The following is a 72,089-nucleotide window of genomic DNA, read 5'->3' as shown; positions in this document are numbered from 1 at the left end:
CGGTGCTTGCACACCCCATTCTTGAAATACTGCATTCAATGCCTTCACTGCTCACCACACCAAAACAACCAATAAATATTATCAGAACCAGCTGATAGAAATGCATGCAAGCTGGCACAATAACACAATTTCATAAAATAACCACACATCTATTAGAATGACTCTTTGAGCATACAATCTGTGGCTGAATTTTAAATTGTCTCTCAAGGGCCAAAGCTATACTTCAATAGTGAGGTGGGGTGTGGCGACCTCCCCACTTACTGTAACAGCTTGGGAAAACCAAACAAGCTAACTCGTTATGGACTATACCCAAGCTTCTTTCACCCAAAATGCATTTACTTAGTAAAAGAAACATGCAGCTTATAAGCTAACCCAAATTGTCTGTCCCTACCTAGTACCTATGTGGAATGTTAAAAGCACAAATCACTGATGAAATCACAAAGAGTTGGATTAAAATATAGGAATCTACAGTGTTTTAACCTTGAACTGAAATCCCAAAGAGCCTCCAGTTTAATTTTTACCTTTTTATTTCTCTACTGACAGAGCTGGCTTGATAACATTACCAGCAGGTACTATAGTATTAATTTTGAAATGAAGAACCCCCAAAATGTTAATTTGAGGAATCTAGAGAGCTAGAAAAGTACACTATTACCTCTGAATCCCATATTAACAATTAGCAATATAGTTTGTAAGAAACACAATTATGGCATGGAAGTGTTAAAATTGCCTTCAGAAAAACATAAAAAATGTTACTAAAAAGAAAAATGATAATATCTCATGAGGAAACACACAACTTGTTTCAACTTTCAACAGTTAAATTGACCTCATATATCAACTTCTTCCTAATTAGCATTGAATTTTAGCCCTTTAATAACAAAAAAATTCACTTTCCATTTTATTATCAACTAGCTAGTCTTTTATACAAAGGAAAATAAATAGATAACCAAGCAAAATTTTTCATAAACAAAAATTAAAAGGAAAAAAAAAAAAAAAAACTGTGCAAAGGGAATGGGCTGCTTCCAATGAATCATGGACAACTAACTAAGCGTGTTCAGCAATCAAAAAGCAATTTTGAGCATGAACATTATTTTCTGCCAAGTGGGTTTTTCTTAAGATACTAATAATGGATTAAAAATAAAGTCTTTGAAAAAAAAAATAGAGAGAGAAAGAGAGGACCTTCAGCAGGATCAGTAGTGGCAGTTTGAGCTGTTGATTTTTGTAGGATGAAGAAAATGATGAAGCAAATACAGCATAAATGGGCAAAAACTGAAGAAGAACGAAGCAGCTTCACTCTGAGATTCATCTTTCCAGTCTCTTTGCTGGCAAAGAGAGAGAAAGCGTAGCAGTGATCTCAGTTATATTCATATGGAAGAGAAGAGAGGGACGGCACTGGTTATATTTTCGGATTTTTGGGTCTCCCTGTCATTGTTTGGAGGGGTTTAATAGAATTTGACCGATTCCACTAATTCTATCTTGTTTGACTTATTTCGAAGATCATTTAAGCACATAAAGACGAAAATACCCCCCCATTCGTATCAGAAATTTGGTGAAGTTTTATGTAATGAAAAATGGATTTATTCATGTTTTTGTTTGATTTGATGCAGAAGAATCATGTTTTTGTTTTATGTAAATTATAACTTATATGCGTTTCAATATTAAAAAAAAAAAAAAAAAAAATGATCATTTGTGTTCAAGAATTGCATTTTCCATTGAACCAATATATAATAAATAAAATCTTAAAGATTAATATCTTTAACATTATTTTTAAAGCACTACCTTATTCATACCAATTGATAAGAAACACTATCTCATTCACGAATCAACACGTAACAAATACTATCTTAATAATCAAATAAATAGATATTATATTACAATAATGTTACGTGATTGTTTATACATCAACACTATATTAATTAGAAGAAAATGTGATAAACGAATAATTTTCTTATGATTAATATGAAGTTAACACGTAAATTTTTCTCATAATTTAAGTTTGAAATTGGAATCTTACATTTATATGTGTAGCACTACTTATATTAGCAAACAAAAACTCCATGAAATAAATACATCTGCATAACAATTCAAAGGGGTATATTCGTCCACACAAAAGTTACGTAATTAAACTAGGATCTACAGAAAATCCAGCGAAAAATGGGGTGTGAATAGAGGCTAAAAGTGGTTGATAAATTAGTAATAAAAAATTATGAGTTGTCCAATTAAGTAATTACAAGTTGGCAACATGCAATAAGACTTTAACGATAATAATCAAAATATAGTTATATTCAAAATGACAAAGTTGACAACACAATGATTTATATAAGTGTCACGCCAACTATCAACCACGTGCCAAGTTGCTTCCACATTTTCTTTTGACTTTTTTAATGTCATGGGGTATTGAACTTGGACTAAATATTCAAACTTTTGGATAACGTCCACACATCTTACATCTCATGGATTTATGTCAGGAATAATTATCTTAAGCCCCCCTTAGATATACCATATTTGAGCGCGTTAAGTTTTGGGAATTGCTCTAAATTCTCTTTGTGTGTTTGAGTTCATAAACCTACCCCTTCACGTACATGTAAAACGTGTAAATACCTATAGTCGCGATTGTTTCCTTATCCTATTTTTATTCTACCTAAAATACATATTTGTTTCTTTATTCTAAAAATTAAATTATATTCTATTCAACTATTTTTAAACCTCATAGATTTGTTAATTTAGTTAAACACTTTCGACCGCCCTCTAGTGGTGGTAACCGATTACCAGCATTTTATAGGTGGGTGGGGGTGTTTTTCTTAATTTTTAATATTTTATTATAGAGGGTATTTAGCTAAATTAACAAACTTATGAGGTGTTTTTATTAATTTTTAAATTTTATCCTCGTAATAACAACTCAACTCAATTATTTTTCAAAAATACTACTCAAAATAATAAAACAAACACAATCTTATTTATCCTTGATGAAATGACCTTAATGTCTGGCTTAGCTTGAGTCGAACAACCCCCTACCTTACCTACATTTTCCCTGCTTGTCCAAGTCCAACAGAGCCTCCTATTGTGTGCAATAACCCTCATTCCCTTATAGAGAGGATTAAGGTGAGTCAATTCGGTTATAGGGGGGTTTAGGGTGGAGCAACATAGTGAAGCTATTAGGGGGATTGACCCTGCAACTAGTGATCACAAGAGTAGCTTTATGAGGTCGCCACAACTTGCTAAACAGCTTAAGGCCACAACAATGGCCTCCAAAAAGGCATAGTAGTTGCCTTGCTTGAAGCTCCAAGGCCATAGTTGCAACCTTACTTAAATTTACAATAGTGGCCTTAAAAAGAAATGGTAGGCGAAAGAGGGGGTAATCTTGTGTTTGGGGTGAAAATATAATGTACAAATTTTATTAATTATAAGAGTTAAAACTTATTTACTCTTTTACTCTTGTTCAAACTACTGTAATGATAAAAGTGCCAATAGTTGACAAACAACGGGGTGCTTAAAGGTAATTTCCAAAACAAAGTGGGGTTATATGTAGTTTATACCTCAACTAGTTTACATTATTATTCCATTTATAAAATGAGAAAGTTGGCCGACTTACTTAAAATACGAATATACGATGGTGTGAAAACTGAAAACCAACAACTTGACATGTTGATATTTCACGAAAAATCTTTTATGTAATATGGTCTAATAATTCTTATTAAATATTAGTACTCAACAATCTTCAATCAGAAAATCGTTTATATGTATAACTAATCAATAAAAATAAGTTACATCATTGGATGTTGGATATATATAACATATAATATTAGTTTATACGTACAACTAAAAATTATGTATAATAAACTTTCTCTTGATGTGATTCTCAAGAAAACCAACAACTTTGACGTTTTGACTTAATTACCCTAACAAAAATAATAATAAGCATTAACATTGTAAAAACTTGAGCAATAGACCAACCAATAATAACCCCCATAATTGTTTATCTTAGGACAAAAAAGTAGAATGAAGAACCGAGATCAATAATTATATGCTTGAATTATATAGAAATCAGAACTTCTATACATCACCAATAATCATGTTTTTACTACTAATATTTAAATTTACAACGAAATATATTTGAAAAGTTACAAGTACGATGTCATTTCATTTTATGAAAATCACATTAATCATGAAAAATCACAAAAAATCCATCGACTATTGTAACTTTACCCCTATAGTACTAGTACATTATGCTGAAACTTCCTATGTTTAAGGATTTATACTATTTTTATTTTTATTTCTTATTTATAATTTTTATGGTGCATTAGTATTCTGGGTGAGTAGTGTCAATTTATAGAACCCATGGGGTTGAATTGATTTTTTTTTTTCCACGATAAATGGTGGGCTAGCTTTGAACGTTTGACACATATGGTGTGGAAACTTTTGGTATTTGAAAAAAAAATCTTAAACCACTAGCCATATTATTAGACTTTTCATCCAATCAATGGTCTCGATTGTGAGGAATAACTAATTAAGTTCCCACGCCTATGATTAAGATTGAAAGTTTTGTGAAAAAAAAAAAAAATCAAAGAAAATGAGAAAGAAAATCATTTCATTTTGGATTGATAAGTGATATAAAATAGTAATATTTGATTATTTTAATTGACTCACAATACATACTAACGACATGAGCATTTCAATACTTTCTAAAAACATTAGTTGTGAATGTAATCAAACAATCTTTGTCATGTGACATAGAATATTTGTCACGTTTGTAATATTAACGGTTAAATTCACAATGAAAGATATTTGAAACGTTTCAAATATGATATTTGCGTTAGCTTTTTAGGTAGGTAGTGTCAGTTTTCAAAACTCGTGGGTTAGAAATTTTTGTCAAACTTTGAAGGGGGAATTTTTTTACTATATTTTATAAAATGGTGGGGTATTATATTTATATGGTGTGGAAACTGAAAAGCTAGAATGCTGGCAAAATCGTCCTTATGCATTGCCGACAGTGTTAGATTTTTCATACACTATTGTATGGAAAATGAAAGGAAAAGAAAAGAAAAATGAAGAAAAGGAAAGTTATTTTGATTTTTATAAGTGATATAACAGGGTAAAATAGATATTTTATTATATTAATTGAAGGATGCTTTATAAATAGCATTCTCAGTTGAAAATAATAAAAAATTGTTTTAAAAAGCAGTTATAATAAAAATATAAAAAGATGTATGCTCTAATAAATTCAATGTTTTATATTAACCTATATTAGTATAACATAATTATAATAGATCAATCCTAATTAGAGAATTATTATTATTATTATTAGTTACACTAAATCATATAATCTTGCAATTCACAAAGTATACTATCTATGATTAAATAGTGTAGCATTTATTTGAGAGAAAAGCGCATATGAAGGTTTTTTTTTCTTTTTTGATAAATTTCACATAGAACGGTGAAACCCCTAATGATTTTTAACTAATTGTCTTTTAAATAAAACTTTGATGCTTCTATTTATGGTAAAATAAATTTCATTCCTACAGTTTGGTTTAAATACAGTTGAGTTTTTTAAATTTTTTTAGTAACATTTTGGTCTCTATCAATTACGTTTTAGTCCCTATCATTTGCAAACCTAAGGATCAAAATGTCATTAACTCTTTGAATATTAAGATAATATATAATATATAAAAGAATTTGGTCAACTGAAGAATCCAACCGGCTACAGTTACCTACGTAACAACTTAAAACTCCATTGAAGTCGATGAGATTATGAGACGTAAGCCGCCGCAATTGGGTAACTGGTCAAACTTACCTACTGACTTTTTATTCAGAAAATGAATAATTTTTGGTATCTTAATGCACCCCAACGCCCAAAAATATTCTACAACTATAAGTTGCCTTCCGCAGAAGAAATAATGTGAGGCAAAACAAACCATGAATATAAATAATAATAATCAACCTACTATATATACCCACTTTACATTGACTTATACGTTCAAATAACGGGGAAAAAATTGACATTCACCTACCAAATTCATCTACAAAAAATTGACATTCAACAAGAAGCTCACGTCATTTAGATTACATTGATTTCCCTCGTCGTAGTTAAGAATTCTCATGGATTCACTTGGAGTTCAAATCAAAATTTCCCACTTCGCGTCACTCATCTTGCATGCTTGTCTCCCCATTTTCAGTTTCCTCATCATTTAAATAATCTTCAGACGGCTCCTTCTCATCTCTCTGAGTATTGCTTCCCTATCCGTTCATCATTTCATATGGGTTAACACCTTGTTCCTGCTCTCCCATATCATCACCAATATTATTGCCTTGGGAACCAAGTGCACCTGCCCTTATTGGTGCTCAAGCCATCATTTCATCGTGAGCATGAGACTCAGCTCAAGCTTGCTCTGCTTGAACCATCGCAGCCATTTGCAACGTGGCCTCATGAGCCTCTCTACCAGCCTTCTCCCTTGTCTCTATTTCTGCCCTCAGTTCCAGTATGGCCTCATGGCCTGTTGTGTCAGAATCAAGGGTTCTATCATCTTCCTCTGCTTCATAGTCTGTTACAACATGATAAGGTAGTCGCCTGCAAAGATAGAAATGACAAAGCATGAATTTCCATAATATTCTCAAACATCAATCTAGCAAATCCTTCGAGCAATACATAGACTTTAATTTACTATGTTAAAAACTATTTAAATAATTCATTTGATAAGCATGTCTCAAAAACATTTAAGACTTCAATTACTATGTTCAGTACTATTTAATAATTCATCTCCACGTGCAAGAAGTCTTAAAATGCACATAAGATGATGTATGCTCAACAAAATGAATCAGTAGAATTTAATATAAGACATCAAATGATATGGAGCTGAGGGGATACAGTTATTGATTTGCGTATTTATGTTTTACAAGAAATTCTTATAGTTAATAAATTTAGAAAGATCAGCAGTATATCAACATTCGCACTGAATCAAGATGCCTTTTAGATCATGCCTTAAAGGGGAGATGTGTTGGCACAGAGTGACCACAAATCACTGCATCTGTCAAATCACGACTCAGATTGATTTCAACAATCTAAATTCATCACATGTAAATGGTTGATATATTAAGCAGCATCAAGCCATCAACACTTCTATCAAGAATCTATATCAACTGGATATCTTTTATATAAAAATACTTCACAGATACCTTAAATTGTATCCAAAACTTCTTACAAGAACATGAGAAAAAAGAGTAATTCCATTGATCCCTCTCAACAACTTATTCATCTTTATTCATATTAACTCTAATTTGATCACAATAATGTTATGTAATCTACATCATTTTTAGACAAATAATGTACAATATTCAAAAACTTAAATTAAAATGGTCCGTAACACTGCCACGCTAAAGCATTCATTAAATTATTCTCACATCCATTGGAATCTTTTCAATACTTACAATAATGTCATGTTACGTTAAATGCCACTCACAACCTAGTTCAATTCTTCAAAGCACAGTTCATACTTAGATAAACCACAACAAGGAATGAAACCTCAACATAAGTAAACTCACAATTCTACACCCATAGGCAAAACCCACATACTCACAGTTCCTTACATTTCACCAAACAGTTGATAAAATAACACATAAATTAAAAACGTAACCCTCAAATAACAAACAGAAACAGAAACAAACAAACAAACAAACCTCTCATAAGCATCTTCGAGCTAAGCGAACAGGCGCTTGAAATCTGGGTGGCAGACCCACCAGGTGTCCTGGTATGCCATCTGGAGCTCCATTTGGTTCAACGGCCTCGTCCCTTTCTGTTGTTATTGCTGCTGTTGCTGTAGTTGCTGTGGCTGTTGTGAACTTTGCCGATTCTGTAGCTGTAAATTAGAATTAGCATTGGCATTAACATTGGGATTCGGGTCAGGGTTTTGTTGTCGGAGAGTCATGGGACGATGGACGCCAGGTGGACCAAGGTGGCATCGATGTTAAAAGGGAAGCGAGAGATAGCCGCCTGTTGTTGCGCTTGTTGTTGAAGGTGTTGTAATATAACAAAAATGAAATTCGATAGGGTTGCCGGAAATTAGATAAATTGTTTCGAAATCGGCACCACCATTTGAAACATTAAAGCAATTGATAGTAGAAATCCATTAAAGATAGTCAAATTAAAAAGAAATTTGGCTTTTTACCTAAACAAGAGAATATAAAAATGAATTGCTGGATGATTAAAAATTGATTATATCGAAAAAATGAAGTAATTTGACCACTCACCTGAAATTGAAGACGGTACGATCGAGGACTAGCGCCGCCGGGAACGAGATATGAGGGAAAGGCAGATAGTGCAGAAGATTATGGGTTAATTTAAATTATCACCCCTTATATTTCAGAAAGTCTTTAAACCACCTTCAAACGTTCTGAAAAATAGTCAAAAACTACCTGAGAAGTTCTCTGGAGATTGGAGATGCGATGATGGTGGAGACAGGAGACGTGGCTCTGGAGACTGGAGAAGCGGCGACGGTGGAGATTGGAGAAGCGACAACGGTGGAGTTGCGTTTGTATGTGACTATGCGAGCGAGTGTGAGCGACGAGAGTGAGTTCCGCTCTTAGGGATTTCACTTTTAGAAATTAGAGATTTGGGGGCTTTTTTTTTTTTTTTTAACAAACGGGTACCCGCGGGTGTATCCAACTTACCCGTTTACAAAACGGGCCAGGTCGGGTACGGGTTAAAAAAGGGACTCTTACCCTGTATTATTTACCCGAGTACAGGTCCACACGAGCATCCCAACCTGTTTTGTTAGGTCTACAATGAGAATTGAGAAGAGAGGCTAAAAGCAATTCAAAATAGATTAATAGTGGAAGGTTAAAATGGGGATTTTATGTTTAAAGGGCTAAAAATGAAAATTGATAATTGAATTTGTTAAAAAACTATTATCTCGATACTTATCTGGTTGAACTCATCTCATTCATGATTAGAGTTGACAATTTCTAGGGACGATGACGAGGAAGGGGTTGGGGACCTTCATCTCTAGCTCAGTAACCCCCTCTCCATAATGATATTGTCTCGCCTGGTCGAGGCCCGAACCCAGATTTTTAAGAGCAAGGCCCTGGGTGGGTATTCCCAAAAGGAGAAAAACAATAGCCGTTGTCAATCGTACACCAAAAACCCAATATTTGTTTCTTTTTATAATATAAAATTTTAAAGGAAATATAAATTATAATTAAAATTTTATATTAAAATTTGTTTCTTTTTATAATATAAAATTTTAAAGGAAATATAAATTATAATTATAATTTTATATTTTAATATGTTACATATTTTTTACTGGGGCTAGTTCAGGTTTTGTTTGTTTTTACATTTCTCTACCTTCGACTCGTCTCGATTTTGAGAGTATAAATTTTTCACCACTTGCCTCCGACCATAGACTTTTTCTGGGGATACCCCATCGATAGGACCACATTTTTCTAGGTATCAACCTTGTTAGATTCTGTTGCCATCCAATTTCATGGCAACCACACTCACCACCAAGAGCACCCGAAAAGTGTCTAATATTCTGAAGAAACAGAATGCCTTAAGTAGATATAGTTCACCTTAAGACTTTCATTTTTTTTTTTTTTTTTTTTCTAGCCTGAAGAGTGCTAATGGTAATCCATTTAATTAACGAAAACCATATATTTTAGTGTCAAACTGGATACATTTGCCATGATATAGTTGTCCCAAGGAGATAGAGATTAGATTGAAGCAAACAGACTAGTGAGAAATAGAATAATTTTTTTACAGAAAACTACCAAGAAAAAAAGATATAAGAAGAGCAAGAAACTAGAGAGAAGAAAACGCTTTCATCATTTTCTTGCTTTAATCAGTCTATCTTTATATTAGCCTGAATAAAAAAGAAACTGCAAATCTACCTTTAATAAGTCACATTCTATTCAAATATAAAAATCCAATATAGGAATGCTAAATATAACTTAAAAGAAAGTAATATCTCTAAATTCCTAACTTAAAATATTTTTATTAGTAACAATAGAACTTCTTTTCTTGAGTCTGCATCAGCCACTCTAGGCAATGGCCTTAATATGATTATTATTTATGCTTTCTTTTCATAAAAATAATTGTAAAGACTTTAACTCAATCTAGCTGTCACTGGAAAAGAAGAAAAAGGATAAAGTTTTCCAGTCTTATAGAAAATTTAACTCCTTAAGGTTTCCAAGCTCCTTTGGGATAGACCCTGAAAATTCATTGTGACCCATTAACTAAACTTTGTTGTTTTACAAAGAAGATAAGAATATTTTCTTGTTTTATTTCATAATTTTATTTCCACAAATCTTCAAAGTTTCTCCTGGAATTTTTTATAATTCAAGGGTACCAAAACCAATCATATATAGCTGTGTTTCTCCGGCCAGCATTTGCAAGTCATGAAGTTATTCAAGTAGCAATTTGGTTGGGTCAAAGTATTAGCTAACAGCATGGCTCAACCCCAAAAATTCAAATAAAAAAATCTCAGCTTCAAACTTCTCTAAGCCAGAGTCAGACAGGAGTAATATATTTGACTAACTGACACAAAATCCAATTCTACTAGCAATTTAAAGGCAAATTTAATTCATCTCTCCTAAAATTTGACCGGATCAGAATTGCACTCTTTTGACTTAGATAAAAGACACATAAACTAGGGAAGATTACCACAATTTCAAAGAAATTTCACAACTTAAATGATTTGTATGTATTTTTAGCAAACTGAAACAACTCAAATATGAAATTTTCCAAGATTAGGTAGAGAGAGAGAGAGAGAGAGAGAGCATACAAGTGGGTAATATGGCAGGTTGAATTATTGTTATAGCTACAGTTACAAAGGATGGAAACAGCGTTGTATGCCTCCACTGTTCACAACACCAAACCAAACCAATAAGGAAAATGTTACAGCTACCGACTGGTGTGTACCGATTTTGTGCACCGAATGACGTGGCAAAATCCTGGCCGTTGATTAATATTAACTGATAATAAATAAACGGTCAGGATTGTGTCACGTCATTCGATACACAAAATCGGTACACACCAGTCGATAACTGTAGCATTACTCAACCAATAAATACATTCAGAACCACTTGATAGAAATGCACGCAAGCTTAAATATTAACAGCACAAATTGATTAAATAACTAGATATTTTATTTCAAATCTAACGTTCAATCTAACCAGGTTAACGCAGGCCAAAGGTGGCCCATTACTGTCAAATCTGGTCCCATTTACATCAAAACAATACGATGCACAAGAATTCGATTGAATATAAATACTTTTATTAAAATACAAATTAGTATGAAGAAAAACTTGTATTTTTACTAATTACTTAGCTTAAAATACAAAAATTAATATGAAAACTTAAAAACTTAATAAAAAACACATAAATTAGATTAAACATAGATATTAAAATTTATGGATTGCACAATCCATAATCCACAAAGATCCAATCCAATCCAATCCATCTCTAGATTTTAAGAATGGATTGAATATAAATTCATGTGATTGGATGGGATCCTATCCTCCATTTTTGCCATCCCTACCGTCATTAGCAAACCTCATGATGAAATTGTTACTTAAAAACCAAATCTCAGGGACCAAAATTATTTTTAAAAAAAATTCTCCTTACATAAATATCTATTTAGCTCCCAAATATATAAAAATTTAGGGACTAAATTAAAAATTTTCAGACCCATGGGATAAGTCAGGACCCTCACAAAAGTGGTGTCCCAGAAACGGTCCCAATCAGTTTGGGCCCGACCCTTGAAGGCCCGGATCAATTTGGGACCGATCCTTGAGGGCCCGGACTTGAGACTGCCTGGCCAGGCCTCGCCCACCTCTAGACTTTATACACATTGACGGAACCTGCAGGCATTGAATAAACACGCCAACCATTTTTTTCCAATTTGGTTGAATTAATAGCGACATCAAATGTTGATCGTAGTAAATATTAAAAGACAGTTTACAGACTACATTTAATGAGGCTTTTTTATTTAGTTTTATATGCATTGGGATAAACTGTTTCTGGATATCGTTTAATAAGATTTATATTATAAACAAATAATCCAGGGAGAAAAGTTGGATTATAAAAACATGCAACAAAAGTACAATACAAGAGTACGAACAAATGCTGTAAGGAAAACAGGGACGAACAAAGGAGAAAAAAGTTTGGCTGCAGAGACTTTTCATTCAATAATCAAATATATATAATACAATACAATATATAGGTTCAACGCAGGAACCAATTTTCCTAAACTAACTACTACAAGAACTAACAAAGTTCGAAAAACTAAAACACAAATTTGAACTTTATACAAGTCAAATAAATTCAAAATAAAGATAATTGTTGTGTGTGTTTTTTCATTAAGCCCGAAGAAGTCAGAAGCCCGCGAGGATATAGTTTGACCTAGAATCAGTTCAATTCAGTACTTATCCGACCCAGCATAAGCTCATCAAAAGATAACTCGACCTAACTTTTTGAAAGAAAAAAAAAATATATATGGGCAATATTACACTTAATCTCACAAACTTTCTCTCACAACTTTGACATGACAGTTTGTAATTGGTCAGCTCATAATAGGTCTCATCTATCCAATTACGAGCTGACCAATTACGAACTGTTACGTCATAGTTGTGAGAGAAAGTTTATAGGATTAGGTTGTGAGCCAACTTTTATTGAAAATATATATTAAGACAAAAATACCCTAACAAATGAAACGTAATTACAAGATTTTTCTTAAATCTAGCCTCTATTTGTTACACTATTTCAAATCATTATTATGTTATCCTAATTGGATTAAAAAAAATGATATGTGTTTTTTTACTTATTGGGTCAATTCAATCTGAAAATTAATTCAACTCAAATAAGATTTTTTGTCGAAAAATTAAAAAAGGGTGGGACTTGTTTTCAAATTATCCAACTATATTCAACTGAAAACAATTTTCTTTCTCTCCTTCTCATTTTTGTCTCCTTCAAATCTGAAAATTAATCCATCCAAGACCATCACCGCCTCCTAACAACCACCATCGGTCGATCTGGCCGTTTCCGATCAAATCCACCATGAATCTGTTAACGGCCGCTAGATTTTGGCCGTTAACGATAGCTGGATTTTGGCCGTTAACGATAGCTAGATTCTGGTTATAGATCTCGCCGTTTCCAACAAGATCCACAATGGATCTATCTAGAAACGGTCATATCGATGCACGATTGGTCAGACGCAACCGGTCGTGTGTCGTTCTGATGACTGTCGACTGCTGTCCAACGGTGGTGGCCGGCTGGTGACTATCCTCTTGGGTGACTGTGATGCTTTAGTTAATTTTTAAACTTTTATTGTAGGGGTATTTACTAGATTAACAAATATAACGAGTTAAAAAATAATCTAAATATTTTCAAAAAATGTACCAAACAAATATTCTGTCTTAAAAACCTTTTTAAAAAAAATGTATCAAACAACTATTTAGCATTTTATCCAATTCTAATATAATTTTCAGATATTTTATTAAACACAGTTTCAAATTCAAATCCAATTCGATTTGATTCAACTCAACTCAACTTAAAACACTTTTTTTAAAATAACATTTTTCAAAAAGTATAACAAACAAACACTTAATTCGTTTTATCTATTACGACCCTCATTTTCTCTCATTTTTCTTAACAATTTCAACGCCTTCTACGGCCAAAATAAGTGTTTGAATCCGATGACTAAAGTAGATTGTTGTATATTAGAGAATTCTTATTTGAACTAGGTTGGAGGTGGTGCCAACGCGCCATCTTTGACCGTGTTGACTATTGGTCAACAGTATTTGACTGGTGGTCAATGATGATTGATTAACTGCTGCTAATAATTAATATTATTAGAATATATTATTAAATACTTCTTAAAATACAATTTAGTATGAAGGAAAGCTTGTATTTTGACTAATTACTTAGCTTAAAATACAAAAATTAATATGAAAACTTAATTAAGAGTACAAAAATTAGATTAAACATACATATTAAAATTTATGGATTGGATAATCCATAATCCAATCCAATCCATTATCCACAAAAATCCAATCCAATCCATCTTTAGATATTAAGAATGGATTGGATTGGATATAAGTTCACGTAGATTGGATTGGATCTTATCCCATCCATCATTTTTGTCATCCCTGCCGTCATTGGCAAACCTCATGGTGAAATTTACTTAAACCAAATCTCAGGTATTTAAAAAAAAAACTCTAGAGATTAAAGTGTTATCATTTTGGTCACTGTAATTTATTAATTATATTTATAGGGAGGAATATTATCAATTTAGGTACAACTTTTTTATGAAATGCAAATAAAGAGACACAAGGTTCAATTTGTTTAATTTAGGGATACTATTTAGTTACTTGTTTAAAAAAAAATTGTTTGATTTTAAAGTTTAACTATTAAAAATAATAATAAAATAAGAAAAGCCAAACATAATAAAATAATTTAAATTAAAAAAAGTTTTTAAAAAAAAAACTGACAAATTTTTTTAACATGAAAGAAAGGACAACTATTTTTATTTTTAAATTTAAAAAGCTAAAAATAAATTAAAAACATAAAATAAAATAAAAAAGTCATTGGCTTTTTCTTGGTGTCAATGGCACAACTAATAGAGGCGTTGTACCCAAGATGTTGACTTGGTGGTCAAAGAAGTTTGCTCCATTCCTTGAGTTCTTAGGTGTAAATCTTGGAGTTACCTACCACAATAACATTATAGCTTACCTAATCCTTTGGACTTGTAGGATGTTCAATGGATCTCGAGAATTAATTGAGATGCACGCAAACTGGTTCAGACACCCTAGTTACCCAAAAAAAAAAAAAAAAAAAATTAATAATATCCCTTATAAGAGCGATAAATTTACTCAAAATACACAAAGCCTAAAACGTTATTAAAAAAATTTATACTATTAAAATTACTTAAGCCACATTTTTAAATAATTTCACTGTTTTTCCAATTAACTTAGTAGATTAGTAACATTTCTGGCATATGCAATCGAAAGGTGGTACCAATGCAACACCTTTGACCGTTGTTGACCATTGGTCAATGGTAGTTGACTGGTGGTTAATGATGTTTGACTGACAGGCGCTAATAATTAATATTATTAGAATATATTTTAATACTTTTTAAAATACAATTAGTATGAAAAAACTTGTATTTTTACTAATTACTTAGCTTAAAATACAAAAATTAATATGAAACTTGAAAACTATATTAAAAACACATATAGATTAAACATAGATATTAAAATTTATGATTGCAATCCAAATCCAATCCATATCCACAAAAATCCAATCCAATCCATCCATCTTTAGATTGTAAGAATGGATTGAATATAAATTCATGTGATTGGATGGGATCCTATCCTCCTTTTTGCCATCCCTACCGTCATTAGCAAACCTCATGATGAAATTGTTATTAAAAACCAAATCTCAGGACCAAAATTATTTTTAAAAAAATTCTCCTTACTAAATATCTATTTGCTCCCAAATATATAAATTTAGGGACTAAATTAAAAATTTTCAGACCCATGGGAAGTCAGGACCCTCACAAAATGGTGTCCCAGAACGGTCCCAATCGTTTGGGCCCGACCCTTGAAGGCCCGGATCAATTTGGGACCGATCCTTGGGGCCCGGACTTGAGACTGCCCCAGGCCTCCCCACCTCTAGACTTTATACACATTGACGGAACCTGCAGGCTTGAATAAACACGCCAACCATTTTTTTCCAATTTGGTTGAATTAATAGCGACATCATGTTGATCGTAGTAAATATTAAGACAGTTTACAGACTACATTTAATGAGGCTTTTTTATTTAGTTTTATATGCATTGGGATAAACTGTTTCTGGATATCGTTTAATAAGATTTATTTAAACAAATAATCCAGGAGAAAAGTTGGATTATAAAAACATGCAACAAAAGTACAATACAAAGTACAACAATGCTGTAAAAAACAGGGACGAACAAGAGAAAAAAGTTTGGCTGCAGAACTTTTCATTCAAAAATCAAATATATAATACAATACAATATATGGTTCACACGCGAACCAATTTTCCTAAACTAACTACTACGACTAACAAAGTTGAAAAGACTAAACACAAATTTGAACTTTATATAGTTAAATAATTCAAAATAAAGATAATTGTTGTGTGTGTTTTTTTCATTAAGCTCCGAGAATCAGAAGCCCGCGAGGATATAGTTTGACCTAGAATCAGTTTGATTCAACACTTATTCGACCCATGTAAGCTCATCAAAAGATAACTCGACCTAACTTTTTGAATATATATTATAGGCCCCAAAAATTAAATAGGACCACATTTTTCTAGGTATCAACCTTGTTAGATTCTGTTGCCATCCAATTTCATGGCAACCACACTCACCACCAAGAGCACCCGAAAAGTGTCTAATATTCTGAAGAAACAGAATGCCTTAAGTAGATATAGTTCACCTTAAGACTTTCATTTTTTTTTTTTTTTTTTTTTTTCTAGCCTGAAGAGTGCTAATGGTAATCCATTTAATTAACGAAAACCATATCTTTTAGTGTCAAACTGGGTACATTTGCCATGATATAGTTGTCCCAAGGAGATAGAGATTAGATTGAAGCAAACAGACTAGTGAGAAATAGAATAATTTTTTTACAGAAAACTACCAAGAAAAAAAGATATAAGAAGAGCAAGAAACTAGAGAGAAGAAAACGCTTTCATCATTTTCTTGCTTTAATCAGTCTATCTTTATATTAGCCTGAATAAAAAAGAAACTGCAAATCTACCTTTAATAAGTCACATTCTATTCAAATATAAAAATCCAATATAGGAATGCTAAATATAACTTAAAAGAAAGTAATATCTCTAAATTCCTAATTTCAAATATTTTTATTAGTAACAATAGAACTTCTTTTCTTGAGTCTGCATCAGCCACTCTAGGCAATGGCCTTAATATGATTATTATTTATGTTTTCTTTTCATAAAAATAATTGTAAAGACTTTAACTCAATCTAGCTGTCACTGGAAAAGAAGAAAAAGGATAAAGTTTTCCAGTCTTACAGAAAATTGAACTCCTTAAGGTTTCCAAGCTCCTCTGGGAGAGACCCTGAAAATTCATTGTGACCAATTAACTAAACTTTGTTGTTTTACAAAGAAGATAAGAATATTTTCTTGTTTTATTTCATAATTTTATTTCCACAAATCTTCAAAGTTTCTCCTGGAATTTTTTATAATTCAGGGGTATCAAAACCAATCACATATAGCTGTGTTTCTCCGGCCAGCATTTGCAAGTCATGAAGTTATTCAAGTAGCAATTTCGTTGGGTCAAAGTATTGGCTAACAGCATGGCTCAACCCCAAAAAATAAAATTAAAAAATCCCAGCTTCAAACTTCTCTAAGCCAGAGTCAGACAGGAGTAATATATTTGACTAACTGACACAAAATCCAATTCTACTAGCAATTTAAAGGCAAATTTAATTCATCTCTCCTAAAATTTGACCGGATTTGTATGTATTTTTAGCAAACTGAAACAACTCGAATATGAAATTTTCCAAGATTTGGTAGAGAGAGAGAGAGAGAGAGAGAGAGAGCATACAAGTGGGTAATATGGCAGGTTGAATTATTGTTATAGCTACAGTTACAAACGATGGAAACAGCGTTGTATGTCTCCAGTGTTCACAACACCAAACCAAACCAATAAATACATTCAGAACCAGTTGATAGAAATGCACGCAAGCTTAAATATTAACAGCACAAATTGATTAAATAACTAGGCTCCGTTTGGTTAACAATTTTGTGTTTTTTGAGAAAATTTTTTTCATAATTTTGTGTTTTTGGGAAATCTTTTTAAAAAAAAGTTAAAAAAAAGTTTAATTAGGTAGGTATTACCATGTAGGATTTATAAATTAATAAAATACCCCCTATGTTTGCTTTTTTACAAAACACCCCCTATAATAAAACATTAAAAGTTAACAAAATACTCCTAACCCACCCTCAAATACGGACAGCCAGCCACCACCGTCGGAAGGTGGCCGGAGTCGCCGTATTGACGCATGACCGATTGGATCTTACCGGTCGTGCACCGATATGGCCTTTTCCGTGGATCTGGCCGGCAAAGGTCAGATCTACGGCTAGATCTGGCCATTGACGGTCAGATCTGGCCATATTTGCTCGTCAACAACGGCCGTATCAATAACGACCATTTGTTGGCCGTCGTTATTGACTGGTTACGACCAAAGATTTGGCATTTTCTGGCCAGATCTACCATGGATCTGGCCGGAAAATGCTAGATCGGCGCACTACCAGCCAAATTCAGCCGGTAGTGCGCCATCCTACAAGATTCCGGCCATTTCCGATAGTGATGGTCGGAATCTGATAAATGTGGATTGTTGGGGTGTTTTTACAATTTAAAAAAAATATTTAGGGGTATTTAATTAAATTAACAAATTTAGAGAGTTTAAAAAAAATTGAATAATATTGTGAGCTTTTGGATAGTTTTCTATTTAACTTTTTTTTAGAATACTAAAAGTAGTATTCTCAAAAACCAATTAAACGAAGCCCTAGGTTATTTTATTTCAAATCTAACGTTCAATCTAACCAGGTTAACGCAGGTCAAAGGTGGTCCATTAGTGTCAAATCTGGTCCCATTTATGTCAAAACAATCGATTCACAGGAATTCGATTGAATGACTGGATTCCAACGTCAATGTTGGCTGCAAAAGGTGGTGGAATATTTCAACGCCTTTGCGGCCAAAAGGAGCATCAATTTGTAGATTAGACCTGATTCTTGTACATTAGAGAAGTTTGATCTGAACTAAGTCGAAGGTGGTACCAATGCAACACCTTTGACCGTTGTTGACCATTGGTCAATGGTAGTTGACTGGTGGTTAATGATGTTTGACTGACAGGCGCTAATAATTAATATTATTAGAATATATTTTTAAATACTTTTATTAAAATACAAATTAGTATGAAGAAAAACTTGTATTTTTACTAATTACTTAGCTTAAAATACAAAAATTAATATGAAAACTTGAAAACTTAATTAAAAACACATAAATTAGATTAAACATAGATATTAAAATTTATGGATTGCACAATCCATAATCCAATCCATTATCCACAAAAATCCAATCCAATCCAATCCATCTTTAGATTGTAAGAATGGATTGAATATAAATTCATGTGATTGGATGGGATCCTATCCTCCATTTTTGCCATCCCTACCGTCATTAGCAAACCTCATGATGAAATTGTTACTTAAAAACCAAATCTCAGGGACCAAAATTATTTTTAAAAAAAATTCTCCTTACATAAATATCTATTTAGCTCCCAAATATATAAAAATTTAGGGACTAAATTAAAAATTTTCAGACCCATGGGACAAGTCAGGACCCTCACAAAAGTGGTAGCCCAAAACGGTCCCAATCAGTTTGGGCCCGACCCTTGAAGGCCCGGATCAATTTGGGACCGATCCTTGAGGGCCCGGACTTGAGACTGCCTGGCCAGGCCTCGCCCACCTCTAGACTTTATACACATTGACGGAACCTGCAGGCATTGAATAAACACGCCAACCATTTTTTTCCAATTTGGTTGAATTAATAGCGACATCAAATGTTGATCGTAGTAAATATTAAAAGACAGTTTACAGACTTCATTTAATGAGGCTTTTTTATTTAGTTTTATATGCATTGGGATAAACTGTTTCTGGATATCGTTTAATAAGATTTATATTATAAACAAATAATCCATGGAGAAAAGTTGGATTATAAAAACATACAACAAAAGTACAATACAAGAGTACGAACAAATGCTGTGAGGAAAACAGGGGCGAACAAAGGAGAAAAAAGTTTGGCTGCAGAGACTTTTCATTCAATAATCAAATATATATAATACAATACAATATATAGGTTCAACGCAGGAACCAATTTTCCTAAACTAACTACTACGAGGACTAACAAAGTTGGAAAGACTAAAACACAAATTTGAACTTTATATAAGTTAAATAAATTCAAAATAAAGATAATTGTTGTGTGTGTTTTTTTCATTAAGCTCCGAGAAGTCAGAAGCCCGCGAGGATATAGTTTGACCTAGAATCAGTTTGATTCAACACTTATTCGACCCAGTATAAGCTCATCAAAAGATAACTCGACCTAACTTTTTGAATATATATATATAGGCAATATTACACTTAATCTCACAAACTTTCTTTCACAATTTTAACGTAACAGCTCGCAATTGGTCGACTCATAATGGGTTTCATCTACCCAATTGCGAGCTAACCAATTACGAATTGTTATGTCGTAGTTGTGAGAGAAAGTTTATAGGATTAGGTTGTGAGCCAACTTTTATTGAAAATATATATTAAGACAAAAATACCCTAACAAATGAAACGTAATTACAAGATTTTTCTTAAATCTAGCCTCTATTTGTTACACTATTTCAAATCATTATTATGTTATCCTAATTGGATTAAAAAAAAATGATATGTGTTTTTTTACTTATTGGGTCAATTCAATCTGAAAATTAATTCAACTCAAATAAGATTTTTTGTCTAAAAATTAAAAAAGGGTGGGACTTGTTTTCAAATTATCCAACTATATTCAACTGAAAACAATTTTCTCTCTCCTTCTCATTTTTGTCTCCTTCAAATCTGAAAATTAATCCATCCAAGACCATCATCGCCTCCTAACAACCACCATCGACCGATCTGGCCGTTTCCGATCAAATCCACCATGGATCTGTTAACGGCCGCTAGATTTTGGCCGTTAACGATAACTAGATTCTGGTTATAGATCTCGCCGTTTCCAACAAGATCCACAATGGATCTATCCAGAAACGGCCATATCGATGCACGATTGGTCAGACGCAACCGGTCGTGTGTCGTTTCGATGACTGTCGACTGCTGTCCAATAGTGGTGGCCGACTGGTGACTATCCTCTTGGGTGGCTGTGATACTTTAGTTAATTTTTAAACTTTTATTGTAGGGGTGTTTACCTAGATTAACAAATGTAACGAGTTAAAAAATAATCTAAATATTTTTAAAAAATGTACCAAACAAATATTCTATCTTAAAAACCTTTTTTAAAAAAAATGTATCAAACAACTATTTAGCATTTTATCCAACTCTGATATAATTTTCAGATATTTTATTAAACACAGTTTCAAATTCAAATCCAATTCGATTTGATTCAACTCAACTCAACTTAAAACACTTTTTCAAAATAACATTTTTAGAAAAGTGTAACAAACAAACCCTTAATTCGTTTTATCTATTACGACCCTCATTTTCACTCATTTTTCTTAACAATTTCAACGCCTTCTACGGCCAAAATAAGTGTTTGAATCCGATGACTAAAGTAGATTGTTGTATATTAGAGAAGTCTTATTTGAACTAGGTTGGAGGTGGTGCCAACGCGCCGTCTTTGACCGTGTTGACCATTGGTCAACAGTATTTGACTGGTGGTCAATGATGGTTGATTAACTGCTGCTAATAATTAATATTATTAGAATATATTATTAAATACTTCTTAAAATACAAATTAGTACGAAGGAAAGCTTGTATTTTGACTAATTACTTAGCTTAAAATACAAAAATTAATATGAAAACATAATTAAGAGTACAAAAATTAGATTAAACATACATATTAAAATTTATGGATTGGATAATCCATAATCCAATCCAATCCATTATCCACAAAAATCCAATCCAATCCATCTTTAGATATTAAGAATGGATTGGATTGGATATAAGTTCACATAGATTGGATTGGATCTTATCCAATCCATCATTTTTGCCATCCCTGCCGTCATTGGCAAACCTCATGGTGAAATTTACTTAAACCAAATCTCAGGTATTTAAAAAAAAAACTCTAGAGATTAAAGTGTTATCATTTTGGTCACTGTAATTTATTAATTATATTTATAGGGAGGAATATTATCAATTTAGGTACAACTTTTTTATGAAATGCAAATAAAGAGACACAAGGTTCAATTTGTTTAATTTAGGGATACTATTTAGTTACTTGTTTAAAAAAAAATTGTTTGATTTTAAAGTTTAACTATTAAAAATAATAATAAAATAAGAAAAGCCAAACATAATAAAATAATTTAAATTAAAAAAAGTTTTTAAAAAAAAAACTGACAAATTTTTTTAACATGAAAGAAAGGACAACTATTTTTATTTTTAAATTTAAAAAGCTAAAAATAAATTAAAAACATAAAATAAAATAAAAAAGTCATTGGCTTTTTCTTGGTGTCAATGGCACAACTAATAGAGGCGTTGTACCCAAGATGTTGACTTGGTGGTCAAAGAAGTTTGCTCCATTCCTTGAGTTCTTAGGTGTAAATCTTGGAGTTACCTACCACAATAACATTATAGCTTACCTAATCCTTTGGACTTGTAGGATGTTCAATGGATCTCGAGAATTAATTGAGATGCACGCAAACTGGTTCAGACACCCTAGTTACCCAAAAAAAAAAAAAAAAAAAATTAATAATATCCCTTATAAGAGCGATAAATTTACTCAAAATACACAAAGCCTAAAACGTTATTAAAAAATTGTATACTATTAAAATTACTTAAGCCACATTTTTAAATAATTTCACTGTTTTTCCAATTAACTTAGTAGATTAGTAACATTTCTGGCATATGCAATGGTGTTAATTAATAGGGGTACATGCAAATTGTAACTTCACAGGAGACTTAAGTTTAATTAATAGAAATAACATTTTTCTCTCCTTGTGTGTTTCTTCAACTCTCTTATTTTCCCTGATCATTTTCTCTCCTACCAAACATCATAAACTCTCACTTAAATTTTATGAAAATCTATATTGAAGATCTTAGGACCTCCAAATGTCAAATATCTATATTGAAGATTTTAGGACCTTCAAATATATTCAATTAGAAGAGTATATAATTATCTCCATAATGATCAATTTTATGGTTTGCTTTGATCACAAAAGGTAATATATGTGACAACTTGTTTAAAACTTTGAACAATAAAATTGACCTCATATATAATCTTCTCTCTAATTAACCACATATGGTAACTAAATGTCATCTATTTTCTAAAAGGAAAATTGTTGATGTGTGATTTTGACACCAACAACTTCACATGTGCAAAATGCGAAGAAAGATTTTAGAAATTAAACGTGAATGATTCATGAGAAATGTTTATGGTACAGTAATGATATATGTTTGAAGAAACATAAATAAGAGACTGATAAGAGGGATTTTTATAGTGGTTTGGATGCTTAAAGCAAATCCTACATCTATTGTTATTTTATTATTCTCTGAATATTTTTCTAATATTGCTTGTAAGGTATACAAAAATGGAGAAATACTTTGTTTACATAAAAAAATAGTGGTTGAATCTCATGTTTGTGCAAGGCTCACATATGCCCAACCTCTCTTTTTCATGAAGAGGGGTGCCCATTTATACATTTGAGGTCAATGTAATAGTGCTTTTACAAGTTGTCTTGACACATGTGGACCACTCCTTAATCATTATCTTAAAATGAGATAGGATTGGTATAAAATATCTCTTTGAGGCGGTTTGAGTTTTGACATCGAATACCACTTTGTCTTTGTGTGCTTATTAAGCTCTAATTGATGGTGCTGACATCAATGTGTATTTTTGGCACAACAGAACCCCCTTAGTTTTGGAGTGCGTAATTGCACTTCAAAAGCTATGTCTTTGATCTGAATGGTTGTTGCACTATAGGTCATAGTCTCAAACTAAAGAGCTTGAATTATGCCTAGCGTGATCGGGAGTTGAGAGCTAGGACTACGATTTGCGATCTGATAATTGACATAAAATGTCCAGTAGATGAAATCTTGGAGAGAGCTAACATCAAAAGCCCAAACGCATGGCTTAGAGGCCCTAAACGGACAAGCCAACTTAAAACAACCATAACTTTTGATCCGGGAGGAGTTTTGGAGCCTATAAGATGCCAACGGAAAGCTCATTCCAAGCCCTACGTCATGGAAACCAAAGAACACAATTGAAACCATTTTTGGGGCAAAATTCCACCATTTCGGCATGTTTCGGGCTTATTTTGAGTTTTCTATGCGTTTTTTCTAACTCTAGCAACTAGTCGCGATCTAAGAATTGAGAACTGATTACGATCTGAAAGTTGAGAACACAACCAATCTTAGAGTTGAGAGTTGATCTTGATTTGAGAGCTACGAGCTGATCTCGATCTGATAGGGGCTCGATCTGAGAGTTTGAGGTGTGCGATCTAAACGATCTGATGCACGCGATCTCAGGCAAATGAGCGAGCTTATGAGCTCAATCGAAAAGCATAAGGAGCTTGATATGAAGCATAATGAGCTTTGATCTGAGAACTCAAGAGCTCTTTGCGATCTAAGAGCTTAGAAGCTCTTTGCAATCTGAGAGTTTAAGGAGTTCGATCAGAAAGTGTGAAGCTTGATCTGAGAACACAGAGAGTTCGATTAGAAAGCGCAAAGCTTGATCTGAGAACACAAGGAGTTCAATCAGAAAGTGCAAAGCTTGATTTGAGAACACAGGTTACCGATCCAATCTAGGTGCTCGGAAGCATGATTTGGCTGCTCAAAAGCATAATTTGAGTGCTCAGAAGCATGATGTAGCTACCCAAAAGCGCGATCTGAGTGCTTGGAAGCACAATCTGGTCACTCAGAAGCACGATCTAAGTGATCTGAATGCATGGTCTCAATGATCTTGAATGCGTGATCTCAACGATCTTGAACACGTGATCTCAATGATCTTGAACGCGTGATCTCAACAATCTTGAATGCGTGATCTCAATGATCTTGAACGCGTGATCTCAACGATCTTGAATACATGATCTCAAGAGCTTGGAAGCTAGAGAGTTTGAGAGCCCTAATGTGTGCGATCTAGGTGATCTGGCCACGCGATATGAGAGCTCTAATGCGTGAGATCTAAGCGATGTGAGTGATTTGAGCATGTGATCTAAGAGCTTTGATGCGTGGGATCTGGACGATCTGAGAGTGCGATCTGAAGCTAAAGATCAAAGCGATCTGAGCTATCTGGCCAAGCGATCTAAGAGCTCTGATACATGCGATCTAAGTGATCTAGCCACACTCTCTAAAAGCTTTGATGCGTGCTATCCGAGCGATCTCTCCACGCGATCTAAGAGCTTTGATGCGTGCAATCTGAGAGATCTGACCGCGTGATCTGAAAGATCTGATTCGGAATAGGCTTTCGTATTTTGACAATAACTTGAGCTGTAGACCTTGAATTTGGGTGATTCTTAGACCATCGGAAAGCTAACTCGAAGGGCTACAACTCTTGTGTTTATCACTTTGCTAGATTCAAACTTTATCCTGCTCAGATTTCCACATTAGAAAACATGAAGATTTTGAGGCTTGCTAGAAAAACATGGAGAACTGGTGTGAATCAGGCCCTTCATCTGGCGCCAAACTGTTGATGCTTGATTTTGTCACCAATGACCTTGCACTTGCAAAGTGGTAAGAAAAATCTTAGAATTTACACATGAATGATTCATGAGAAGTGTTTATGGTGCAGTAATGATATATGTTTGAAGAAACATAAATAAGAGATTGAGAAGAGAGATTTTTATAGTGGTTCGGATGCTTAAAGCGAATCCTACATCTACTATTATTTTATTATTCTCTGACTATTTTTCTGATATTGCCTATAAGACATACAAAAATAGAGAAATATTTTGTTTACAGAGAAAAATAATGGTTGAATCTCACGTTTGTGCCCAACTCACATATGCCCAGCCTCTCTTTTTCATGAAGAGATGTGCCCATTTATACATTTGAGATCAATGTAATAATGCTTTTGCTAATTGTCTTGACATGTGGAAATCACTTCTTAATCCTTACCTTAAAATGAGATAGGATTGATATAAAACATCTCTTTGAAGCGGTTTGAGTTTTAACAGCTAATACCACTTTATCTTTAAATGCTTATTAAGCTCTAATTGATGATGTTGACATCAATGTGTATTTTTTGTACAACAAAAATAAACAAATAATCAACAGAAAAATGTTGAAAACACCCATAATGATGTTTTTAGCTTTTCTTCGTGACAGTAGTAAAATGATTCAGACATTTCTAAAAAAATATTATGTTAAGCCATTAATTTTTAAGTTCTTAAATTACAAAAATTAATAACATGCAATTTAAGAAATGGTGCCAGACAACTACTTATAGTTTGATTAAGCTCTGCAAACTTTTGTACGTGTTCTTCCTCAAAAAGTACACAAAATTAAGAAAAACGTAAAAACCTCAAATTACAGAAAGAAGAAGAAAGAAAAATAATAATAATGTAATTAAGAAACAAGGCCTGGCCCTCAGCATATGCAACGCATGTGAAGGTTGGCTTGAAGAAAGATCATCCAAACTGAAAAGCTAAAATTAAAAGAAAAGAAAAGAAAGGTTCTATGATTGTCGATCGTCACTGTTACCAAAACTTGTTCGAGAAAACGATGTTTTGATAATGCCAAAACAAAGACACATCCATTGTCGGAACATATCTTGTAATAATTCTGAATTTGTATTTTCTTATAAATTGAGGTGCTCCTTGTACGTCAAGTTTATCATCATCTTCATGTGGCCACAATATTTTTATATAAGAAAAAATAAAATAAAATTGTCATTATAAGCACACTGATATAAATATAACTGCGTTTGATTACCCATTTTTAATAGGGTTTTTGTTCTCTGATTATAATTTTGAGCAACAAGTCAATTTTATGATGTTATAGATGGAATATCAAGGGATTCATTAATATTGATTTTGATTATTTAAATGTGTTAATTAATTTCTTAAGGATACATAAATTGTACGAGAAACCCTTTTGGTCTACTAGAGGAGAATTGATGCTTCAACAGTTCCAATCCTTGAATCACAAGTTTTCAGGCACAAATTATAGGCTCAACCATGTAGAAATTTAATAAGCTTTTGAAGTGATTAAGACAGAAAACAAATATATCTTTATCGAAGAAGAGAAACGACCCTTTAATCAAATAATTAATAGAAACAACAAATCTAAGTTTGGTAATGAAAGGACTTAAAAGGATTAGTTACAATGTCTCTGAATAATAGAAGGGGGCATGCGACAATTTAAAAGCTGAAAGAGAATTAGGGCACAGTACAGAGTAGACAACAACGTTTTCAGTGACTCATTGAAGAAGAAAAAGAGGACGCTGAAGGCAAATTATAGATTACACCTAGCTGGGTTGCATGTACCACTGAATTATTGACTCATAGCTTAGCATTTTATGTCAAAATCCTAGAGGAAAAGCAAAGTGTCCACTCAAAATATAGAAAAAATATGTCCTTTGATGTGAGAATAAAAAGGAAAATTCATGCATATATGTAGCTCAGTGAAGTGGGGTCAATTAATTTGAAAACTACACATAAAATATTTTTATACAACATGATGTGACAAAAGATGATTGAACGAAATTTTATTTTTTAATTTAAAATCAGTCAATCATCTTTTGTCATATCATATTGTATGAGAAATCATTAGAACCAGCCGATAGAAATGCATGCAAGCTTACACAATAACACAATTTTCCATCACTTTACATAAGTTCTTGCCTTAGAAAGACCAAATTGCCCTAAAAAGACCAAAAAAAAAAAAAAAATTACCATTACCATCTACTATTTTCCAAAATAAATGCACAACCCGAATCCATGAAAAGAATAATTTCTGCGCTTATGCAATATTGAATTTAGAACTATGAGATGAGTAGTATTCTTCTCATATAATTTAAATTTTTATATAAATAAGTTTTTATTTAAATAAATAATTATATATTTAGTTCGATGTTGTGCCAAACACATGACAATATTGAATTTAATGTCTAGTTATATTCAGTTCAATCCAATGTAATGTGAAATATTTAGTCCAATCCAATGTAGTACACCAAACTCCAAAGTCCAAACGCACCCTATGTATTTTATGTCTGAATCCTTGATCCATGCCCATCCAATTGCTACAATTTTTTTTTTTTTTTTCTTTAAGTTAATGTCGTTAATCCTCTGAAGAAATGATATGATAACCAAAATCGTTTGAAATTTCTAAAATAACATAAATATTCTTGGCATTAATGAACTATTAATGAACCGTTAAAATTTAAACTGTTATCAGTTATTAAATATTCGGTTCGATTCGGCTCAATTGCAGTCCTACCTCAAGGATGTTTGTTACGAATTTCTATTAATTTTTTAGTTTAAATTTTATTTAATCTTTGAATAATTTTCTTAAGAATAAAATGAGTTCGTTTTCTTCTATAATTCAGTTCAATAATAATTGATTACCTTAATTGACAAGTGTAAAATGGATGACCAAGTGTCAATCAATTAAGGTCGAAAAACCCACATGTTTATCAAATATCTTAGAAGGGGCCTTGATGTTATCGCCCGAAGAAGTGAAATTGATGAGCCAAAACACCATTGCCATCTCTCTCGACGAAAAAAAGAAAAACACCTCCAGCTTGAGTTCCATGGCTACGCCTAAAAAGCTTCAAATAACCATGTTTCCATGGCTAGCCTTTGGTCACATGCTTCCCTTCTTTGAGTTAGCCAAGCACATTGCTGGAAAGGATCACAAAGTCTTTTTCATATCAACTCCTAACAACATCAAACGCTTGCCAAAAATCCCTCCAAATTTATCACCATTCATGAACTTCGTCTCCCTCATTTTACCCTTTCAAGATAATCTCCCTCATGACGCAGAATCCACCACTGACTTGCCATTTTCCAAAGTTCAATACCTCAAAATGTCCTATGATAAACTCCAGGATTCTTTAACTCAGTTTCTACAAACTTGTACTCCTGATTGGATCATTTATGATGTCTTCTCTTATTGGTTACCACCAATAGCTGCCAATCTTGGCATCTCCTGCGCCTACTTCAGTATCTTCCCAGCTTGGTCAATATGTTTCTTCGGATCATCAACAACGGCAATGATCAACGGCGACGATCCAAGGACTAAGCCGGAAGATTACACTGTTCCTCCGAATTGGGTACCGTTTCATTCCGAGATAGCATTTCGCCTCCACGAGGCGAAGAAACTGTTCGTTCATCTTAAAGAAGACGATTCGGGAGTGAGCGACTTGTTTCGTTTCGGATCGGCGATAGCTGGTTGTGATGTGATAGCTATTAAGAGCTGCATGGAGCTAGAATCGGAATGGTTAAACCTCATGGGAGAGCTTCATGGTAAACCAATTGTATCCGTCGGCCTATTACCGCCCTCGGATAAAGATAACAGAGAAAATGTAACTGAGCATAATTCTTGGCTTATAATCAGCGAGTGGCTGGACAAACAAAAAGCAGGTTCTGTGGTTTATGTAGCTTTAGGAAGCGAGATAAATCCAAGTCAAGAAGACCTCACTGAGTTGGCTCGAGGGCTAGAGCTATCCGGATTACCCTTCCTTTGGTGTCTGAGAAGGCAGCACAATCCGGTGGAGCTTCCGGATGGGTTCGAGGAGAGAGTCGAGGGCCGCGGAGTGGTGTGGACGAGTTGGGCACCTCAACTGAAGATATTATCTCATGAATCGGTGGGAGCGTTCTTGACTCATTGTGGGCTAAACTCAATTATCGAGGCACTCCATTATGGGCGTCCATTGGTTTTGCTACCTTTTGTGATGGATCATGGATTAGTTTCAAGAGTTTTTGCGGAGAAGAAAGCGGGGATAGAAATAGAGAGAAATGAAGAAGACGGGGTGTATTCGAGGAAGTCGGTGGCGGAGACATTGAGGATGGTGATAGTCGAAGAAGAAGGAAGAGTTTACAGGGATAAAGCCAAGGAAATGAGGATTATAATTGCTGATAAGGAACTTCAGAATCAATATGCAGACAATTTTGTTGAGTTCCTTCAGAATTATAGACAAATTTCTAAGTATTGAAATTACATTTTAGGTTAATTAAATTAAGCTAATAAATCAACATATCATCTTCTCCTTTTATGGATGCTATGCTTGTTGCTTGTACCTTTTGGCTTTATCAATTTTGTACTATTTCTATTTCTTTTTTCATAATTCCATCACAGCGATGAACATAACGAAGACAACGATCCACCATCACGGCATCCAAGTCACAGAGTAACTTTGTTCAATTTTGTTAGCATCCAAGTTGCACAGTAACCATGCTAAATTTTGCCGCCAAGATTTGAGAACCACTCCACCTACAACTTAAACTTCTTGTATTCTGTCTCTTATGTGCATCCACCATTTCGAAATAACTTATCTCCGGAGGTCACAATTTAGAGCTTTGATATCAATTGTTATGGGTATTTAATTAGATATCAACAAATCATAAATCCCTGAAAGCGAAAATAATGCAAACAAATGACAAAAAAAATAACCACACATAAACACAAGATTTATAGTGGTTCACTCTCCGTATGAAAGTTATGTCCACTTTGTTGCTACAGAATTTCATTTTGAAGAAGAAGGAAAATTACAAGAGACTCTCAAGCCTCACAAATTAACTCACTCACTAAACTCTATTTGGTGGCTCTCACTCTCTAATTGTGGCTTTGCCTTTTATTCTTTTGTTGTCTCTAACTCTAAGACTTAACACCTTTTTATAGATAATACATGGGACACTATTCCTAATAAGACTTAAATCCTAATAGGAATTTTATTTTAATTCCTCATACAATTATATTCATATTTCTAATTGTATTCCTAAATAAAAAATAATTTTGCAAGGGAACAAATAAGAAAGTGAGCCACAATATCTCAACAATCTTCACGTTGACGAGTTTTCCGTCAAAGCGATGAACATGAGAGTTTTCCATCATAGGAATAAACATGAGAATTTTCCATCACAGCAATGAACATGACAAAGACAATGCTCCACCATCACAACATCCAAGTCATAGAGTAACTTTGTCAAATTTTGCTAGCATCGAACCAGGTTGCACAGTAACCATGTCAAATTTTGCCACCATGATTTGAGAACCACTCCACCTACAACTTAAACTTGTTGTAGTCTGTCTCTTATGTACATCACCATCTCGAAATAACTTATCTCCCTAGGTCGCAACTTAGAGCTTTGATACCACTTGTTAGGAGATCATACAGCAGAAATCATACATTCTAGATAAATAACATAGGAATAATATCATTTCACACTAAGAGACACGATATTTATGTGGTTCGGATTAACCCGCTTATATTCACAGATATAAGAAATCCATTATAGTTTCATGAAACAGAATGGAAACAATCTTAGTTTCTAATCACGTTCAACTCAGTACCTAGAGTGGAAACAATCCCAATTTCTAAGACATTATCCCCATGGTGTTTAATAACCCTTACATCAAATACTTTATGTTCTGACATTCTCTCATTTTTTCATAACCTTGAATTGGTTCTCACCCCTATATTTATAGATAGTATATGAGATATTCTATTTCTAATAGGATTCATATTTCAATTCCTATTAAGACTCCTAAATTTTATTTCTATTTACAATTATATTATTTATTAAATAGTTTTCCTAAAGACATACAATTTTACACGGGAATAAATAGAAAAGCGAGCCATAATATCCCAACACATACAATATGTGGCCATATTATTCGACTTTTCATCCAATTAATGGTTTCCATTGTAAGAATAACAAATTATGTTCCCATTCCTATGATTAAGATTGATAGTTTTTTGAAAAAAAAAAAAAATCAAAGAAAATGAGAAAGAAAATCATTTCAATTTTGATTGATAAATGATATAAAAGATTAAAGTAGATATTTAATTATTTTAGTTGAGTATCAGATAAACTAATTGACTCACAATACATACTAACGACATGAACATTTTAATACTTTTTGAAAATATTAGGTACGGATGTAATCAAATAATCTTTGTCATGTGACATAGAATATCTATGTTCGTAATATTAACGGTTAAATTCACAATGAAAGATATTTGAAACGTTGAAAATATGATATTTGCGTTAGCTTTTTAGGTAAGTAGTGTCAGTTTTCAAAACTTGTGGGTTAGAAATTTTCGCCAAACTTTGAAGGGCGAATTTTTTTGCTATACTTTATAAAATGGTGGGGTATTATATGGTGTGGAAATTGAAAACCTAGAATGTTGGCAAAATCATCCTTATGCACTGCCAACAGTATTAGATTTTTCATATATGTACGGAAAATGAAAGGAAAAGAAAATAAAAATGAAGAAAAAGAAAGTTATTTTGATTTTTATAAGTGATATAATGGGGTAAAATAGATATTTTCATCAACGTCTCCTCACATCAGAAATCACCTATAGCTCACTTAAGGGTTATTATGTTAAAAGCAAGGGCCTGTTTCTCCAATGTTCCTGTGAACTCCGCAACTTTGGCAGCAATCTTGTTATCCCACTGCTGGGAGCGAGAAAGCATTTGGAATGTTGTGACAGAATCAAGGATTCTATCATCTTCCTCTGCTTCATAGTCTGTTACCACATGATAAGGTAGTAGCCTGCAAAGATAGAAATGATAAAGCATTTATTTCCAGAATATTCCCAAACATCAATCTAGCAAATCCTTTTGAATAATACATAGACTTTAATTTACTATGTTCAGGACTATCTAATAATTCATCTCCACATGCAAGAAGTCTTAAAATGCACATAAGGATAATGTATGCTCAACAAAATGAATCAGTAGAATTTAATATAAGACATCAAATGCTATGGAGCTGAGGGGGTACAGTTATTGATTCGCGTATTTATCTTTTACAAGAAATTCATATAGTTAATAAATTTAGAAAGATCAGCAGTATATTAGCAGTATCAATAGTATTGAACATTGGCACTGAATCAAGATGCCTTTTACATCATGCCTTAAAGGGGAGAAGTGTTGGCACAGATTGACCACATGTAAATGTTTGATATATTAAGCAGCATCAAGTTCAAGCCATCAACACTTCTATCAAGAAGCTATATAAAAATACTTCACAGATACCTTCAATTGTATCCAAAACTTCTTATTGGTATCCAAGTTATGAAAATTAATCTCAAGAACATAAGAAAAGGAGAAATTCCATTGATCCCTCTCAACAACTTATTCATATTAACTCTAATTTGATCACAATAATCTTATGTAATCATGTACAATATTTCAAAAACTTAACTAAAGTGGTCCATAACACTGCCAAACTAAAGCATTCATTAAATTATTCTCAATAAAAAAAATACAACGATGGAGAACTCCCTTTCAAGGCAAAAAAAAACCTTGGACAGACCACAAAAAGGCCAAGATAACAAAAGGATATACAATCCATTTAACACTAAGTCCAATGAAAAACAAGGCCTTAGCAAAAAGGTTCAAAACAAAACACAAACTCAAACACAAGCTGCTGGTCCAACAATTATCATGCCTGCCAAGACGTCACCCATTCCACACAAAGAAGCACACAGCATGACTATCATAGCCTGCACCTATTTCCCTCCACCAAAACAGAACATAATTTAGGGCCACCATGACAGTCATCAAAATAGTCTGATCATAAATGTAATGTTACGTTAAATTCCACCTACAATACTTATCTTAGTGAACTCATCTCATTCATGATTATGGTTGACAATTTTTAGTGAAGATGACGAAGAAGGGGTTGGGGACCTTCATTGTAATTACTAGTAAAGAACATTGATGGAATGGAATAAATTGTTATTTCAAATGCTTGAAGGGGAAATATTTATTCAATGAAACCTTAGGGGAAATATTACTTTAAACTTTAATTTTAATTATATTTTATTAGTATATATGTATATATAAAAAAATTGTCTTTGTATTTTCAGTAACCGAGAGGCACATAATTAGTTCTAAATGTCTCTGAATATGATGCTCTCAATATTGTTGTGATAATACCAAATTTACATCTAAAATGTAAAATACGTCTTGTTTGTAGTCAACAACTATCTTACAGTATTGTAGTCTTGAAGATTTCGATATTACAAGTCTACAATTCAAAGCTCTCAATCAAGAAGATGAATAGACTTACCATCTATGGACAAAACAAGTTACACAACATCTTAGACCAGTGAATTTAAAAGACATTATCAGGGAGAATTGGAGGCTTAAGATGTTATCGCATTTCTTTCATAAAAACCTAGTTCAGACTGTTTGTGTTAATCTTACTAGTTTTTATATACTAATCCACCACCCATACAAATCAATAGACACTTGATTTAACCACTTGGCTTGTAGTCAGATGACAAGACCTTAAATCACCCAGATGTTTTGTGTTTGAGTCTCACCAAGTGGTTGCTTACCACATTTGTAATTTATTTGGCTCATTGAACTTGTAGGGTGTTCAATGGATTCCGATAATTAGTTGAGATATGCGCAAACTGACTCAGACACTCTAGTAAAAAAAAAAAAAAAAAAAAAAAAAAAAAAAAAAAAAAAAAAAAAAAAAAAAAAAAAAAAAAACAAAGGACCCTTGGACATTAAAATGCTACATTTAAAAAAGAAACACAATTATTTCTAGTAAGTTGGAAAGTCGTGTGGGGATTAAAGAGAATGTTATAAAATAGGTGGCTATGCACCACACAAATTGATGACACATGACCATGCTTTTGACATGTGGCCTTTTAATGTTATTGATTTGTATGGGCGAAGAAATAATATATAAAGCCACTATGTTTCCTTATAAGATGAACACTTAAAACAATGTTATGTTTACAATTTAATTATATAAATGAGTCATATAACTAGATAAAAAATAAAAGATAAAGTAGTCATTTTATATGAATTTTATATAATTTTTGTCTAATTATATGACTCAATTGTAAATAAAACATTGTGATAAAAGTTGTTATGAAAAAGCGCAATAGCATCTGAGCCCAGTGAACTAGGTTTCTATGAAAAAAGTGTAATAGCATCATAGTGTTTCAGTTCTCTCTCTATTTCATCTAAAAGTGTTTTCTAAATTTACTAATTGAAGATATTGTGTAGCTTGTTTTGCCTATAAAAAATATGCTATATCATCTTCTCGATATAGTGTTTTAAATTGTAGACTTCCAATTTGTTGTTTCATATAACATTAATAACAAGATAAATAATAATGCAAACTAGCTTTATTTTNTTTCACATTGTGCTCAACAATGATAAACAAAATTGCAAAATTCTTACCAAATATTGTTTGAACAAATGAATTCCATACATATGAGATTGAGGTCATCAGATAATAATAGGTAATCCTTTTTTTTAAGATATTTATTATTTGTTTTATATACGATTGAATTGTATTAGGGAAGTCTTTATATAAATCACATTAAAAAAAAAAAATTAACTTTAGCACATCATTTTAATATTATTGGTCAAAAAAATTAAATTTTATATTCTAAACCATTGATTTAGTCATCTCAAAAGGGGTTGTGTGTGATTTTTCCATCAAGTTCGGAGAAGTCAGAATCCCACGAGGATATAGTTCGATCCATAATCAGTTCGGTTCAACACTTATTCGATCCAACATAAGCTTGTCGGGATATAGCTCAACTCAGCATAAACTAGTCGCAACCAACTCTGACAATTGTTCGACAAATCATAGATAATCTCAAATCTTGGATATTTAGATCAACAACAATGATGATGCAATCTTAGCGTACAATCACGAGAATATCGAAATTGCAATTCTAATTTGATTGCAATCCCAATAGTTTCTCTCTTTTCTTCTTTACAAACTTGTATATTAACCCCCTCCAATGATGAGAGAGGGGTTAGCAAGTTGTTTTAGGCATTATATATTTTTTGTAAGCTCTCTAAAGCAATAAGAAAATAGTCGACGTAAGCTTAAGTTCTAACTTGTTAAACTATTTTAAAAATTGATTGTGTTCTTTACATTTATGCACTTTTTATATACAATTATTGGTTATTTTTAATCATGCACAAATTAGTTTTGATTTCACCAAGGTCAATCGGATCACTCAGGTTGGTGCGATTCTCGTATCAACAAAACGGCTTAATTAGTCATACTTTTTAAATTAATGGGAACATAGAAATGAAGATCCCATTAGGTCATATTTAGAAACTTTTAGAATATGTTTTCATATTAGTCTTATTCAACAATTATGATGAAGGCCAATACCGATATTTTTGGATAGTTTCAAATATTGATTATTATATCAAAATATTATGATTTATTTATTTTTAATTTAATTTTGGGTTTTATAAAATTTCCCATGAGCTTTCCGTGAATAAAACTCCCCCAAGATATCTGAAAAACCGATTTATCACCTTGTCGTCAATATGTTGTTATGCTTTTTATCATCTATCTCTTAGGTATTATATCATTGATTTGTTAAATTGAATATCAAAACCTTGACGGAACACGGACAACAAAGAATAAATTGTTACTTTAGATATCTGAAGAAGGAAATTATTATTCAAGGACATCTTAGGAAAGAAACATTTAACTCTTTGATTTTGTAATATTATTTATGAACCTTTCATATGATTTAATTGAATTGTGTTGACAAAAAATTTAAAGTTCGATATAGATATATAAAAAAGGAAAATTATCCTTACAATTAGTGTTTCCTAAGGATATTCTCATTTTTTGAAGAGTAAGAGAATGTCCCTTCAATATGATCAGTAGTGGCAGTTTGAGCAGTTGATTCTTGTAAGATGAAGAAAACAATGAAGCAAATGCAGAATAAATGAGCGAAAGATGAAGAAGAAGAAGAAGGAAGCGGCTTCTTATTGGCAGAGAAGGAGGAGGAAGTCTGGCAGTGATACTAGTCATGCAAGACGGGCTGAACTAGTTATTTTAAGAAGTTTTGGGGTAGATTGGAATTTTCTGAGGGGTTTAATAAATATATCATGTTTGACCAAGGTCTAGTCATCATAAAACTACATAAAGACAAAAAATAACCCTCTCTTGCTAACAGGGATTTTATGAAGTTTTTATGCATAGTGAGTGCGTTTATATGTTTATATGGGTTTGTTTCATAGCGTTTTTGTTTGATTTTATGTATAAAAATCATTTATTTTGATTAAATTATTTTTTTAAATATATTAACAACTAAAAAATAATAAAAATTTGTTTGATTTATGGATAAGTATGATGATGTTATAATACAATGTGAAACAAACATTTCTAGATTGAATATATAATTAAATGCATTGATCCTTTTGAAGTTTGATGTAATAACAAAAAAATAAATTCTGCTGTTTTTGAAACAATAAAACTCCTCATGCCACTGAAATTAGTTAAAATTTATACTATATGAGTTAATAAATATTCACTCGTTCCAACCTTTTATATTAATACTTACAACTTAATATTAAGAGAATTTTATTATTGAATCAAGTCTTAGGAGCGTATCATTAACTTTCAATTATTATCAAATTTCACTTAAAAAGTATATATTCTCTTCTAATCTAGTACATTTTCTCCAACTGAAATAGGGGTATTTTCGTCTTTATATGATTTATACAATCAGAAATTAGGATGAATTATTAAATTGAATACTCTTTTTGTCTCATTAAAAGTCGAGCCCAACTTGAGCATCAGCACCAAAATCAATAAACAGAATAAGATTAGACTAATTACTAATTACATGCTGGCAACATGCGTGAAACCCTCCCCTAAGTATAGAATACCAAAGCTAAAGCTATACTGTGGAATAATTATTAATTCCGCAGAGTTTTTATGAATTTTCAAAGTTAAACGTTCTTCTGATAGGTTTAACTGCTTTCGGACTTAGAAACTTCTCTTCTTAATAACTATTGAGTCTTCAACCTTGACTTTTCCAAAATGACAGCGAGTCACGCACACCAACTCGTACCTAGCAAACTCTTTCATTTTATTATATCCACCATCTTCCTTCAACAAATTATATGTAGAGGTAAGGCTTAATATTTGAGCTAAAATATGGGCTAGGTGATGAAATATTAGGCTACTCATAGTTTCAGCTGGAGTTGCATTTGTTAGATATTAATTATGTTATATGTCTTAGAGTCTTAGGGTATTCATTTATGGCAGGGAAATGAGAATTTTAAACAACTGGAATCTCCATACAAGTAGAAAAACCTCTGAAATGGTAGTGAAATTTATCTTAAAACTTACAGTATATATCAATAGAACTAATCTTAGAGTGCATATAAAGTGTGAAAACATCTTCATCCAACAGTTTTCTCATTTCACATTGTGCTCAACAATGATAAACAAAATTGCAAAATTCTTACCAAATATTGTTTGAACAAATGAATTCCATACATATGAGATTGAGGTCCATCAGATAATAATAGGTAATCCTTTTTTTTAAGATATTATTATTTGTTTTATACACGATTGAATTGATTAGGGAAGTCTTTATATAAATCAACATTAAAAAAAAAAAATTAACTTAGCACATCATTTTAATATTATTGGTCAAAAAAATTAAATTTTATATTCTAAACCATTGATTTAGTCATCTCAAAAGGGGTTGTGTGTGATTTTTCCATCAAGTTCGGAGAAGTCAGAATCCCACGAGGATATAGTTCGATCCATATCAGTTCGGTTCAACACTTATTCGAATCCAACATAAGCTTGTCGGGATATAGCTCAACTCAGCATAAACTAGTCGCAACCAACTCTGACAATTGTTCGACAAAACATAGATAATCTCAATCTTGGATATTTAGATAAACAACAATGATGATGCATATTAGCGTAATCACGAGAATATCGAAATTGCAATTCTAATTTGATTGCAATCAAATAGTTTCTCTCTTTTCTTCTTTACAAACTTGTATATTAACCCCCCAATGATGAGAGAGGGGTTAGCAAGTTGTTTTAGGCCATTATATATTTTTTGTAAGCTCTCTAACACATAAGAAAATAGTCGACGTAAGCTTAAGTTCTAACTTGGTAACTATTTTAAAATTGATTGTGTTCTTTACATTTATTGCACTTTTATATACAATTATGGTTATTTTAATATGCACACAATAGTTTTGATTTCACCAAGGTCAATCGGATCACCTCAGGTTGGTGCGATTCTCGTATCAACAAAACGGCTTAATTAGTCATACTTTTTAAATTAATGGGAACATAGAAATGAAGATCCCATTAGGTCATATTTAGAAACTTTTAGAATATGTTTTCATAGTAGTCTTATTCAACAATTATGATGAAGGCCAATACCGATATTTTTGGATAGTTTCAAATATTGATTATATATCAAAATAAATTATGATTTATTATTTTTAATTAATTTTGGGTTTTATAAAATTTCCCGAGCTTTCCGTGAATAAAACTCCCCAAGATATCTGAAAAAAACCGATTTACACCTTGTCGTCAATATGTTGTTATGCTTTTTATCATCTATCTCTTAGGTAGTATATCATGATTTGTTAAATTGAATATCAAAACCTTGACGGAACACGACAACAAAGAATAAATTGTTACTTTAGATACGAAGAAGGAAATATATTCAAGGACATCTTGAGGAAAAACATCAACTCTTTGATTTTGTAATATTATTATGAACCTTTCATATGATTTAATTGAATTGTGTTGACAAAAATTTAAAGTTCGATATGATATATAAAAAAGGAAAATTATCCTTACAATTAGTGTTTCCTAAGGATATTCTCATTTTTTTTAAAAAAAAATTCATATTCCAAAGTTAACTTATGTATACAATAATTTTGTCTTTCAATTTAATGACAAAAAAAAAAAAAAAAAAAAAAAAAAAAAAAAAAAAAAAAAAAATTCTTATATGCAAGAAATTATTTACTAGCAATAATTTTAATTCTATATTTAATAAATTTTGATTATCTTTATATTTGGTTTACTCTTATTTAAGGGTCACTTTTTCTAATAATTACATTGATTTTGGTGGTCTTTTTCACCCCACAAATTGTGGACTAGTATTTTAAAAAAGGAAGAATAATTGTCCACTTTGATTTTCTGCTTTGAAATATTATATTATTGCATTGATAAAAAATATAAAAGAATCAAAGAACTCAACATCAATATATATTGTTTTCTATTCTATAATTAAATCAAATTGAGAACAAATACAATTGTAATGAGATTAGAGATGAAATTACCTCTAGTTGATGTGATATTTTGAACTTCAATGCCCATTACAAGTTACTATTTGACAAGCATTAGCCATTATGTAAAATTATTACAAAAAATTTGGGCCCTCAAGGATCGGGCCCAAATTGGGACTAGTCTTTGAAGGCTCGGGCCCAAATCCTTAAGGACCCAATTCTGGGTCCATGAGATTTCTCAAGCTCGGACTGGTCCTATGGGCCTCAATAATATCATTTAGCCCTCTAATTTATAAAATTATATTTTAACCCTTATATTTATTGTCAATTTCATATAAAGTAGGGACTGTTGATATTTGCTAGGGGTTTAAATGAAATAAGGGTGGGGGTTTGGGCTTGGGCCCTGGAGGAGGGATCGACCTTAGTATCGGTCCCTCCTCTTTGGGCCTGATCCTTATAGGACCGCTCCTAGGTTTAGTTTTTTGGGCTTGGGCCAAAATTCTCCGCTCTAATGAGGGCATGAAATTCAATATTTGAGCAATGAGGTGCAAACTGCAAAGGCAGTGGAAGGATTATGGAACATAAGTGGAGAGCCATGCAGTGGAACTACTATCAATGTTACTGAATTTGAGGACCCTATTAATAATCCTGCTATCAAATGTGACTGCACTTTTAACTATGGCTCAACCTGCCATATCTCCGTACTGGTCTCGGCTGTTGCAGTTCCCCCCAAAATTCATATAACAAAAGTGTACATAGACCAATGCCATTGTGCATCGAATACGAATACTCCTAGAGCCAATGAGTTTATGGAGTTAGGACTGTTCCACTGCACTTGAATGCTGGCCTGGCATGGCCAGCATAATTAAGCATCAGAGAAAATGACTTTGCACAAACACATTCATCGGTATCAGGGTGAGTCGTCGGTGTTGCGAAGGGTAGCTGTCACACAGAAAAATTGTTTCCTGGCGTTGTGTCTGCATGGGGGCATAACGCTTTTCTGGTAGTATAATGAGTTGTATTTTCCCAGTTGAAAATTTCTTAACTATAGAAATTTGGTTAATTAAAGAAGGAAAATAAAGGATAGAGTTAAAGGAGAGGTGTAGCAAGAAATGGAAGAAACTAAAGAAGAATAGAAAGGGGAGAAAAATAGAAAATTTAGGTATTCATTAATTATTCAAATCATCATATATACCATAATATAGTAGAAATTTATCCAGAAAGTCCATATAAAATTTTACAGAAGCGATACTACAATAACAAACACATAATTTTTTCTCACTATACTCATCGTGTGATGGTCTTCCAATCAACTGTCTAATATTATTGGTCTGCAAGGAAGACTTTCCAACACTAAAAGTCTACTATAGTTTGAGTTTGGAAATGCTACCAACAATAGAATAGGGCATGCAGATACATCATTCACTCAGTTCCAGTAAGTGAAGATATTTCTTACCTTCCCTCTGCTATTATATCACTGAACTGGCTGACATTTAGTGGAGAGACTAGTGGGTCAACTCCTCGGCTAAGATCATTTGGATTGTCACTTTTATTCTTGCTGTAACTTGCCGTAGATGAAGATGTGCCAATATCGCTATCCATAATAAAGCTGCTCGTTTCATCTTTAAAATTCCAATCAGTCAAATAACTTGGCTTCGATGTAACAGCTCCAATTTCTATGTCTCCAGTAAGCATGTTCACAACTCGGGACATTGGTGGCCTTGACATTGGTGATGCTTGAGTGCACAAGAGACCCACCGCTATTACTCGAAAAACTTCATTTTCATCGAACTCTGTCAGTGTGGGATCTACCAGTCCCAAACTTTGGTTGCTTTCATGAAGACTCCAAGCCTAGAAATAACATATAAACAATTGAAAAAGAAACTAAATAAAAAAAATCAAGTTCCAAGTTTATTTTGTTTACCCATTCAAGAAGATAAATCTTTTCCCCATCCAAGTTAGTATGAGAGCTTGCTCTTCCACTGATAATCTCCAAAGCAACAACACCAAAACTGAATACATCAACCTTATTTGTCAGGTGCCCACGCATTGCATACTCTGGTGCCAGATAACCACTGCAAGATATTTAAGTATTTCTAAAGGTTATAATCCAAAACAAGCTGTTATGGAAGACATGGTAATCGTGAAATGATTGAAGGAGCTTACATGGTGCCTTGAACACCCGTGCTGATGTGAGTTTTCTTATCATCAAACAACTTTGCCAATCCAAAATCTGATATCTTGGGACAGAGTTCTGTATCAAGTAAAATATTGCTTGTTTTGACATCTCGATGTACAATCTTTGGTTCTGACTCCTCGTGAAGATATGCTAGACCTTTTGCGGTTCCCAAACATATTTTAAATCGGGTAGGCCAGTCGAGATGAAACCTCATATTTCCTGAATTAAGGTTGAGTATTAATTATCAACATTAGTTTTAAAATTACCCAAGGATGGTTATTAAAGATCATACCAAATAATACTTTATCAAGACTGTTGTTTTCATGATATTCATAAACAAGTAGGCGCCTAGTTCCTTCAATACAACATCCATACAATTTCACAAGATTGCGATGTTGCACTGCAGTTATGGAAGCAATCTCATTAATAAACTGATTTTTCCCCTGGTGGGATTCCAGTGAAAGTTGCTTCACAGCTATTATCCTTCCATCAGAAAGCACACCCTGTAGCACCAGATTTAATAACACAAATCATATCGCTCCTCGGTGAAAATTTGAAAGGTAAAATCAACCTAGTCTAGCTATGACCATACATTATTACATAATCCGCCGCAACCCAAGTTCCAAGCAAACTATCTATAGGTTGCAACTAGTAAATGTAAGACAAAAAAATACCTTGTACACAGGTCCAAATCCTCCCTCTCCTAGCTTATTTGAAGGGTTGAAGTCTTTTGTTGCAGATCTCAACTCAGCATAACTGAAAGTTTTCAGTTTAGGTCGTATTCCTAGTAACACTGCATATGGAAGCAAGATAAAAGATTACATGAGATGGAAGGATTTGAAGTACAAGGAGATGAATTACAACATTAGCCTTGGCTATGTTCAGGAGTGCTAGAACAGAGTTCAACACTTTTCTTATAACTATATTATGGAATCTACTTTTCTCAAATTCCCAGAGAACCTTTTAACTTTGAGACGAAGCGAAAAGTGGAATCCATTAATTTTCAAGAAGAAACTTGGTATCAGAGATTTTAAGACTACTATTATCGTTAAGTTGTCATGGGTGCTCTTACCTTCCGCATCATTATTGTCTCCTTTCATCCTCGTATAAAAAACTAAAACCATCAGTGTGAAGCCCAAAATTGAAAGAGGGACTGCAATACCAACAATCAACATAATCTGGTTCTTTTGTTCAATACCAACAGTTGGTCGGAATTCTGAGTAGTAAAATTCAGTTATATTAGCATAAAGCACATTAGCACAGTTATAGTAATTCACCTTAAATAGATTAAGACTCAAAGAAATCACATAGTTTACCTGGAGTGACACTAAGAGCAGAAATTAATGGTCCATAACTACCATCTCCAGGTATGCAACAGGTCCCTTTACCAGCCCAAAATAGGTGAATTTCAAGATGGTTCTCAGTCACATTAGCATTAAAGCTCTTCCTAATTGCTCTTCTAACCCCACCTGCTTCCTTTGATATGTCAAAATCTTTGCACCGACGAGTTCCCTACAAGACAAATGATGAGAGATACCATTCATATTTCTGTGTAAAAATTATTAGATGCAATTGTAATAGTAGAATCTGTACATAATAAGGGTATGAATCACAGGATCTCCAAATAATATTTTCTTTTACCGAATTGTTTACCTGGATATAGATATCAAAAACACGCCTTCCAAGGCTCCCCCATTTTCTTGAGTCTCGATCTTCATAAACTATTTCGGCGAAGAACAAGCTTACATTGTAAGGCCCATTCTCAAGACCAAGTCCATAATATCTAAGTGAGCCAATCGATTTTCTTGAAGTCTGATAAAGATCTGGGGGTGTAGTGTTACTGTTAATTACTTTGGTTCCGGTATTTTGAGCTAGTGTGTTTAATGCTTGTCCTCCCTCAGTAAACAAAAAACCCACATTACTAATTGCCCATTTTTCCGAATTAAGTACAACAAAAGAAGCTTCACCGATATCTGTATCGTCGGCTTCATACTTGGCAAACTTTTTGCCACCAGAGTTGATTGCTATATGTGAATCTGCAAACGCAAAGATAATGTTGAAGTATGAATCTTTTGATAGTGGCATGACCCAAGAATTTCAGTTTGAGATAAACTCAAATAGAAGTTATTTTTAGTTTTATTATTTTGTAACTTTTTGCAACTGTCGTTGTCAGTTATTCTTTTAAAACTTATAAAAGGGAAGATTAAATGTATGTTCAGTTAATAAAATTGTTCTCCTTTTACACAAGTGCATCTTCTTCTTTATCTTTCTGAAATTAGAAGCTTGAAATTGTATTTCCTTGCTTCTAATTTCCAACAGATAAAACTCTAACGATAATATTGATATGAATTTCCTACAGCAAAGATTCGAACAAAATTCATCGAATAGTTTTATTTTAATAACTTCCGATAACTAAATACACGCTAAAACAAACTATAATAAATCCTCCAATCTTGACAATCCATAAGGTAGTTACGTACCCACCTCATTTAGTGGAGAATTATGATCATTACATATTGTTCTACTTACCTTATTTAGTGGGTTTGGATGTATCACTTATCCAACTCTTGTTCAAAGGAGTGATATTTTGCTTGAAGCAATATTTTGGATTAAACTGGAGCAGTGTTCTGGCAGCAAAAGAAAAGTTTGAAGTTTGGAAGCTGGTTTGGAGTAGTCCCCGTAGCTGATATGTAGGCATGTTGAAGTGATGTTTTTTGGTGAATTCAACATGTATTTTGGTTGTCAACTTTGTATCTTATTAATGTGATGTAATTAGAGTTGCTAAGAATGTATGGTTAGGATGTTTTTTGGAGTAAAATATGTTTAATGGTTAGGTGCAATAGTGTCTGTATGTGTATAAAGTTCTGCTGTAACCTTCAGTTTAAGGTAATGAAAAATATAATCAACTCTCTTCTCTCTCCCGTAAGACCACATTCATGCTTATATAACCAACAAGAGGTATCAGAGCAACACCTTGATTTAAGGGGCCTGCAAAACCTCCATCTTTGCACACTCTCTGTCAGTCCTTATCTCACCAAAGACAAACTTAGTGGCAACAAGTTCAGCCTCAATCTTGCCTCCAACCTTTAATGGGGAACAATACCATATGTGGGCTGTTAAGATGAAGGCTTACTTGAGAGGTCAGAGTTTATGACAGTATGTAAAAGAAGAGAAACAACCACCACAGTTGGGACCAAACCCAACCTTGAACCAGATAAGACTCCATGAAGAGGAGACTGCAAAAGCTCCAAGAGCCCTGTCCCATTTACATGCTACAGTCACTGATCAAGTTTTCACAAGGATAATGGCTTGTGAGATAGCAAAGCAAGCTTGGGACAAGCTTAAGGAAGAATTTGGAGGAAGCACCCAAACCAAAAACATGCAAGTCTTGAACCTAAGGAGAGAGTTTGACACATTAAAAATGCAAGAGGCTGGAGTGGTTAAAGGGTATGTAGATAGATTAATGAATGTGGTTGACAAGATAAGATTGTTAGGGGAGGAGATAAGTGATAAAAGAATTGTTGAAAAGGTGTTAGTAAGCCTACCCGAAAGGTTTGAATCAAAAATCTCTTCTTTGTAGGATTCCAAAGACTTGTCTCAAATCACCTTAACCGAACTTGTCCATGCTCTTCAAGCCCAAGTGCAAAGAAGAAAACTGAGGCAAGAGGATAGTGGTGAAGCTGCATTGTTTGTCCAGCAGAAGGGCAAACCAACTGAGGGAGGAAACAAGAAGTTTGTAGGAGAGAAAAGAGAAAAGGAGAGAGTAAACAATCAGTGGAACAAACCAGCAGGTTTTAGGAGTTTTGCACCATGTTCCCACTGTAAAAAGAAGAACCATGCTGAGTACAAGTGCTGGTTCAGGCCAAATGTTCAATGCAGGGCATGCAAGCAGTTAGGCCATATTGAAAAGGTCTATTAAAACAAACAATAGCAACTTGCACAACAAGCACAAACTGTTAAAGATTTGCAGCAGAATTCTGAATCTGAGTAGCTATTTGTGGCATCCTGCTATGCTGTTCAGTTCAATGCTGAAACTTGGCTCATTGATAGTGGATGTACAAACCACATGACGCCTGATCTGGAGAATTTTGTGAAGTTGGATCAAGCATACCAGTCAAGTGTAAAGGTGGGAAATGGTGAACTTATGAAAGTTAAAGGCAGGGGAGATGTGGCTGTGTAGACCATGACAGGTACAAAGATTATTTACAATGTATTATTTTTTCCTGAAATTAACCAAAGTCTACTTAGTGTAGGACAAATGCTTGAAAGAAATTATGTTCTGCATTTTGAAAATAAAACCTGCACTATATTAGATGATGAGGGAAAGGTGATGATGCATGTGAAAATGGTTGGGAGAAGCTTCCCAGTTGAACTTAAAAAACCAGAGTTTCATGCTATGACAGTGAATTCAGATGATACAAACCTATGGCATAAAAGATATGGTCATAACCATTATGCTGGACTTAAGCAAATGAAGCTTAAAGGGATGGTACACACCTTACCCGAAATGGAAGAGAAAGAGAGTTTATGTAGAGTATGCCAAATAAGGAAGCTTAGCAGACCAGCCTTTCCTACAAATCAGGCCTAGAGAGCTACTGGAAAGCTTCAATTGGTGCACACTGATGTGTGTGGACCAATGCAGACCACATCCCTGAATGGATCTAGATTTTTCATCTTATTTATTGATGATCATTCAAGAATAACTCAGGTGTACTTCCTAAAGCAAAATGGAGAAGTGGCTGCTGTGTTTAGGAGGTTTAAAGCTGAAGTTGAAAACCAAGCTGGAGTAAAGATCAAGGCTGTGAGAAGTGACAATGGAGGTGAATACACCTCAAATGAGTTTGAATCAACTTGCAGGGAGGCTAGAATATGGCATCAGTTTAGTTTTCCCTACACTCCTCAACAAAATGGAGTGAGTGAGAGAAAAAATAGGACAGCAATGGAGATGTCTAGGTGGTTGCTGACTGAAAAAGAGCTGCCAAAGGAATTATGGGTTGAATCTGTCAATACAAGTGTGTATTTGCTAAATAGGCTTCCAACCAAAGCTTTAAAGGATCAAACTCCATTTGAAGCATGGTATGGAGTTAAGCCTCAAGTGGATCATCTAAGAGTATTTGGGAGTATATGTTATGTACTCATACCAGCCATCAAAAGATCAAAGCTTGATGACAAAGCAACGGCTGGAATTCTGGTAGGTTACAGCCTCCAATCCAAGGCTTACAGGATCTTCATTCTAGAGTCAAGAAAGGTAGTTGTTTCAAGGGATGCAAAGGTTGATGAGAGGTCAGTGTGGAATTGGGAAGAGAAGAAAATTCAAGTAGATCCACGGCCACAGCAAGGAGAACAAATTGCTGACTAAATTGATGGGGCAGATTCTGAAACAGAAGAAGAAATTTCAGTCAGGGGAATCAGACCTCTTGTTGAGATTTATGGGAGATGCAATGTTGCATTGCTTGAACCAACATCTTATCATGAAGCAACTAAGTCAAAGAAATGGAGACTTGCTATGCAGGAGGAGTTGTCCATGATAGAAAAGAATGGAACATGGGAACTTGCGGACAGGCCTGCCGGGAGGAATGTGATCTAGGTAAAGTGGATCTTAAAAAAAAAAAAACTGAATCCTAATGGTTTAGTTTTGAAGCACAAAGCCAGGTTAGTTGTGAAAGGATTTGCATAACAACATGGTGTAGATTTCCAAGATACATTTGCCCCGGTTGCAAGACATGATACAATAAGGTTAGTTCTAGCTTTGGCAGCCCAATTCAAGTGGAAAGTGTATCAAATGGATGTTATGTCAGCTTTCTTGAATGGTTGGTTGGATGAGAAGATTTTTGTTGAACATGAGGGATATGAAGTCAAAGGGAAAGAAGACCAGGTGTACTTATTGAGAAAGGCCTTATATGGCCTGAAACAAGCTCCAAGAGCTTGGTACAGCAGAATCAATGACTACCTAGTCAGCCTAGGTTATGCAAGAAGCCCCAATGATCATAATTTGTATGTAAAAAAAAGCCAATGAAGATGTGATTATGGTTTCCTTGTACGTGGATGATTTGTTGGTGACAGGAAACAATGCAATTTAGGTTGAAAAGTTCAAGAAAGTAATGCACAAAGAGTTTAAGATGACTGATTTGGGAGTGATGACTTTCTTCCTTGGAATGGAAATTCATCAATCTCAAAATGACATCTTCATTTGTCAAAGGAGATATGCTAATGAGATGCTTAAGAAATTTGGGATGGATGAATGCAAGTAAGTTGCCACACCTTTGGTGCAAAATCAAAGGCTATGCAAAGATGATGGAGCAGCCCCGGTGGATGAGACAGATTATAGGAGAATGATTGGGAGCTTGTTGTACCTAACAGCAACAAGGCTTGATCTGATGTTTACAATTAGTCTCCTATCGAGATTTATGAGCAAACCAAGTGAGGAGCATCTTAAAGCAGCTAAGAGGGTACTGAGATTCATTAGAGGAACTGCAGATCAGGGAATTTGGTTTAGGGAATTTGAAAATTTTAGATTGATAGGGTATGCAGACAATGATTAGGGAGGCTCCTGTGATGACATGAGAAGCACATCAGGGTATGTATTCCTACTGAATTATGGTGCATTTCGTTAGTCTTCGAAGAAGCAAGAAGTAGTGGCACAATCCACTGCAAAGGCTGAATACATATCAACTGCAGCTGCAGTAAATCAAGCTATTTGATTGAGAAATTTGCTGGCTGATATGGAGGTAAAGCAGTGTGAGCCTATTGAAATTTTTTGTGATAATCAATCGGCTGTTGCAATAACTAAGAATCCAATCATGCATGGTCGAACTAAGCGCATAAAAATCAAGTTTCATGCAGTGAGGGAGGCTGAGCAATCCGAAGAAATCAGATTGACACACTGCAAGGGGCAAATGCAATTGGCTGACATATTTACTAAGTCCCTATGTAAGTCCAAGTTTGAAGAAATGAAGCTTAAACTTGGTGTCTCAAGCAGAAATATCAAGGAGGAGTGTTTAAAGGAGTGATATTTTGCTTGAAGCAATATTTTGCATTAAACTGGAGCAGTGTTCTGGCAGCAAAAGAAAAGTTTGAAGTTTGGAAACTGGTCTGGAGCAGTTCCTATAGCTGATATGTAAGCATGTTGAAGTGATGTTTTTTGGTGAATTCAGCATATATTTTGGTTGTCAAATTTGTATCTTATTAATGTGATGCAATCAGAGTTGCTAAGAATGTATGGTTAGGATGTTTTTTGGAGTAAAATATATTTAATGGTTAGGTGCAATAGTGTCTGTATGTGTATAAAGTTCTGCTGTAACCTTCAGTTTAAGGTAATGAAAAATATAATCAACTCTCTTCTCTCCCTTGTTCATCATCCTTCTCTCTCCTGTAAGACCACATTCATGCTCATATAACCAACAACTCTTTCTACTCAAGCTCAAAGCAAGTCCCCTAACTTGAATTTTGGATATTATCATTTCAATTGAATCGGTCAAAAGTACCAGCAGAAGTAGAACTAGTAGGTGATATTTCTGTTATCATAGCAATTCTCCAAGCCCCCTAAACAAAGGTCGGTAGGGTATACTAAGTAGGATTTGATATTCCATGCAGGTGGAATTGAACTTTGGACTGCTTTTTGAAGTCAGGATCTCTATTATTAAATTTTTTCTAACCTTGAGCTATACAATAAAAATTACGAAAAGAAATCACTGGCGAACACAGAGAACATTCTCCCAAACATTCATGATGAAAGCAACTTACAGCGTGGAGCATTTCTATAGCAGGGGAAGTATCTCTGGAGACAGTTCAATCCATAGAAATCACTGGAAAACACAGAGAACATTACTGGTTTTCTTTATTGAAAATTCAAAAAGAAGGATGTCCCTAAAGGGAATTGTAACACACCTGATGTTCGAGCTGTCAAATGTGAAGTTGTTGCCCACTAGATTCCTATACAATTCAATGTAATTAATGATCAATTATATATCAAAGTTTGAAGTATACTTGTTAGAGATAAAATGATATTTTATTATACGCTAAATGTAAATAAAAATTTGAGAAATAGTTTACTAGATTATAAAGTCATCAAAATTGAGCTTTTTCCGATGATATTAGTTCTTTTGAGTGCCAAAAAGGAAGAGATCACCGGGTTACCAGCAGCGATAAGTGTTGGCCATGAAGATTGTTGTTTGATTCTTTCTTGCAATCATGTAAATTATTATAAATTAAAGAACCAAGGAAAGAGGATTCATGGTTTGAGAGACGTACAACGTTATATCATTATTCACCCACTCCGGAAAAGGTCCTGATAGATAATTGTAAGAAAAATCTCTGCAGGAAATAGTATGATAACCATAATTTAGTAGGAAACACACACACACACATATATATATATATATAACACTAAGGAACAAATCAGTAAAGAATTCAAATTGCTTTTATCAATTAGAGACGACTGATTTTGTTGAAATAGATTTAGGCATAATTTCACAACATAAGTGAATGTCACAATTCCTATGCTCAGTTTGACCAGTACTGTTGAATGAAGACTTACACAGTTTGAAGTTTTACACCTTTTTGCTGAGGAAGTCCTCCTGACAGACTGTTGTTTCCAAGATACCTGGCCATTGAAATTGTGTAGAAGAGAAGCAACAAAAAAGAAAGAAAGAAAGAAAGAAAAAGGTTTATTAAATGAAAGAATAAGGGTTAGACATAAAACTGAAGGCTCAAATCTTGAAATTGATGGAGAGAAGTAAATGAAAAAATTACAATTGAGTAAGAGGATCAATACTGAACAAAGCACTAGGGATTTGACCACTTAAATTGTTGAAACTCAAATCCCTGCCAGAATAGAAAAAAAAAAAAAAATAAGACGCAAACGAACAAGAAGAGACATACTCTGTGCCGATAAAATACTAACTTACAGAGTCTGTAAACTCTTATATTTTCCAATGTAAGATGGAATGCTACCATTAATCAGAGCATTTCTTAGAGATCTATGAAGAAAAAAAATTTGTCAGTGTCAAAATGAATCAGCTCAGAAGAAAAGTATCAGAAACTAAAAAGTTTGATATAACTTAATGGAGTATGAGTAACTTACAAATAAGTCAAGTTCTTCATATTTTTAATGAAATCTAGAGACGAGCTAACATTGTTTAAGTCATTGATTTGCCTACACAATTAATTCAAACATCACTAATATGATATGGTGTCAAATTATAATTTTTTGAATTAGCCTTTTAGAGAGTAGTACTATTTGAATTATCCTTACAATTTCTTCAATAAGGTCAAGTTAGAAAAACTGGATGGTATAGGACCTTCAAGTGAGTTCCCTCCAAATCTCCTACATAAGTATTTGCAACAAAATAATCAGAGTGCTTAAATCTAGACAGAGCTAGAGAAAATATTTGCTACCATTCACAATGATAAAATTGAATAACATGAAAGAAGTTTTTCATATATTACAACACTGTAAGATTGTTCCAGTTCCCAATGAACTTTGGTATTTTGCCTGTCAACACACAATCATATGCCCACCTGAAATTAACAAATCACTTATTGTAAGCCGAGTACAGGGAATTTAATCTTCAAGTGTAGCACAAACATAAAGACATAAACATGTGGAAAGGATCTTCCTTACATTATTTTCATGTTTCGAAGATTAGCAAAAGTCGAGGGAATTTCACCGCTCACTCCAGAACTATCTATGTAACTATTAAGTCCACCAATAAAGAAATTCTTATTTTCATAAGACATATATCTCAGGTGTAAAAATTAGTGTTTTACTCGGAAACTAAATAGAGAAAAAATGTTTTAAACAAATAAGTAAGATTTTACATTTCCTCTAGTTTGTATAAGAATCCCAGTTCAAGAGGCAGTGTTCCAGAGAAATTGTTGGAACCTATAGCCCTGCATGAAATGTATCAAAAGAATTAACTCTCTAATGCTCATTATTTTATATTAATTCATACATTTGTAAGACGTTATTCAAGCAGAATTCATGAAATATTAATTGCAAGTTATGTATAAGCACAATTGTTCCAACTGTGATTTTGAGTTTTCATAAACATAACATGTGACACATTGAACCATAAGACACTTTTTTATCATAAGACTTCCATTTTTTTTTTTCTAGGCTAAAGAGTGATTATGGCTGTCAGTTTCAGAATAATAAAAAAGATCATCTCACAATTGTCCCCATATAACTATGTGTCATTCAAATTCTATTCAAATAGACGGAAAGAAAAGAAGAATTAATGGCCTAAAAAAAAATACTAGAAATCTACCTTAATAGTACTAAGTCATTCAAATTCTATTCAAAGAGGAAGATCTAACATAGGAAATCTAAATCTAACTTAAAGAAGTCCTCTCTTCAAGTTCCCAATTTAAAATCTTTCCTTAATTAACAATTGAATCTTTTTTTCTCTGCTTTCATTTAATAAAATAATCGTAGAGAATTTATTTGAATCTTGCTATCATTAAAATTAAAAAAAAAAAAAAAAAAAAGTAGAGAAAGGATAAAGTAAGCTTATCTTACAGAAAAGTTAACTTCTTAAGTTTTCCAAGTTCCTTTGGGAGAGGCCCTGAAAGGGTATTGTCGCTAAGCTCTCTGGACACAAGAAAGACAAAATTATAACACCCCAAGACCCAGAAAACAAGAATTAGCAACAAAATCCAAATTCATTTTCCAAAAATAAACAAATATAGTCTAAATCATGTTTTCAATCACAAGGTGTTTTTCAATACTTACAAAACCTCCAATCGAGATAAGTTTCCAATAAACGCAGGCAAGGGACCGTAGAAGTAATTTAGATTAATTTTACTGCAGAGTTCAAACAGAAAAAAAAAATTATCAAATTTTATATAATGTTTGTTCATTAATTAGTAAATGACTAAGGTCAAAGTTGTTTTGTGCAAATCAAATGCGGGGAAATGAATAGATTAATCCATACAAATGTGTCAGAAATTGCAAAGCCGCTAGTTCTTCTGGGATTTCTCCTGTTTTTTCCAGTCGAAAGACCCTCCTGGAAAAAAATTAAGGCAAGTTTCATTAATATCTACTAAAATTTGACCTGATATTACAGTTGCACATCTCTTGGATTTGGGAAATTATACACTTCCTTACAGTTTGAATTTTTTATACAACTTTAGGGAAGGTTTTACCATAATTTTTTAGAAGAAGCTATAGTAATATTATTGATATTAATCTGGAATAAAAAAATTACGAAAGAGTGAACAAACTATCCACAAAATTAAAAATCCATCTAAAGCATCCAAAAAAAAAAATCTGTACTGTATAGCTTGAATATATAAAGGAAAAATTATAAATAAAAATAATGCTAATAGGTAGCACAAAATTAAACCAAAGACCCTTCCAAATCCAAATGAATAAAGAAAATAGATATCTCCTAAAATGCTTTAAAGACTGAACTTTGTTCGGCGAAAAGGAAAACTTCTGAACTCCTTTTGGAGCTAGTATGATCTGTCTATGCTTCAACAAAACTTGAAACTAAGTTAATTGAAAATTTCACTGAATTTGGTTGGAAGAAAGAGAGTATACAGCTGAGTGATATGGCATGTCGAATTATTTTCGAAGGAACAGTCACATTTGATAGCAGGATTGTGGTCATCCAAGCTGGCATTTGCATCTGTGGCAGTTCCACCGCATGGCTCTCCACTTATGTTCCACGCGCCTGGATCTGGTTGTGTATTCCATTTTTGAAATATTGAGTTCAATGCCTTCACTGCTCACAACAAAAAGCCAATCAATAAATAAAATTTTCGTAAGTAGAAACGCATGCAAGCATACAAGTAATCTCACACTTTCATAAAATTAAAAAGAAAGAGAGAGAGAGCACCTTCATCAGCGTCAGTAACTAGCGCAGTGGAGTTGCGAAATAAAAAGAAAAAAATGAAGCAGAAGTGGGAAAATCCTGAAGAAGAAAGTAGAATTTTCATTCTGGAGTTCATGTTTGTTTGTTTTCATGAGAATTTGGGAGAATGATTTCAGGTTTCCAATTATTATATATTGGCATATTAATTAGAGAATTGAGTTGAACACTGTTCAAACAAAGAATGGTAGCTAGCTTGTGGACTTTGCTGATGACGAGTCAATGCTGATAAAGGAAAGATTATAAATACATTTTTTTTTTTTTTTTTGTAAAAAAAGTGAAAATTCTACAATAATATTTAATATACCTAGAAATTTTTTTTTTTTATTAATTTTGATTTGTAATGTGCTACAGATTTTTAGAATCCAAGTTTAAGTTTGGCTAATTTTTTTCTTGATTGTTTAAATAAACTCTATATCAAATAGAAGTTTTGGAGTTTGAATCTTCACGTGTATGAATACTCATCCTCTTTTGGAAAATATATTTTATTAAAAAAATTAAAAATTTGACAAAGTTCTTATGTGAAGAAATTGTTACAGGACAAAATATTTTGTAGTTTTCAATTTTTTTTTAATAGCTTCATAACATATAAGTAAACTTGGTCAAAATTAAAAAAAAAAATAATTAATTTGGAGTTCGGAGTTTGGATCTTCACATGTAAAAACTCATCCTCTTTCGAAAATATCCTCTTATATATATATATAATTTAGACAAAGTTCATACGTGAAGAAATTGTTACAGGATAAAATTTTGTAATTTCCAAATTTGGTTGAAATTTTGTTTTCCAGTAGCTTCCTAACATAAGTAAACTTGGTCTAAATTATTTATTAAAAAATTTCTATATGTATATATTTGGAACTTATTAATTTGTAGTTGATACCATTTGTTATGCCTGGGAAATTAAGGGCTGACGTGGGAAATCACTGAGGGAGTGTGACCTGCTCCTGTCACAACGGTAAGCGCACGTCAGACCTGCCAGACGCTGTGAAGATCCCACGTGTCCATTCCCTACTCCAAATCGCGCGAAATCAGTTTGGAAGGTGGGTAATGTGACATAAAGATGGATTTGTCCTGACATTCACACCAACCCACAGATTTAATGATGATTATTTGCACTCATCTCACTATAAAAGGGGAAGACCTCTTTGTTGAGGGGGTCGGCCATTCTTACTTTTAACTAGCTATCATCTCTCTTGTAATTGAAAATTGGTCTTTTGAAAAGTCATTTGTAAGTCAGTCCGCTAAAGCGACCTAACCCCTATCATTAATACAAACATAAGTGGACATAGGATTCGCTACCTTAGCATCCGAACCACTTTAAAAAGCTCACTTTATTGCATTTACTTCACATAGTCCATACCCACGTGTGTCCCTTGGCCAACCAACGTTACGCATGTGTCGATTAGTTGGTGTCAAAATCACGCATCAACATTTTGGCGCTAGAAGGAGGGCCTGATTTAGTGTTCATCCTTCATTAGGAGAATCTCTAAACTACTGGTCCTACAGCAACAAATGGCCCGCCAACCTGAACCTGAGCAAGCCAACCGGGGTGCTGAGGGAGTCCCCCTAACCCAGGGGGATACCTCTTCCAGGATACTTCCAGTTCCATAAAACGTTGCGGTAGATATCCCAGCAACTTCGCAACTAGACCCTGCCATCAGAAGCTACTTGGAGAGGTTCGACAATACTCTCCAGATGGTCAACCAAAGGTTGGACCGTTTGGACCAAGGCGTGGCATCCAGAACAGCTAGGGCGATGCAACGGCCAAAAACACCTGCAGGTCACGCGAAAGCATGGCAAAGGGAAATAGCCTGTGCCGCGAGCACTGCAACGCGTAGACGTAAGGGTAAGCAAGTGGGAAAAAACAAGCCTACGGGCTCTGAAGGGCCAACGAACTTAAATCGTGCCCCAAGCAGGGTACCGGCAAAGCTGAGACTCGGGGAAAAAGTAAATCCCGAGCTTTCCCATGCCACGTCGCAGGTGAACCCAAGCAAAAGTGCTGGGCGGGGCGATTCTTATCACCGCCAACAGAACGATCCTGATCGCTGTCATGCGGGTGGTCTCCACACCTCGCGGGGCGGTTCGTACTACCGCGAGGGTCGTGAAAATACCCCGCCCCATCCATCGCCTTCACGTGCCTCAAGCCAGCGTTGTCGAGAGCGGCTGGAAATGTCGACTAAGGCGAAGAGGAGTCCGACCTCCAGACTTTCCTGAACCGTAATCGCGAAGGTCAAACACGCATGGGTGAAAGTAATCCCCGACTAGCTCCGTTACCACAAATTGAGGAGTTGCAGCGAGCTCTAGACAGACTGAGAGAGCAGCAAAACGAGCAGGGGTAGGTTGCATCTGCTTCCCCCTTCTCTCCCAAAGTGTTAGCTACTCCACTCCCACCTGGGTTTAGAATGCCCGATATGCAGGTGTTCGATAGGAACCATGGTTCGCAGGATCATTTGTATGAATTCAACGACTTGATGGAGTTACACCAGGTCCCGGATCTTGCAAAATACCGTTGTTTGGCCATGACTTTAACTTCTCATGCCAAACGGTGGTTAAGGTCGCTCCCAGCGAGATCGATCAGTTCGTGGCCTCAGATGAGCGCGATGTTCCTGAGGCATTTCCAAGAAAATCAAAAGTTTTCGATGCTTTTGAGCTACCTCAGCAACATAAGGCAAGAAAAAGATGAATCCCTACAATCCTACATTGACCGTTGGCTCACGCCCCCGAAGAGTCCATCCGAACACTCATAATAGCGGGAGTTCGCCCGCAAACCGACTTGTGGAAGGAATTACAGGCTGAGGACGATGTTTCCCTCACCAGGTTCTATAACCTTGCGGAGAAATACCTCCAGATAGAAAATTTGTTGGCGGCACTCCGCCGTCGCGACCCCAGCACTTCTGGCAGTATGTCTGGCCGGGGGGAAAGCAGAAGGGCTGATCACAGAGGGTCCGCTGACGATCAACAAAAAGAAAAGAAATCCCGCTACAAGCCCAGAAAGTCCTATGCACATGTCCTTCGTCGCGATCGCGACAGGCACCGGTATACTCCATTGAACGCCTCTGTATCCGTCATTCTTGATAAGTCCGAAGAAGCTAGTCTGCTCGGGGAGCCCGAGCCCATGAAAACCCCCACGACAGCCAGAAATAATAAAAGTATTGTCGCTACCATCGGGACAATGAGCACCATACTGATGAGTGTCGAGTTTTAAAACAAGCAATCGAGGAGCTCATCAATAATGGGCATTTCAAGGAGTACATCGGCGACTCTGCCCCCTCGCAAGAGAAAATACGGGGGGAGCCGAGTAAGAAGCGACGCAATCAGAAGGGTGTGTGCAGTCTCAACCTGATTTTTGGGGGACCGCACTTCGTCGGAAACTCGCGAGGTGCCCGAAAAAGGTATGCTCGCGAATCACATCACGACTCCATTAGAGTAATGAGTGCAGAACAGCAACCACGAAAGGTTCGCAGGGAGGTGGAAATCTCCTTCTCCAAACAGGATGCGGCCAGGTTGCATCATCCTCATGATGACGTACTTGTAATCACTCCCTTGATAAGGCACTATAACACCCAGAGAATGTTAGTAGACAATGGGAGTGCTGTGAACATCCTGTTTGCTTCCACTTTTGGAAGGATGAATCTAGACGAGACCGACCTGAAACCTGCCTCGTTCCCATTGTATGGATTCACGGGAGACCATTTACTCCCCAAAGGAACAATCTCACTCTCAGTCACGCTGGGCGATCTTGACAAAGTGACTAAGGTAACCGAGTTCTTAGTAGTAGACTACCCATCAGCCTTCAATGGAATCCTGGGGCAACCTCTGCTAAGACAATTCAAGGTGGTCACTTCAATTTATCATCTAAAAATGAAATTCCCCACCCTGACGGGGATCGGGGAAGTCAGCGGGTCTCAGCGTGCATCGCGCGACTGCTATGTGAAAGCAGTCCAGATGACATGCAAGGGAATGGGCACCTCGCGAGGAAGTCATAGACAAGCAATGGCGATCAGCCGGATTGAGCCACGACCTAGTCCGGCCGAGGACAACATAGACCCTCGTGTCCAAGATTGCCCTTCCAGTGGGCCAGTTGAGGGCCTGACTGAAGTGCTGGTCGACCAGAAAGAGCCGAGCAGGGTGTTGAGAATCGGTAAAAATCTTAATCCCTAGCTCGCTACCGAACTGACAAGCTTCCTCAAGGAAAACATTGATGTGTTTGTATAGTCGCACGCAGATATGGTCGGGATCAACCTAGATGTCATTTGCCATGCACTGAACATCGATAGTGAAGCCAAATTAGTTCGCTAGAAATGTAGAGCAATGGATCCGGAGCGGTACTCCACCCTAAAGCTAGAGGTGGACAACCTCCTCAATAATGGGTCTATCCGAGAGGCGCTATACCCGACTTGGGTCACCAACCCGGTTCTGGTAAAGAAGCCCAATGGCAAGTGGCGAACCTGCGTCGACTTTAGTGACCTCAACAAAGCCTGTCCTAAAGACAGCTTCTCCTTACCAAGAATTGACCAGCTCGTGGATGCCACCTCGAGGCACGAGCTACTAAGTTTCATGGACGTATACTCGGGTATAATCAAATTCTGATGTATGCGCCAGACGAAGAGCACACATCTTTCATTATAGATCAGGGACTGTACTGCTATAAAGTCATGTTGTTCGGTCTCAAGAACGCTGGCGCGACCTATCAGCGATTGGTTAACCAGATGTTCGCCAACCAGATCGGTAAGTCAATGGAGGTTTATGTCGATGACATGCTGGTCAAATCCCATGTCGCTTCAGACCATGTGGCGCATCTTGCAGAGATGTTTGATATCCTCCGACTCTATAGAATGAAACTAAACCCTTTAAAGTGTTCGTTCGGGGTATCCTCAGGTAAATTCCTAGGGTGCATGGTTAACCAGCGGGGAATAGAAATCAACCTCAAGAAAATACAAGCTCTCCTCGATATGGAAAGCCTGACCAGCAAAAAACAAGTCATGAGTCTAAACGGGCGAATAGCGGCACTTAGTCGCTTCATATCGAGGCTAATAGATCGCTGCTTGTCGTTCTTCATTGTTTTGAAGGCCAACAAGAAGTTCGAATGGACTCTCGAGTGCGAACAGGCATTCCAAAGTATAAAGGAACACCTTGGGAAGCCACTCCTCTTGTCAAAGCCTCTTCCGCAAGAGATCCTGCCTTTGTATCTGTCCGTCTCTCAGTTCGCGGTCAGTGCAGCCCTAGTTCGGGAAGAGGAAAAAGTACAATGGCCAGTCTACTATGCGAGCAAGCAACTATCAAATGCTGAGATGCGGTATCCAGAAATGGAACGATTAGACTATGCCCTGCTGATTGCTTCTAGAAAGCTGCGACCTTACTTCCACGCCCACATGATCCATGTGATGACTAATTACCCCCTCAGGCAGGTCCTCCAGAAGCCAGAGACCTCAAGAAAATTACTCAAATGGCCATGGAATTGAGTCAGTTCGACTTGAAGTACAAGCCAAGGTCGACTATCAAAGGGCAGGCTGTTGCTGACTTCATCTCAAAATTCTCTTATCTCCTAAACGAGTCGGAACAATAGCCCAGCAAGGCCGTTTAGGAAACAGCTTAGGATTTATCGACCTGGAGCCTCTATGTCGATGGATTGTCGACCAGGAAGAGAGTGGGTACAGGTCTCCTTCTTTTGGGGCTCGCATTCACGGCATCCTCCAGTTTGGATTCAAGGCAACCAACAATGAGGTCGAGTATAAAGCCCTGCTCGCTGGATTGCGATTGGCCAAAGAAATGGGTGCAACCACGATCAGCATCCACATTGACTCCATGCTGGTCGTTAACCAGATTCTAGGAGAATACCAAGCCAGGAAAGAGAACATGATTCACTATCTGAAAGAAGCTAAGGCCGCACTCGAACCCTTCAAGTAGTTCGTGATAACTCAGATCCGTAGAGATAGCAACTCTGTGGCGGACGCCCTAGTGAGAATAGCCTCTTCGTTGGACTCAGAGGAACTAGATAGCATTCCTGTTCGAATAATCGAGGCCCCAAGCATCAGCCCGATCGAACAGGCCGTGAATTTAACAGAATCAGATTCCTGGATGACTCCTATTTTTCGGTACCTCAAGGATGGGATCCTGCCTGTCGAGGCACGGATTCTGCGAACAAGATCTGCTCTTTACAACCTTGTCGGAAACCAGCTGTATAGGCGAGGGTTCATCGTCCCTCTACTCCGATCTGTGACCAACGAAGAAGCAGATTACGTTATGAGGCAAATTCATGAAGACATCTGCGATAATCGCACCGCTGCACGATCTCTAGCGAACAAGATTGTTTGTCAGGGGTACTATTGGCCCCGAATCTAGGACGATACCTACAACTTTGTCAAAAGGTGTGATAAGTGTCAACGGTTCGCGAACATACCGCAAGCCCCCTCTCACGAGCTGGTGACAATGACTAGCCCCTGGCCATTTTCAATATGGGGGATCGACCTCATCGGTCTCATGCCAATTGGTAAAGGGGGGGTCAAGTATGCCGTGGTCGCGGTAGACTATTTCACCAAATGGGTGGAAGCTGAACCGCTGGCCGCGATCACGACCAGAAAGCTGAAAGACTTCTTTTTCAAGAATATAGTGTGTCACTACGAAATTCCTCACACCCTTATCTCGGATAACGGGAAACAGTTCGACAACGAGGAATTCAAGCAGTTTTGCGACGAGCTGGGCATCCATAAAAAGTTCGCCTTAGTTGCAAGACCTCAAGCAAATGGCCAAGTTGAGGCTGTCAACAAAACCATCAAGCACACTCTAAAGGCCAAGCTCGACACAGCCAAGGGGAATTGGGCCGACGACCTCCCCGAAGTCCTATGGGCATACAGGACAACTCCGAGAACCTCTACCTCAGAAATGCCCTTTCACTAGCCTACGGTTGCAAAACAATGATTCCCATGGAGGTAGGGACTGGTTCACTTCGGAGGGACTTGTATGATGAGGCCGAAAACGAAGCACTTATGAGAGCAAGTCTGGATCTTGTTGAAGAACACCGCAGCAAGGCTTCGCTAAGGATAGCAGCCTACCAGCAACGCGCAAAGAAGTTCTTCGACTCAAAGGTTAAGTGAAGAGACTTCCAGGTTGGAGATCTTGTGCTTAAGGAAGTTCTCCTCGGTACCCGGGAACCAAGTGTGGGAGTACTAGGACCGAACTGGGAAGGTCCATATCATGTCGACAAAGTAATAAGACCGGGGACTTATCATCTCAAAAGGTTAAACGACTCTAAAGTACCCCAAGCTTGGAATGCTGAGCACCTTTGGCCGTATTATCAGTAATCCCGAACTCAACTTTCATTATGAATTAGTTCTTAATTTTTGTTAAGTTTCCTTGTAAAGTGTTATTCTGTTCGCTTGTAACAGTTCGCATGTAATATTGTTTGTATAAATAAACTGAATTGTAAACCGCAAACTCATGTATGATCAAGCGAACAGCAATTGAAAACAAAATGTATTTCATTTATGTACAAAATGGAACTATTGACCCTATGACTCCAATGGTTGACCTCATCGCCCTAGGCCTGATCGGTTGGGGGCTTCTTCGAGGCAGATTTCAAACCCCCTGCTTGGTCAGGTCCACGGGTAGCCGCTGCTTCGTCGTCTTGCCTTGCCAAGGTCCGCAAGGTCTCCTGCCATTCCCCCGGGAGGTCGAACATATCTAGATTTGGGTTCTTTGGTCACAGGGTGTAGATAGACCCAATCGCCGAGTCGACGGCCTTATCCTTGACCTCCTCCGCCTGGCTCTGCATTTCTTCGGTCAGGGAAGCAACTCTTCCCTGACTCTCCTGAAGCTCGGCCTTAAGAGCTTGCCTTCTCTTTTCAGAGGCCTCCATTTCTTGTTCTGCTTGCTGAGCCCGCCTTAAGGTCATCTGGAGTTCCTGGTCCTTCTCTCTGACCTCCTTGGAGAGTCTGGCTGTTGTCTTTTGAAGCTCCTTTATTAAATCGGTGCGTCACTCGAGCTCTGTCTTTTGGAAGTCCACCGTGCACATAGCTGCGTTTTTCTGGTTCAGGTATCTATTCGCTGCCTTAGCGGACAGTTCCCTTTCTACTTCGACGGCTTCTAGGCTTTGTTTGAGCTTCGCGATCTCCTCTTTCAAGTCGTTTTCCCCTTTCGCGGCGCCAAGCCGAGCCTTCTCTAGGGACATTCTCATGGCGAGCAGAGCCTGCGAACAAGAAATGAGTTAGAATCATTAATAGCAAACTTCACCTCAAGGGCAGTTCGTTTACCTTGCTTAGATGTTGAACCGATGTGGTCATCAGGTCAACATCGCCCGTATCAGCGAACTCATCATATGAATCTAATAGTCCACACTCAAGTAGAGAATAGACCATCGGCTATAGATATTCGGGCAGGTTCCCCAGCGCGTCCAGCACTGGGGTGTCCTTTGCCTTTTCAGCAATAGCCGTCCCACTGGTGGGTTCCTTGCCCGACCTCTTTCCGACGCCCCGCTGCGACCTCAATGGTTCACCCTCGGATTCGGTCCCTGACTCCTCGACCTGAATCTGCTTCCTTTTCTTCGACCACTGAGCCATTATCTTCCGCCTCGGTTGAGCAGGTGATGGCTGAGCGACCTGTTTTGTCCTAGTCGTTGCTTCTTCAAGACGCGACTGGGAAGGTGCAGCAGTTCACACCGGTTGAGCCGACGTGGGGTGAGCAGCTTCGGCCACCCTAGCCTTCCTCGACCGAAGGAAGTTAAATGGCGCTCGCTAGGGCTGTTCGGACTCTTTCAGAGGCATGGTCGCTGCATGCAAATACGTTAGTAACAAACCTAAAATTATTTTACGACCAGTAAAGGATCAGTCAACCCAACTTACGCTCTGGGGACTCTAAAGACGCGTTATTGTTGAAAAAACCGTACTTCCACAAGTTTGTGGTCGTCACGAGCTTCCTCGCTTCACGACTCTCTTCGGGAAGAACCCCAAAAGACACTATCCTGTCCGGGTCATGGAGCAGGTTCAGGTTGGTCGACTTGTTAACTGCAAAAGAAAGCAAGTCGTTAGAGAAAGAAACGCACAATTAATAAACCTAGCAAAGAGGAACCTACTTGGATCCTGAAAGTAGCAATGGCCGTCATAACAGAAGAAGAAAAACTTCGTCTCGTAGGTCCCCATGTTGCTAGGATAGTTATGTATCCCATCAGCAATGGTAGGTCACTAGGACAAGTAATAGGAGTCCTTGTCCTTACTCTTCCTAAAGTAATACGCGCAGCCGAGCTCCACCGCTATTAGCTCGCCTAGGCCATTCTCACGGCACGCGATGTACATCCCAACGGCGATAACATACGTGTTCGGCATTAATTGCATCAGTGCGACCCCGAAGTGATCCAGGACCGACCTAACAAAAGGGTGGAAAGGAATTAACCCCCCACCTTTGAAGATCTCTTTGGAGATCGCAGCTAAGCCACTGGAAGGATGCCGCGATGACCGGGTGGTGTCGTGGAACACCTCCGCGCGGATGCTGAACTGTTTCTTTACCCTCTTGAGCTCTTCTCGGGTGAGAACCGAGAAGACCTCAAGGGATGCATCCACGGGAACATCCCGTGAAGACGAGGCAGCTCCTTCCTCGAATCTGGACACTAAGGGTTCCATTCCGCAGTCTGCAATGGCGACAGACAAGGTCATTTTAGCCATCGTACGTTGCCCCATACGGCGACATGAAATAAATTCCCTAAACCCTAACAATGGCTCGAGCTACCATTCACGGCTCAAACCCGATTCCAGTGTCACGTCTCTGATGAAATACCAGGAGACTCGATGCCATTGCACCACCATGAAAACCGAGGAAATCGAAGAAAAAGAAAAAGTGTTTACCTTTTGGAGCATGTGAGTGCTTCCTGCTTCGGGTATCGGGGAAAGGCCGATCGAAAAAGAAAAGCTTTTGATTTGTAAAGATTTCTCGGTCACAACAAATGAGATTCTGGTGGCATCATTTGAAAAAATTTGGGCTTTTATATGGAGTATGAACAGGCGTACGCCCCCCTCCCCCCCCCCCCCCCCCCCCCAGGGAACTCAGAGCGACGCTTGGGTAGCAACCATTTCTCACCATTGATCGTGGACATGTGTCCTTGATCAATGGGGAGGAGAGTCACAATTAGGGGCGGTCAAACCCACGACCCTTCCATTGAGAAACCCGAACGATGGCTTTTTCTCTCTCTCTGCATTAATCGCACCCCAAGCTGCATTTAATGCTGTAATAAAGGTTGTCGTTTCGAGTGTGCCATTCAATCAATGTTCTGATAAAAAGACGTGTCAGTGCGCGGCGCATTTAGTGCGTCTGGCAAACGCTTAACCCTCGCAGAACACCTGTCAATGCAGGGACAACTTCTTTAAATATCTCCATCCCTAAGGTACAAGGAACACCCAATGAAGTTAGGTCGCTTGGACGAAGGTCGTGCGAGGTCGTGTTCACAAAAGGTCCTATCCCGAGCTGCTTTCAGTCAGGTCAGAATCGGCAGAATCTCTAGGTAACCTCCAATCGCGGCATGACTTGTAGTTTCCAAGGTTCGATTCTCAAATCTTAAAAACTAGGGGACTTCTGTTATGCCTGGGAAATCAAGGGCTGACGTGGGAAATCACTGAGGGAGTGTGACCTGCTTCTGTCAGAACGGTAAGCGCACGTTAGACCTGTCAGACGCTGTGAAGATCCCACGTGTCCATTCCCTACTCCAAATCGCGCGAAATCAGTTTGGAAGGTGGGTAATGTGACATAAAGATGGATTTGTCCTGACATTCACACCAACCCACAGATTTAATGATGATTACTTGCACTCATCTCACTATAAAAGGGGAAGACCTCTTTATTGAGGGGGTCGGCCATTCTTACTTTTAACTAGCTATTATCTCTCTTGTGATTGAAAATTGGTCTTTTGAAAAGTCATTTGTAAGTCAGTCTGCTAAAGCAACCTGACCCCTATCATTAATACAAACATAAGTGGACGTAGGATTCGTTACCTTAGCATCCGAACCACTTTAAAAAGCTCACTTTATTGCATTTACTTCACATAGTCCATACCCACGTGTGTCCCTTGGCCAACCAACGTTACGCACGTGTCGATTAGTTAGTGTCAAAATCACACATCAACACCATTAATTATTATTATTATTTAAATTGCTATAATCGAGGGCCACCAGATTAATATAGCCTAGAAATTTTACATGGTCCCCATCGAAATAAGGTCTATAAATCACTTTAACTAAGAAAGATATTTGGGCTACTATTCTGTGGAATAATTATTCCGCAGAGTTTTTATGAATTTTCAGAGTTCAAGGTTCTTCTGATAGGTTTAACTGCTTTCGGACTTAGAAACTTCTCTTCTTAATAACTATTGAGTCTTCAACCTTGAATTTTCCAAAATGACAAAGAGTCACGCACACCAACTTATACCTAGCAAACTCTTCCATTTTATTATATCCACCATCTTCCTTCAAAAAATTATATCTAGAGGTAAGGCTTAATATTTGAGCTAAAATATGGGCTAGGTGATGAAATATTAGGCTACTCATAGTTTCAGCTAGAGAGTTGCATTTTTTAGATATTAATTATGTTATATGTCTTACAGTCTTAGGGTATTCATTTATGGCAGGGAAATGAGAATTTTAAACAACTGGAATCTCCATACAAGTAGAAAAACCTCTGAAATGGTAGTGAAATTTATCTTAAAACTTACAGTATATATCAATAGAACTAATCTTAGAGTGCATATAAATTGTGAAAACATCTTCATCCAACAGTTTTCTCATTTCACATTGTGCTCAACAATGATAAACAAAATTGCAAAATTCTTACCAAATATTGTTTGAACAAATGAACTCCATACATATGAGATTGAGGTCATCATTAAGAGATTCAAAGAGAAAAACAAAAAGAAGAAAAGGAAATCTGTAGATCTGTGAACAGTAGTTTTCGTTTCTGATTTTTACTAACTGATACAAGGAGAAGTCTACTCTCTTTTATATAAAATAAGAGAGAGTCAAAACGACATCGTTTATGGGGAAGTGGAATTTACAACTTTATCCACTTTCATTCTCTTTAGCGTTGGTCAACATTTCCCCTCAAACACAGCTGGGGTGTCAACCTTGCATTTAAGAGATTCTAACATTTCCCCTCAACTACAGCTGGGGTGACATTTCAACTGTCCAAGCACTTTCTTTCAAATACCTAAAGGAAAGTCAATCAAGTAAAAGCAAAATACAGTAATTCTTCACTTCATCATTGACAAAAGTAAGAAAAGTAAAATGAACCAGACTCCGTTTTTTGTTTTCACTGCTTCAGTTTCTGATTTTGCATTATGCCTGCTTCAGTTTCTGATTCTGCAGTACACCTTTAGACTCAAAGATGCATAATGTTCAGTTCAGACTTCATTCTGAAATCTTCAAAAAATCATTCTCAAATTTTATACATCATCAACTTCACCATCAACTCCTTCCTACAACTTGAGAGCAAATTTTCAGATTGCAAGATTTCAGATAGCAGAATCACTACAATCAAAACAGAATCACCTCAAGCAAAACTCTATGGCAATATCAACTTCTTCAGTTTGCAAGATTTTAGACTGTCATTTTTAGCAACATCAACTTCTCCAAACCATTTCTTCTCAAATTGCACAGCAACATCAACTTCTCCAAATTGAAAAATTTTTAGATTACAATTTTTTCAAATTGCATAACAACATCAACTTCCATTTTTCAAGTTGTACAACAACATCAACTTTCAAGTTAAACAACAACACCAACTTCTTCATAGAATTATCATAAGCAAAACTTCACAGCAACATCAACCACCATCAAACATCATTTTTTAGCACTACAGAATGCTTGTACGTCTTTCAAGTTGGACAACAACACCAACTTCTTCACAGAATTATCATAAGCAAAACTTCACAACAACATCAAACACCATTTTTCAGCACTACAGAATGCCACATTTCAGCACTATAGAACACCACATTTTAGCACTACAGAATGCCACATTTTAGCACTACAGAACACCACATTTCAGTACTTTAGAACACCACAATTCAGCACTTCCAGAACACCACATTTCAGCACAACAAGGCACTATTTTTCAGCATTATAGAACAACTACAGAGCACCATTTTTCAGCATTACATAACACTATATGTCAGCATAGAGATATTTAACACAGAGCACCACCCAGAACACCACTCAACTAATTACTTTGCATAGCAATTCTCAAACTCAGCAATTAAGATAAAAGCACACAAATTCACAAAAAAAGAAAAATTCAGTTCAGATTTTTTTTTCAGCAGAAATCTTCACCTCAATAACATTAAATTCAGTTCAGATTTTTCCAGCTGAAATCTTCACCTCAACAGCATTGAGTTTCTGTTTCAGCTCCTGAAATTGAACTACTGACAAAGACTTTGTTAACACACCAGCAATCTGCAATTTTGATGGAACATACTGTCATATGACTTTCTTGGCTAGAACCTGATCTCGGATGTAATGTGTATCTATTTCAATGTGTTTAGTTCTAGCATGAAATACAGGATTAGCTGCCAAAGCTCCTGCACTAAGATTATCACACCAAATCACATGTGTGGCAGTTAATGTAATTCCTAGCTCAAAAAACAGGCTATCTAACCAATCTAATTTAGTTGTAGTCTGTGCAAGGGCTCTGTATTCAGCTTCTGTTAAGGATAAGGAAATAACTTTCTACTCATGAGAGCTCCATTGAATGAGGTTGGGTCGTAGGTAAATACAATACCCACTTGTAGACCTTTTATCATCAAGATTACTTCCCCAATCTGCATCGGTATAGCACTTAACACAGAGGGCAACCGTTGGTTTGAATTGTAATCCATGAAACTAAGCTCCTTTAAGGTACCGTAATACCCTTTTGCAAGCCTGACATTGAAGTTCAGTTGGAGCTTGGAGTTATTGACTAAGCTTGTTAACTGTGAAGCTTATATCTGGTCTTGTCAAAGTCAAGTATTGTAGAGCTCCAATTGTGCTTCTATATAGACTAGGATCCTTGAACAGTTCACTATCAGAGGAGAGAAGCTTTGTACCAGTAGCCATGGGAGTTGGACAAGCATGAGCATCTTGCATTTTAGTTTTAGTCAATAAATCACCAATATACTTAGTTTGCTTCAAGTGTATACCTTCGGCATTTCTAGTTGCTTCTAAACCGAGAAAGTAACTCACTGACCCAAGTGTTTTTAGAGAAAATTCACTGTTAAGATCTGCTACGAGTTGTAAAATAGAAGCATTGTCGGATCTAGTGATAAGTATATCATCTACATAAATGAGGATGTAAAGAACCTGATTTGTTTCCTTAAGAATAAAGAGACTGGAATCTGAAACTGAATTCTGAAATCCTCTATTCAACAAAGCTTGCTTGAGTTTGTTAAACCAGGCTCTCGGTGCTTGTTTAAGACCATACAAGGCTTTATTAAGTTTACATACATGAGAAGAAAATTGAGGATGCTCAAACCTAACAGACTAACTCATATAGACTATTTCACTCAAAATACCATTGAGAAAGGCATTGTTGACATCAACTTGTTGGATATCCCATCCTTTGGAAACAGGAATAGTAAAGATGATCCTAATGGTTGAAGGTTTGATCACTGGACTGAATGTTTCAAAATAGTCTAAACTAGGGGTTTGTTGAAAGCCCTTTGCCACTAAACGGGCCTTATATTGGTGTAGTGAACCATTAGCGTGATACTTGGTTCGAAAAACCCACTTATTCCCAATAATATTCATGTCAGAGGTCTTGGGAATAAGATTCCATGTTTCATTTCTCATAACGGCAGTGAACTCATCATGCATAGCTTCTCTCCACTCTTTACAAGCAAGGGCTTCACTGACTGAGGTGGGTTCAGGTTGAACAGATAAAGGGATGGAGACTATTAGGACAGTTTTGTCTGGATCAGCAGGTTTGGCTTTATTTTGATTAGCAAGTTTAGTTATGGTGATCATGGGATGAATATTGGCAGACTAGAATTATTATTTATGTGATCATGTAACAATTCAGAGGATAACACAGTAGAATCATTGGTGTGATCAGTGGTATAATTATTGTGAGCAGATAACAATTCAGGAGATAGCATAGTGCAAGCATTAGAATCATTAGTGTGATCAGTTTTATAATTATTGTGAGCAAATAACAATTTAGAAGATAGCACAGTGCAAGCATTAGAATCAGAGTTATAATGATTAGCATGAACATTGGACAATTCAGAATGTAACACAAGACAATCATCAGGATTGCAATCAGAATTATTATTGATAACATTGTGATCAGGAACAGTTTTATTTATTGAATTGGAATTGCAACTAGTGACATTATCAAAGGAACATGTTTGTGGGCTGAAATCAAAGGTTCCCAAGTTACAATTATCACCAGTAATTGGCAATGTGCATTCAGGAATGACACTAGAGGTAAGATTCTTGTTATCTAGTACAAAATTAAAGACTTGAGGATGTAGACTGTTAGGAGCTAGTTGCTCAATGTACTTAGGCGAATTATGAACAAGAACAAGAGAAGATGGCAAATTATAAGGAACATGCAACTGATACAGGCCAGCTTTAAGACCTCCTTGCAGAAGCACTATTCTGGTATCCTTGTCCTTAACAAGACAACAGTTAGAGTTAAATTCTACTACCACATTATTGTCTTTTGTAAATTTTGAGATACTAAGAAGGTTTTTAGTTATTCTAGGTACACATAGAACATTTTTTAAATACAACCATTTAAAGTGTAAAGCACTAGGTAATAAAGAAAAACCAACATGGGAGATATTAAGAGACTCACCACTGCCGACTTGTAATTGATCAGTACCATCATAGTTTCTGCTGGTTGCCAGGTGATAGGGATTAGAAGTAACATGATCGATAGCTCCTGAATCCATGTACCAGGCTGGATCAGGTGGTGTGTTGGTTGAAATAGTTCATAGGGACGAGAAAGTTGATAGCTGGTGAAGGATTTTAATGGGATACAAAGTAGGCTTGATTAGGAGTGGGTGAGTTTAGTTGTTGGCTTGGGATAGAAAGGCTAGGCTGTGATAAAGGTTGCTATTAGTGGAGGAGAAAAATACACCATGAGGTCCTTGTCCATGAGACAGATTGTTCCCAAATGAAACACCTCCAAGAAGTCCAGAACTTGAGCGAGAATCAAGATCCCCATAATGTGTAAATTGAGGATGAGGACCTCCATACTGAGCTGCTGAGTGAGACTGAGCAGGAGTGCCAAACTGAGACTGAGCAGGAGTGCCAAACTAAGATTGAGCAGGTGGAACCCCATTATAGGTTGAATTGTACCTATGATACCATTGTGCTGTTGTGTGGCCAACTTTGCTGCATACTTGACACATTGGTCTACCTCTGCCAGCACCTCTGCCTCGACCTCTGCCAAAGGAGTTATAACCAGATGCTCTATAAACTGGAAATCCAGCACCAATAGGTCCTCCAAAATGACTCTGATGTGCAGAGGGAAAAACAGAATCATTGTGTGTAACAGGAAAGGAATTGGCTAGATAAGTAGGTGCAGAATAAACAGTTGGTGTTGATGGATAAGCTGAGTAAGCTGATGAATAATTTGGTGAAGAATGAATTGGTGCTGGAGGCAGACTATTCGTCAGAGCAGGTATACGGTGCATTGTGTGGAGACCTCTACCACCATCAGTAGGATTTAGAGATCCCTTTGTACCAATAGGCAGCAACGGTGAAGCATTAGGATTACTGAGAGATGCCATATGTATTGAACTGTTTGGAAAATCAACACTATTAAACTTCTCAAGTCTCATCTCATATTTCTGGAGCAGAAATTGAGCTTCTTGTAGAGACACTGAGTCAAATTTAGACTTAATCCGAGATGTTAGATTGACCATGTCAGCATCAAACTTTGGCCCAAGGCCATCCAACAAATATTGAAGTAGACCTTCATCACTTATCACCTGATTACTTCCCGACAGACTCTCGGCAAAACTTTTCATTTTCTTGACAAATTCACTAACACTCATACTTCCTTTCTAAGTAGTCTGAAGTAAATTCCTTAGGTGAAGAACTCTTGCTTTGGAGTCAGTAACAAATTTATGTGCAAGATTATACCAGATTTCAGTGGCAAATTGACATTTAGAGATGTTACTAAACATACACTCAGAAATTGACGCAAGAAGCCAAGTAACAAGAAGTTTTATTAGTCTTCTTCCAAGCTACATAAGCTAGATTGATTTTTTCCTTAGTTATGATTTCACTTGATTGAGTTGAGCTATCATTATCAGAAACAATTATAGGACCAGGACATGGAATTGAACCTGTGAGATGGTCTTCCAGTTCATGAGCTCCAACGGCTGAGAGAACTTGAGAACGCCAGAACCTATAGTTGTCCTTGTAGTTGTCTATGGTTAGTTTCCGTATGATTACTTGCAAAAAAGATGAAAAAATTGAAGACTGAGCTGAGCTGAGATTCGCCAGTTTCTCCATAACACCTTTTTTGAAACGAAAAAACCAGGATTCTTAGCTATAGACGTGAGTCTTCAGCTCTGAAATCAAAAGAGATTCAAAGAGAAAAACAAAAAGAAGAAAAGGAAATCTCCAGATCTGTGAACAGTATTTTTCATTTCTGATTTTTACTAATTGATATGAAGAGAAGACTGCTCTCTTTTATATGAAATAAGAGAGAGTCAAAACGACATCGTTTACAGGGAAGTAGAATTTACAACTTTACCCACTTTCATTCTCTTTAGCTTTGGTCAACAATCATATAATAATAGGTAATCTTTTTTTTAAGATGTTTATTATTTGTTTTATATACGATTGAATTGTATTAGGGAAGTCTTTATATAAATCGAGTGGATAATATTATCAAATTTAGATTCTAATTAAGGAGGTCTGAATTTAAAAAATGAAAATTAAAACTAAAAGAAAAAGTCTGACTACTCCTGTATATATGTATATATATATACTACAAACTATAAACTCTTCAAGATTCTCAACATCAAAGCATTTAGTATGCTTTTAGCTTATTATTTGACTTCTATATATAGTCTTCAGCTAGTGACTTGAATTTTCCTAGTTGGAAATTTGTTAAAAATTGAC

General features: G+C 35.6%; 4 protein-coding genes and 1 pseudogene across 4 annotated transcripts in view; 2 read left to right on the top strand and 3 right to left on the bottom strand.

Annotated features, from left to right (window-relative positions):
- Window positions 1-1,368, bottom strand: part of LOC116128594 (probable LRR receptor-like serine/threonine-protein kinase At1g56130) — an 11,015-nt gene extending 9,647 nt beyond the window's left edge. Inside the window, exons 1-2 of the mRNA XM_031414342.1 lie at window positions 1,177-1,368; window positions 1-47 (exon numbers count right to left, since the gene is read on the bottom strand). The exon at window positions 1-47 is cut by the window's left edge and continues 134 nt beyond it. Of these exons, the coding sequence (XP_031270202.1) occupies window positions 1-47; window positions 1,177-1,303 (174 nt within the window). The 5' untranslated portion in view covers window positions 1,304-1,368. The remainder of the gene's footprint in view (window positions 48-1,176) is intronic.
- A 4,731-nt stretch (window positions 1,369-6,099) lies between these two features.
- LOC116128470 lies at window positions 6,100-8,011 on the bottom strand (annotated as a pseudogene).
- Window positions 8,012-28,445: 20,434 nt separating this feature from the next.
- Window positions 28,446-29,874, top strand: LOC116128595 (putative UDP-rhamnose:rhamnosyltransferase 1). Its single transcript, XM_031414343.1, has one exon. It carries the CDS (start codon window positions 28,464-28,466, stop codon window positions 29,865-29,867), a length of 1,404 nt encoding a protein of 467 aa, XP_031270203.1. The 5' UTR covers window positions 28,446-28,463; the 3' UTR covers window positions 29,868-29,874.
- A 2,370-nt stretch (window positions 29,875-32,244) lies between these two features.
- Window positions 32,245-54,118, bottom strand: LOC116128469 (probable LRR receptor-like serine/threonine-protein kinase At1g56140). Its single transcript, XM_031414190.1, has 25 exons — window positions 53,968-54,118; window positions 53,670-53,853; window positions 53,062-53,133; window positions 52,860-52,931; window positions 52,647-52,718; window positions 51,947-52,018; window positions 51,750-51,821; window positions 51,575-51,646; window positions 51,381-51,452; window positions 51,210-51,281; window positions 51,034-51,105; window positions 50,879-50,950; window positions 50,664-50,729; window positions 50,378-50,440; window positions 50,015-50,059; window positions 49,871-49,932; window positions 43,781-44,163; window positions 43,444-43,639; window positions 43,200-43,343; window positions 42,802-42,920; window positions 42,420-42,630; window positions 42,115-42,346; window positions 41,873-42,023; window positions 41,405-41,799; window positions 32,245-32,434 (listed from the first exon to the last, which is right to left on the bottom strand). Exons 1-25 carry the CDS (start codon window positions 54,077-54,079, stop codon window positions 32,245-32,247), a joined length of 3,273 nt encoding a protein of 1,090 aa, XP_031270050.1. The 5' UTR covers window positions 54,080-54,118.
- A 3,311-nt stretch (window positions 54,119-57,429) lies between these two features.
- Window positions 57,430-58,161, top strand: LOC116128468. Its single transcript, XM_031414189.1, has one exon. It carries the CDS (start codon window positions 57,430-57,432, stop codon window positions 58,159-58,161), a length of 732 nt encoding a protein of 243 aa, XP_031270049.1.
- Window positions 58,162-72,089: the final 13,928 nt, after the last annotated feature.

The sequence above is a fragment of the Pistacia vera genome, unplaced genomic scaffold, assembly GCF_008641045.1.
Source record: "Pistacia vera cultivar Batoury unplaced genomic scaffold, PisVer_v2 Contig200, whole genome shotgun sequence".
In the NCBI taxonomy this organism is placed as follows: Eukaryota; Viridiplantae; Streptophyta; class Magnoliopsida; order Sapindales; family Anacardiaceae; genus Pistacia; species Pistacia vera.
Note: the sequence above shows the minus strand (reverse complement) of the source record. Positions and strands in the feature narration are given on the sequence as shown.

Bases quoted from the DNA above. Each gene is read 5' to 3' on its own strand.
- LOC116128468 (XM_031414189.1), top strand. From the start codon at position 57,430: ATGAGTGCAGAACAGCAACCACGAAAGGTTCGCAGGGAGGTGGAAATC.
- LOC116128595 (XM_031414343.1), top strand. From the start codon at position 28,464: ATGGCTACGCCTAAAAAGCTTCAAATAACCATGTTTCCATGGCTAGCC.
- LOC116128469 (XM_031414190.1), bottom strand. From the start codon at position 54,079: ATGAACTCCAGAATGAAAATTCTACTTTCTTCTTCAGGATTTTCCCAC. The intron at 51,282-51,380 runs GTAAGGATAATT...TTAATTGTGTAG, and splicing joins TTGACCTTATTGAAGAAATT to GCAAATCAATGACTTAAACA. The intron at 50,060-50,377 runs GTACGTCTCTCA...TGAATTGTATAG, and splicing joins GTGAATAATGATATAACGTT to GAATCTAGTGGGCAACAACT.